Here is a 72,089-nt window from a genome sequence, read left to right as displayed (position 1 = left end):
CAATTTCTTCTTCAGTAAATTAGAGTAATGGCCTCAAAGAGTTATTATAAATATTAAATGTGTTATTATTGTTAAGATACTACAAAAGTGTTTGGTAAATAATAAAAGAGGTCTCTCTGATTTTTCAAAACAGGATTTTCTTTTATATTTTACGATACATCCCTTTGCCTATCCTAGAGTCTCTTGTTGTTGTTAAATGTATCATCCGTTAAGTATGTGTAGGAAGCAATTTGGAAAATTATGCCTTGCATGGAGTTGGCGATTTTTTGGTGAGACAGAACTCATTTAAGAAATAGTTAATATAACTCATGAAATTAATTTAAAGGGAAAATTTGAATGCATAAACCCGACAAACCACCAGTTGCAAATATATCTACCAAAAAAAGCCCTTTTTTTTAGCAAAAAATAAGATGCTACTGCAGAATTTACTTAAGAAACTGCATAAGTACCCATAAAATTCTCATGAGAATGATTTTATTAAACGTTAGTTCTTCAAGCAGTTCTTTAAAATATAATTTTCCAAAGATTACAAATACTAGCTTCTATTACTGCCGTTAAAATATTTTTCAAAATGTTATATCATGAATTAATGTTAACCTGACATTTATATAATAGGACCTATTGCAAATAGGACCTTATCGTTAAAAAAAAAATTCCTAGAAGAGACTTAAGAATTATTCTACTCAAAACACACAGAAGTGAAATAAAATTGTTAAATGCTATTTTATTTTTGTGTCTATAAAAATCTTATTTCTTTATCCACAAAAAAAATGATGCCAGTTTATAAGTCTTTTTCCAACTATTTATCCAGCAATATATTTAGTTGTATTATGTGGTAAATAAGTTGTTCACTGTACAATATAATGGAAGAATACAGTATAATACAAGAATATGTCTTTATAATGTAGAAAGACTAAAGGATAAAGACTAAAACATATCATTATAACATAAAAAGACCAAGCTTAGGCCTTATTTTAATTTTTTTCAACTCTAGCATAATAAAGGAGACTTTTGGAATCTAATTTAGTATTTTTCAATTTCCTTTGCCCACAGATCTAAATGACTAGTATTCGGCAATTCTCTTTTCTGTTTAATCATGGATTAGCATAGGAAGCCATGTGTCCTGTAAATATTTAAGAACATGAAATAAGAATGAACTTCTTACTTAACAGTGTTTCTACCAAGTAATAAAAGTATGATATATTGATAAATATAATCTACTAAGCAGATTACAGATATATTTTATTTCACTCAAAAGATGCCTAAAAATTGTAGATAAATCACATTTTTTCAAATTGAACCATTATTTAAATGAAATTGAAGAATATTTAGAAAATCTGGCTGTGCCCCTCACCTCCCATTCTCCCTCCTGAAGTGAGACTACATCTGACCACGTAGGTGTTCCCTGGAGGACCCCCTGGCTTCTCCAGCTGAGAAGGGCCAAAGCTTGCAGATGAGGAGACCATGGAACTTCAATCAGGTGCCCGGATGCGGAACTGATAAGGATCAAGAAGAGCAGAAACTATTGTGCCCCTTACCTCTCACAGGATTTCAGTCACTCGATGAATCCCATTAGCGGAACCAGAGAGCAATAAGGAATTCTAGAAGAGTAATAGACCTAAATGGACATAACAGCCTAGACAAGAAGAACAAGCAAAACACACAGAGAAGACAGAATCTAATAAAAATAAAAAATAAAAATGTTTTAAAGAGACAGACACAGTTTGAACACCATTGCAGTAACAAGACAGAAAGACCTAACAAGGAAATTCAAGCTCAATACACACAGGCACAAACCTATTTCTGCATCTAAAAGAATAAGATTTATGAGCCTCACCATACAAGCTTTCAGGAAAAAAAAAAAAAACTCAAAAAGAAAAAAAGGCTAACTTACTACAAAGACAAAAGAATCCAACTAACCATGGCATATACACACCTAGAAAACTAGAAGATGTTAGAACAGTATAATATCCAGTCTGCAGAGTGATAAGGACTACAGGCTATAAGTATAGTTTCAAGTAAAAGTATCATTAAGTTATCAGACTGAAAAAGGATACTTTCGGAAATGCAATGATTTTGAAAATTTATCCTTATACCAAATGTAAGAAAAATATTCCAGAAATAATTCTAAACAAACAACTAAATCAGAATCCACACCACAGTATACAGGAAAATGAGAAGACAGTAATGAGTGATGTCATTGAGCCTTGAGATGTGTGTGCTCATGCAGAATAAAGGACAGTGCACTTCAATACTAAATGTGGATGTTTGGAGAAATATACTGCAGGGGAGAAGATCTAATAATAGCAGAAAATTAAATGTAACAGTCATTTCAGGAAAAACTAGATGCTTAAGTGGGCTTTGAGATTACAAAAGTCATATGGCATACGTCGTAATCTCACGGGAGGAGGCTGAGAGTAATATAAAAGTGTTTTAGTTTGTCCGATCTTGTTAGGGAAGATAGAAAGAGAAGAAGTAGAGAATTAGAGAATTTCATAATAGAGAAATACATGGTGGGTTATAAGTACTATGAAAAGGAAGCTATCTATAGTAAAATGAAAAATTCTTGAGAAATTCCAAATTAAAAAAAAAAGCGGCAACTCAAGTATACTTGCAAAAACAAGGGAAGTAAGGAAATATTAAAGAAAATACAATAAATAGTAAACAAAAATATGAAAATCAGATATGACTATAGTTATAATAAATGACCATGGGCCCAATTATCCTATTACAACCAAGAATTCCACTTTTGCAAAGAAATACACTTGGAAAAATTAAGTTAAAAAACAATTAAAAAATTCTACAATGTTTTCTTCAGGTAATTTTAAATAAACCTTTGAGTCTACACAAGTGGGTCACAATGAAAGTTATATCCAAAGGAAATTTTCAATCTTAGAAATCTTCATTATTTAAGTGTACTAAGAGGGGAAGTATATAGTGATAAAATTCACAATTTATGAAGGAGATTGACTAAAAATCCAGTATGTGTCAAATAACTAACTATTCTAAAAATAAATATTAGAATTTTAAAAATATATTGAGAAAATAAAATTATACTGGGAAATCTTAATAGAAAATTTTCAAAATTATATATTCAACAGTAAAAAAAAGTAAGATCATCAAGAAATTGAATAACTGAATTATTTTGTTGCATCCTTCAAATTGAGAGTATGTTTATATATCCATGAAACAAAATCATTAACATATATTTGTACATAGTCTCTGATCATATAGTTTATATAGATATGAATGAAAATAATAAAATGATGACCTACATAGTTCATCTAAATGGAACTTAAATTCATTTCTAAAGCAATCTTTGTATTAAAACCAACTGATTAGAGTGAAGTCCTTACTTTGGAAGGAACATTTGCCTTAAGTATCTTTATTATAGAAGAAAAATTTATGAATCATATTAAGAAATTGGGAAATGCATAATAAATATTAAAAATAAGATAAATTATAATAAAAAATCTTAATAGATGACAGAAGAACGATATATAAACAATTTAAAAAATTCAAAAAAATCAAATGTGTGAGTGTGTGAGGGAGAGAGAGACAGCAGGTGGGGAGAGAGAGACAGCAGTTGAGGAGAGAGAACTTTTGGGAAATTCCCTGAAAGAGAAAGAAAGGGTCAAAGCAGACAAGTTTCAGATGAATGCCTCCAAAGAGACAGGAGTCAAGTCCTGCTTCGACCATGGTGGCGTGTGAGAGGAAGCCGGGGCTGCCAACAAACAGGGGAAGAGTATTCAGCTAAAATTTTTAATTAATTGCTAAAGGGCATGTTCGGGCTAGTGTGAGAACTTAGAACCCGTGAGCAACGCAGTCACAGGAATTTCATACCCACTCACAAGGTCAAGTCTTCAGAGAACAGCAATCTGCATTCCTGAGAAAAATCAGGGGCAGGGCAGGAAACTGGAAAAAACCAAAGACTAGGAGAAAGAGATCTATCTGCAAGTACACAGGGAAAACATTATTTTTTTCTCTGAGTTACTGATAGAACAAAAGAAAAATCAATATATATACAAATGTCTTAAATAACATGATTAACATACTTGATTTCACTTGCCCTAATTGGTGTTATCTCCTAAATGCCTACCCATATAGCTCATGATCCTACATTCCCCTCAGCAGAAATGAGCAATGAATGCATAAGTGTGCAATGAGATACATACAAGATTTTTATATGGCATCCTTTATAATATTCCAAAACTAGAACTCACTCAAAATGTCTATTATCAGTGGAATGGATAATTAAATTGTGGTACATTCATACAACAATGTGACAATTAATGAGAAAGAATGACACAAGTTAATGTGGAGGAATATTCCAAACTCATTATTAATAGGTCAGACACAAAAGAACACCTACGCGATGACTCCTCTCATACAAAGTTTAGGGAATAGACAAAACTGCTGTAATTAGGAACACATACTTTAGTGATGAAAGTATAAACAAAAGCGAGGAATTGATTACCGTGAAACCCAAGATACTGATTAAATTTGGGAGACTGGTAGGATGTAAAATTATGAGGAAGGAGCTAGAAGTTTCTGGGCACTAACAATGTTCTAGGTCTTAACCTTGGTGGTGTTACACAGGCTTTAGTGTGTGCTAAATCACTGAGCAGTATATTTTGTTTTATTCACTCATCTGTATATGTTCAAGTGGTTGAGAATGTCATAACACTTAAAAACAGAAATTAATGTACCAAATATGGCAAACTATTAATGATTGTTAAAGCTAGGTAAGGGGTAGATAGGAGTCTCTTATAGTATTCTATTTTTTTTGTTTGAAAATGCCAATAAAAGGAAAATTACATTTAGAATATAAAATATATACAAATCTGTTAACTCCCCTCTGCCTATTTTGTTTAATTTTTTTCCCCCAGAGGAAGATTCACCCTGAGCTAACATCTGTGCCAATCTTCCTCTATTATTTAGTATGCGGGCCACCAGCACAGCATGGTGGCTAACAGAGTGTTGTAGGTCCACGCCCAGGAACTGAACCTGGGCCACCAAAGTGGAGGACACTAAACTTAACCACTGGGCAGCTGGGGCTGGCTGTAAAAATTTTTTAAATTAATGATCATAATTAACCAAGGCTACCTTCTCACTTCTAGGACTGGATCTAAGCAGGCAAGTGGATCAAGGAAGCTATTAAAGAGAGGTAATGAAACCTAAATATATTCCATAACCAAAAGAGTTCCTGCCCTGGCTGCATATTCCTCTAAAGCCCTGAAATGCAGACTATAATTAGTTTACAAATCTTGAAAGACTTATCCTAGTAAGGGAACCATTTAACATTTAAATAATTCTCTTAACAGTTTGGGATTTAAAATTAACATCTGAATTTTATTGGACCAGAGACTACCATTGAATAAGCTACTTTGAGGTTCTGAGAAATGCACCTTGAAAAAGTACAGAAGTAAAAACACTAATTCTCATTACTAAGAGATAAAGAAATCTGGTTAGATTTTCAGGAAATGCCATTTATGCAAACCAGTAAGAAATTCTTCTACTGTTTTCACTTTTAAGAAATATGCTTTCAATATAAAACTCAAGTATGTCTATATGTGAATATGATTTTCAGCTGTTAAATCTCAGAACTTAACTTTATCCTAAATAGGATTCAGAAATCTCCCTAACTCAGAAATAAGTAGTGTCAGTCTCGCCATAAGTAGATTTCCTCTATAAAATATAATTTGAGTCTAAGCTGGAATTTCTTTTTTCTAGCGACCTCTAGGTATCAACTAAATCATCCACAATTCTCTTCCCCATTTCTTCAACAATCTGTCCCGGGTCACTCTGCTCCATGCCATGCTCCCCACAACTGTAGGTGTTCATGACAAAGCATTCCTGTTAGTTCTACATTTAGCAAGCCTCTGTTTTTCAAATAATGCACTTGTATATCTTGGAGACCTTCTTAAATGGTCCAGTTTTCTCCACATGCGTAGGTACCTGCACATACAAGTCTCCAGAATGTCAAAGTTGTCAAGTTAATGATCCTTCTGTAAATGCACAAATTTATGTGAGTTTGTCTCATATACATTTTCTGGGCAAAAGGTCTATTTTTTCATTAGTTTTTAAAACATTTCTGTGATCACAAAAAGATTAAAAATATGCATATAAATGGACCAGAGCTAATTTACCTGAATTAATCTAGTGTGACATTTCATAAAATATGTCACTTAGAGGTCCAAAGTATTATTCCCATAACCTACAATGGAAAAAATAAAACTAAAAAAAAGTCTCCAAATACTTTAGACTCTTCTCATATCGTACAGAAAACATTACAATAAAAAAGCGAGATCAATTATCTTTAAGTAGAATTGCATAACTCACCACCAGATAATAGTCACAGCAAAAGGACAGAAAACCTTCCAAGGTTCTGTGAAATCAAAATGATTAAAAAATACTCATAAAAATGGAGAACTAAATTGTGTGGGTTAAACAAGAATAACTTTTCTCCAAGTATATTAAGACTTTTATTGCACGACCTACAATGGAAATTACAAAATACAGAAATATTTTGAAATTAAATATAGAAGAAAAGAAATAATATTAAAATAGGGTAAAACGCTAAATTGTTGGTAAGTAGAAATTTTTGAAGCACCGTAAGATAATAGTCTCAGCAAAATGTGTGAAAATTTTCTTGCAGGTTATGTGTTCTTGTGTTTTAACCATATGGACAGTGTTTAATCAAGCAAACACAACGTCTTTAGGTGGCATGTTGGTTCTCAATATCAAGAAAGTTTCTTGAAAAACTATGTCCTTTATATGATCATCTTCAACAAAATCAAGTTGCTTTTCAAGGTTTTCTCAACTGTATACCACTAAACCATCACTAAATCTATCATACAAAAAGAATTGAACAGTATGCCCTGTTTTGAAGATGCATTAATGAACAAGGTGGCAGGGATTTTAAAAAGTACTGGAGTAGTCCATGAGAGGCCAGAGATAATATGCCTAAATTGAACATAACTTAAATAGTTGTGAATATACAGTAACATTTTTATGTCCTTGCTATCAACTGTAATTAGCATTCTAGGCAAACAATGTATATGTATGCTATGATTCAAAGCTTACATAAAGCTTGGTATCAGTTCCTTCTGGGGCTAATTTCCCATTCTGAACATTTTTACAATGATTTTTTTTTTGGCTTCTGAAAGAAAATGTCTTTATCAATGACTACTTTAACTACGTACATCTGTATAATAAAAAAAGAAGTTTACCAAACTTCTGACATGGAATTCAGGTAAATCTAGAAAAATCTAAAATTTGATTCTCTTGTACTCTTGGAACAGCAAGTAAATCACCATGTTCCAGGGACTGTGCCAAGAGTTTATAATAAATCATTTATTGAATGCTTTTTTATAAATAACATATGGTCACCTGAGGAATCGTTGAAAAATCAAAACTTTGCCTGCCTTATAACAACAGCAAAAGTCTAAACATTTAATTATTACCCCTCTAATACAAAATTTAAGAAAACTGTACAATTCATTTCTTCCAACAGTACTTCAAAATATAAAAACTCAAATAAAATAAATGGGAAATGATACTAAGGATAGTTTCACACGGTAACAGTGAATAAATTTTTATGATCTATCATATGAACAACGTGAAAGGAAAATGTTGATTTGAGCACCTAAATGTATGTCTCCTCAGCACCAACAGGAAAAACCTTACTCTGTTAATATATCACACCTATGATAGCATGGTACAAAAAGTATGTCTTCCCACATCTTGCTGGACATGGAGGGCTGACTGTGATACTAGTGTTCTCATTAATTGGCGGGGTGAGTCATAACAATCAGCAGCTTAGGTCAACAGTTCCTTCGTATCAATGAAATTGAAATTTTAGTCTCTCATACAATTGATTCATGTCTGCACCCTCTACTGTGAGGTAAGTTCTGCAAAAACAGGGACCATGTTTTGTTGCTCACTATCGCATCCCCAGCTGCCAGCACACTGCCTGCCATATTTTATTTGGAAGAGATGAATGAATGGTAGCAGAGAGAGATAAGAAAGGGAGAAATAGAGGAAACCAACCTGGAGGCCAGCCCCCTGGCTGAGAGGTTAAAGTTCCACTCACTCTGCTTCAGCAGCCTCGGTTCGCAGGTTCAGATCACGGGCACGGACATACTCCACTCATCAGTCATGCTGTGGAGGCATCCCATGGACAAAGTGGAGGAATAGCGGCACAGATGTTAGCTCAAGGCTAATCTTCCTCAAGCAAAAGAAAAAAAAAAAAAGAGGAAGATTGGCAGTGGATGTTAGTTTGGGGAAAATCTTCCTCACCAAAGAGAAAACCAACCTGACAAAGATAGAAATTCAAATTTAAGCATGAAAGTTTATAGAAGTTAACATAGAACATTTTTGAAAGCAATATAAATTCTCATTTATGTTAGTTGGATGAAACTCTCTCTAAAGGTAAACAATAAATGTAATGAATTTAAGGCCTTATATTATGTACTTCTCTAACTTGTCAAATTTTAAATATATTTAAATTTTATAATTTTAACTTAAGTTAAAACAAGTTTTTTCTTACAAAAATAACGTAAAAAAATGAAATTTATTTGTTATCAAATATTTTGTGCAAACTTTCAGAAGTTTCTCTCAATCAAGTGAAACTATTATCTGAATTTTCTACACATGAATCTTTTGAAGTTGACCAGATTACTTCTTTGTTTGATCCACCCTCTCAATTGCAAACTCTAAAATATTTCTCTGTGTGTGGTCACATCCTGAACAAATCCAATTCGGTTTAATTCAAAGAGGCAGGAAATGGAAACTTCTAACAGGAACGGGAGGTGATTAACTACAAGAGTAACAGCCTAGCATGACCTGGGACTCACCTCTCCTCTTCTCCCTGTGGCTTTCCATTAATATTGCGCTGGGTTCAGCAAGAATCAGACTTGCTGGTAACAGGTTAACAGTCTCCCACAGAGAAAAAGCATCTATTCAGCTGTCAGGTCCATAACAGCAGGTTGCAAGTTAAGTTATTGCGATGTTCCCTAACACCCTTTTTCTTCCCACCAAGCCACAAACAGGCAGCTGATGACACTGGAAGAGAATGTTTTCTTTATAGTGAAAAACCATCACCTGAGAACTCTCAGGAAGAGTCCAATTACCTTAGCAGCATCCAAAATATTCTCCAGGTACTGTCCTACACGGAGGAGACTTTCTGAGCTGAGCTTTGTGTGCCAATTTATAGACTCAAGGACGTATGAAGACATGCATTTCAATGTGCGAAATCCTGATTACAATGGGAAATTCCTGTGTGTGCAAATTGAAATACATCATCATCATCTGCAGGTTGGCAGGAGAGGGAAAACAGAATCATACACAATTAATGGACAGAAGCTTCCTTGAGAGAACATTAATTGTGATGACATCAAACAGCTCACTTGTACCATTTATAAAGGCACAAAATATTCCAACTTTCTCATATACTCTCATTTCATTCACATGTTAGCCAATTTATTATTGTTCTCCACTTCTGAGAGCTGAGACCTCTAATTCTTAAAAACAAATAAATAAAATATATCCCACTAACCATATAATCCCATAGCTAATTATAACAGAGGTAGGAGCCAAATTCTGACCTTTTGACTCAAGTCCAGTGCATTTTTCATTACATAGCCTTTCCATTTCTCACCCCTTTCCTCTTCTAATGTAAGGTAGTTATGAAATTTGAGAGTTCCTCAAGCTGATTCTGTCTCTTGTTTTCACTCCTGAGATGAAGAATATGTATCAGAAAGCAGAAACTTCTCAGAGAATTGGGCATCGTGTTTAGCCACATTACATTTTGGTCCCTGTATTGCGTCCAGGCTATTAGGATCTTTTCTAAGTTCTCTTTTCCTCTGTTTTTTAATGTATCTGAGACCGAAAGTCTTAACTGTGAGTAAATTCTTTCTCTCTGAAACAAGAAACAACTTTAGCAGTGTGCTGAGTAAACAATCTGTTTGATATAATACCATCATAAATACATTTAAATTAAATTACCTAAACTGCCTTTATCTTTCCATTTTTAATCCCCAGACTATCTTTATGAAATATGCTTGTTATTACAAATGTTAGAAATTCTTACCCTGGTAATGAAAGTTTTCATTGCTTGTTTGCTAAAAAATAGAATAAACAGAATATTTTCTGTTTATGTAAATATAAACTGTCCATTGTTATCACTGATTTCAGTGATGAAAAGAATTACAATGACTTTTTAAAAAAAGAAATGGTAATCCTTACAATGTCTATAAAAGGAGTAAATTTTGCATTTTTTAGTGTTACTAAAATTGTCCCTTTTTTTGCCAGCAAGAGAATTAATAGGAAATGTTGCCTTATATAACTTTTCAATAACCAAAATTACATCACCTAGCATTTAAAGTTTAATCAGAAACTGAGAGTTGATATTGTTAATGATGACCCAAGAGCATCACAAGTTTTGTGCCAACTAAATTATTTTTTTAAAAAAGCTAAAATTGATCAGTGCAGTGACATCAGCAGGAATGGCAGAGTAAGGACTTCCTTACTTACAAAAGCCTATACCTCCATAAGCACAATGAGAACACTGCAAAAATTGTCAAAATCAACTTTATCCCAAGTCCAAAAATTAACCAAAGGCTTTGAATAATCTGAGAAACGTTTACTCAAGAAAAAAAATGACTGAACAATGAACACTGTGATGTTTTAATTTGCCCTATTCCCATATACCAGCTCAATAGTAGACCTGAAAATCAACAGCCCTACAATTACAGTATTCATGACAACCAGCACCCTAGTAGCCACTGGAGGTGGAGTGGTGGTGGGGGGACATGGGTAAGAATTACCCAAAAGCCCCATCTGCAGAGCATTATGATCATCTGACAGTTCCTGGAAACATCCACACATAGGGAGTGCCTTTATTTGACATGACTCAAAACTTGCACGTTACAAACAGCTTTTTCTTAGGTGCATTTGTTGAAAACAATCAATGGCAAATGTCTGAGAAACTGAACAAAAAGAATGAAGAATAATGAATAGAGACTCAGAGATCTGTGGGAAACTATCAAGTATACTAACATAAACATAACGGGAGTCCCAGAAATAGAGGAGAGAAGTAGATACAAGAAATATTTGAATAAATGGTGTCCAAGAACTTTCCATATTTAAAGAAAAACATTAATATACCTATCCAAAAAATTCAACAAACTTCAAGTAGGATAAACTCTTATATATATATATTCTTTTTCCTCCCGTCAGATTTAAGATACAGCTGCATAAAGCAATAATTATTAAACTACACTGACAGGCATATAATGTATTAAGATGCAATTTTAATAACCTGCAGGAGGGGAACATGTGGAGCAGTACAGAGTGGAGATCCATAGACATCAAAGTGGTGTTACCCTGAACTAGATGATTATAAGTTAAGATGTTAATTATAATCCACAGGGCAATCATCAAGAAAATAACTCAAAAATTGTAATAAAAGAAATGACAAGGAAATTAAAATTGTACACTTAGAAAATATCTATTTAACACAAAAGAACACAGTAATGGAGGAATAAACAAAAAAGACATAGGACAAATAGCATACAAACAGCACAATGGAAGATATAAATGCTACTTTCTTGATAATTTCATTAAATGTAAATGAATTAAACACTCCAATCAAAATACAGAGATTTATAGAATGTATTAAAAATGATCAAATTACATGCTGTCCACAACAGACACACTTTAGACTTAGACACAAATAGGTTGAAAATAAAAGGATAGAGAAAGATGTACCATACAAACTAATATCAGACAAAATAGACTTTAAAAACAAAATTGTTACAAGAGACAAAGAAGGATATTTTATATCGACATATGAAAGAAATAGACAATTCAGTAACAATAGTTGGCTACATCAATAACCACTTTCAGTGAAGAATAGAACAACCACACAGAAGATCTACCAGGAGATAGAAACTCGAACAATACTATAAACCAGCTACACCTAGCACAAGCTGTAGAATACTCAGTCAATAACAGTGGAACATACATTTTGCTCAAGGCCACATGGAACATATCCAGGAGAGACCATACGCTAGGCCATAAAATAAATCTGAATTAATTCCCAAGGGTTGAAATCGTACAGCAAATGTTCTCTAACACAATGGAATGAAATTAAAACTTAACAATGGAAGGAAATTTAGGAAACTTTACGAATACGTAGACATTTAACCACACATTCCTAAATAATAACTCAAGAAATTGTAAGAGAAATTAGAAAATACTTAGAAATGAAGGAAAATAAAAACAATACACCAGAACTTGTGACATAGCTAAAGCAATATTCAGAGGGAAATTCACAGCTATAAATGCCCATAGAAAGAAGAAAAGTCCCAAATCAATAACTTAATTTACTACCTTAAGAAACTAGAAAACAATAGCAAGCTAAATCTAAACAGGAAGAAAGAAGGAAATAATAAAGATTAGAGTGAAAATAAATTAAATAAAGAATGGAAAAACAACAGAGAAAATCAACAAAACTAAAAGTTGTTTCTTTGAATAAACCAACAAAATTGAAACACCTTTAGATAGACACAGCAAGAAAAAAAAGAGAAGACAAGTTACTAAAATCAGGAATCAAGGAGAGATCATTCTTACCAGTGTTACAAAAATAAAAAAGGACTATCAGAGAATACTATGAACAATTGTCTGCCAATAAATTAGATTACCTAGATGAAATGGACAAATTCCTAGAAAGATAGAAACTACTGGAACTGACTCAAGAAGAAATAGTAAATCTAAATAGATCTATATCAGATGGGTTAACTGGTGAATTCTACCAAATATTTAAAGAAAAATCAACACCAATTCTTCACAAATAATTGCAAAATAATAGTATACTGAAAGCTTTCCCTTAAGACCATGAACAAGATGAGGATGTCCACCCTTGTCACTTCTATTCAACGTCATACTGGAGGTTTTAGCTAGAGCTAAAGAAGGCATGAAGAAGGGAGGTGGGGGAAAGCATATACGTGAAAATAAAAATTAAAGCTGTCTCCATTCACAGATGACATAATCTTCTTCTTCCTTCCTCCTTCCTCTTTCCTTCTCCTCCTCCTCCTCCTCCTTCTTCTTTCCAAAGCCCCCCAAACCCCCAATAAATAGTTGTAGATTGTAGTTGTGGGTCCTTTTGGTTGTGCTATGTGGGATACTGCCTCAGCATGGCCTGATGAGTGGTGCCAGGTACAAGCTCAGGATCTGAACCAGCGAAACCCTGGGCTGCTGAACTGGAGCATATGAACTTAACCACTCGGCTATGGGACCAGCCCCCACAGATGACATAATCTTATAAATAAATCCAAAAGAATCTGCCCAAAAAAGAAAATTAGTAAAGCTAATATATCAGTGTATCAAGGTTGCAGGATACACAATCAAGAAACAAAAATTCATCATGGTTCTGTACACTAGCAGTGAGCAAAGATTTTTGATGTGTGTGAGAAAACAAATTCATTTACAATATCTAAAAAAATAAAATACTCAGGAATTAATTTTTCAAAAGAAATCCAAGGCGTATACACGGAAACTACAAAATATTGCTGAAAAAAATTAAAGAACACCTAAATAAATGGAAAGACATCCCATGTTAATGGATTAGAAAATTACAATTTATTATTGTAAAGGTAGCAACACACCCAACACACTCAGAGTTGATGCAATTCCTAACAAAATCTCAGCTGGTGTTTTCTTTTTTTAAGCACAAATTAACAAGCAGATTCTAAGATTTAGGTGGAAATGAAAGGGATCCAGAATAGCCAGAAATGTCTTGAAAAAGAACAAAGTTGGAGGACTCACTTCCCGATTCCCAACTTTGCATACAGCTGGAGTAATCAAGAGAGTGTGGTACTGGCATAAGAATAAGCAAATACATCAGTGGAATAGAATTAAGAGTCAGGGTATAAATCTTTACACTTATGGTCAATTCAATTTTAACAAGGATGCCAAGATAATTCAATGGGGAAACAATAGTATTTTCAAGATATGATGCTGTGACAATTGAATATCCACACGTAAAAGTTGTAACTTGAACCCCTAACTCATATCATTTACAAAACTAACCCCAAATGGGTCAAAGACCTAAAAGTAAGTGCTAAAATTCTAAAAATCTTAGAAAACATAGGCATAAATCTCTGACTTTGGGTTAGGCAATGGTTTCTTGGATATGACATAAAAACCACCAGAAAAAGAGAAAAAATGGATAAATTGGACATAAAATTAAAAATTTTTGCCCTTGAAAGGGCCCCATCAAGAAAATGAAATAACCACCAACAGAATGGGAGAAAATATTGGCAAATTATATATTCGATAAAGGACTATTACTCAGAGTACATAAATAACTTTTATGACTCAACAACAAAGAGATAAATAACCCAATTTAAAAGTGGGCGAAAATTTTTGAATAGACTTTTCTCCAAAGAAGATATTCAAATGGTCAAGAAGCATATGAAAAGATACTCAACATCATTAGTCATTAAAGGAATTCAAATGGAAACCACAATGATATACCATTTCATACTCACTAGGATAGCTACGATCCAAAGGAGAGATCAATTTTAGTGAGGAGGTGGAGAAATTGGAATCCTCGTGCAATGCTAGTAGAAATGTAAAATGGAGCATCCACTTTGGCAAACGATTTGGCAGTTCCTCAAGACCTTAAACATAGCTACCATATGATCTAGTACTTTCCCTCCTAGTTATTGAAAGAACTGAAAACATAGGTCCATATAAAAACTCGTGTATGAATGCTCATAGCAGCATTATTCATAATAGCCCAAAAAGCTGAAAAAAATCCAAGTGGTCCTCAATTGATAAGTGGAAAAATAAAATATGTTCTATCAGTACAATGGGATAATGTTCGGTCATAATAATGAAGTACTAATACATGCTACAACATACATGAACATTGAAAACATGTTAAGTGAAAGAAACCAGAAGCACAGGCCACATATTATATGATTCCATTTAAAAGCCCCAATAGGAAAATCCATAAAAACAGAGTGGATTAGTGGTTTCCAGAGACTGGAGGGAGGGGAAAATGGATAGTGACTGCTAATGTGTATGGGATTACCTTTCAGGGTGATGAAATTGTCTTGAATTAGACAGTACTGGGGATGGTTGCACAAGTTTGTAAATATGTTGAAAACCTCTGAATTGTATATTTTAAATGGATGACTTTTATGGTATTTTATCTCAATAAAAAAAGTTGATCAGTCCAGCTTTAGTTTAAGCTTATTTTATCATCATTTGTTAAAATTGCTAACCCATAATTGAGGATGCAATAACCTCTTAACTAAATACACATAAGGTGTTGTATGGTGCTTTTAGAGAGCGGTACTTGTGTATAAAGCCAATTAAAACACATTGCTGTCAGTCAGGGCAGCAATATTCCACTCAGATCATCCAGCACAGCTTCTTTGCCATAGTATCCAGTTGAGGTGGCCTTTATTTTATAATGATGTTGACAGCAAAATCTCCAGTCTCATGTGCACTTCCTCTGTGCAATTTGTGCTGGTGTGCCTGAGATTTACCTGGTTTTCAAACTGAAAGCTCACTTCCAGTGAAAGTTTCTGTTCCACCCCATTTGGAACAGAAATGTGCAAAGGAAAAAAATCATGTGCTCCATGCCCCAGCTGAACTCTGGACCCAGACAATCTGTGAGCTTAATATAACGGTTATTTTATCACTTCATTTTGGGATGGCTTGTGAACTAGCAACAGCAACTGGGACACCAGTTACTTCACCCGTTTTCCTGCTTCTTGACCCTAGATTGGTTTGTTTTTGTAGCACTCCGTCTCTCTCCTGCCCCAGTACTCTAACCTGTGTCCACCTTGCTTTACATCTTTAATTAGAGCTCTCTGCTTATCTGATCGTCGGTCTCCTTTCTCCCCACTGCCCCATTTAAGTACTTCCATGGCCTGCTGAAGCATTGAATTAATAGAATGTTGTTCATTTCACATATTTATCAATTTCAGTCTGATTCGTTCTGGCCTTTTTGCAGCTCCTATAAAATATGACTCAAATAACTCTTCAAATCCTGTAGAGATCATGATGTTTAAACTTCATACCTGTGCTATTGAAGGAAAACTACGTACGGACCACTTTATTCTAAATCTCTAAATGTAGTAAAAAAAAAAATCTCTAAATCTCTAGAATTAATTTTTTCTCTAATGTTTGTCTTTTTGAGAACTCACTACTGATGTCAAAAACTTATTTGTCCTTAATTTCTTAACAATTTTTAAAATAACATTAGTCGGGGAAATTTATCTTCCTTTGCAATAAAGGTACGGTTTACTTTTATATATAAATAGACTTTCATTTTAAATAGAGCACAGAAATGAATATAACTTATTGCACATTTTCTAAGATTATTGTAGTCTATGATAATAGCTATTTCTACATAAGTTTGTGGTAAAAGGTGCATGTATGGTATCTGTAAGCAAATTAGCAGAAATGTTATGGAAACACTTATATCTGTAAAAGCTTTTCCTGTTCCTTAGAACATGATTCTGCATCATTAAATTCAAGTTGAAAAGGCAAAAATCTTGTGAAATACTTATTTCTTAAAACGTTTAAGTGTCTTTTTTCTCCCAACTTGACACTCTGGGGAAAATGTTTCCTACCAGTGTCAGAAACCCTTGTTTTGTTCTGACCGTGTACGTTCTTTGAAATTTTCATACTGCAGCTATGTTACAGGAGAATTCACCTCAGCTTTATAGCAATTCTGCAATGCCCAAGATTTTAACAATGCCTTCTTTCAAAGTGTTACAGACAGGAGAGAGAAAACAAAGAAACAAACAGACATATACATGAAGTTGTATGTACACTTGAAAATTCCCCCACTGAAAACAGGGGGCCAGAAAATGATTGGCTATTTTTTCATAAATGGCTTTTTTGAACAGATTCTACAAGGATCTTTTGTTTTTTATGGTCCTATTATTGTCGATGCAGTCAAATAAACTACTCTTCTCAGAAACATGAAGCAGAAATAATGCATCTTAAACTCCTGTGAGGATTTTGAAATAACTATTTCTAAGTAACCATGTTATTACCTTCCAAGTGATCGAAGTTGAGTCCAGTCTTTCACCACTCACCAACTTTTATTTTTCACCTTGGACAGGTTAGTCTCAAGAGTAAAATAAGAATAAAATTATTTTCTACTAAATAGTGCTCAGTGTTTAAAATGGAATCAATGCTCAATAGATGCTCATTAATTTATAATTGCTATTATTAAACCAAAGATAAGTAACATTATTAAGTACTAGAAGATTTATGGAAAAAAAGACACAGTCTTTAATGTTTAAAGCTTGTAATATATTATCTTCCCTTAAAGTAATCCTACTCCTGTAAAACTCAACATTTGTCTATTTCCAATTAATATCATTTGAAAAAGCAAAGTTGCCTGATAAAATTAATGTAGATAGTCTGTTATTTCTATCACTTGCTTGTTACTTAAAACAGCCTTTGTCCTTGATTTCAAGGAAAAGCCCACTCTTATCTTTATAACTTGCATTCTACTTTTTATATTTTTACTTAAGTATCCTGTATTGCTTTAAAGTTAATCTAAGATATTATATTTTCCCCAAATCAATATCCTCTCCAGGCTACTCTTTTCTCTCTCCATCTGGACCCCTTTCTCTCTTCCCCTCTTGCTACATACAAGTCAATCTACCACAAAGATGTGCCTATTTCTCTTCTAGAGAGTGAGTCTGGTTACCAAATATAGCCAGATATATACTTTATTTGGTCCATTCAGTATTTTTAATCAATCTCTTCCTTTCTCACTGGTAGCCTTTTCAGAGGTCCATCATTAATATTATACTCTTTCCTCAGTTGAGTGGTTTTAATTTTTTTTAAGAGGAAGATGTCTGCTATCACAGAAGTTGGTAGCATCATTTTGATGACTGAAAGCTTTGCCAAATCGGTAAAATCTTTTCCAAGAATAATTTCTCGTGGGTCTCTTTCAGAAAAAATAGTTATTGTTTATAGTATGAACTACTTTGACACTTCCAAAATCTTGAAAATGTTTTACCGTTTTCCAGTGGAACCATCCAGAGCTAGTTCTTGAGGTGGACAAAATTGTGTTCCAATGGAATCAGCTAGTGCCATTTCCCGTGTTTTATCAACTTTTAACTCTTCAAACAATTTGGCAAATTTTCTTTTAAAGTTTAATTGAGAAGTCATTTGTAAAGCATCATGATTTGGCATTCTATAGCTTGGTCAAGTTCTTTCAAAACTCCAACCACTTTCAAAATTATATTCTAAAGTTTTTGGTAAAAGATACTATTTAAAGCCACATGTCTTTAGCTAATCTCTAAGACACTTCTACTTACTTCTTTTTTTTCTTTAAAACTCATATGCACTGGCAAGGTAAACCCCTTGTTAGCATCATAATCTTCTCTAAAACACAGTCCAACCACATGACCTCTTAAAGTTCCAAATGCAAATTCATCTAGGCATAAAGCCATCTGAAAAGGCAACATCTCTAGGATCAAAGCAAGGGAACAATTTTGGTGAGAATAATGTTAAAAAGTTATAGACTTTATAGTAGACAGATTAAAAGGCATATTCCAAAAAAAATTCTCTCCTGGATATTCAGGACACGGTACAGAGTGGTGAGGGAGATGCCAACTGCTTCACAGGCTCTCTTCCAGGCCTTCATCCAAGAAACTTAGTTGGAGGTTAAACATACTCTGATCCTTTTCTCAAGCATGAACATGGTCATCTTTTTCCAGCAACCTTGTGGATATTAAGAACAAATCCAAGTGTCACCATCAAAAATAAAATCTGAAGATTTCCAGTTTAAAAACAAACTGCATGTGTTAATCCCATAATTTACTAGGTGACTGGCCAGTCTCGGCTTACATTTTCAAAGGACCAATAATACCCGGACCTCTGTAGCAGACAGTGTCTTTAGAGCACCTGTTCCCTAGCTCCAAGATTCTTGTACCATCTCTACTCTCAGGGGGTGTTTAGAGATTTCTAATTTTGCCTTTAGAGTCTCCGCAATTTTCTCTTGATTTGAGATCTACTTCTATAATTCTGTTGTGAACCATCATATTTGAATTAATCTTGACCTTCAGGTGACACACTGTACAGATTCTCTCCGCAAAACAAAATGACTGATGTCCAAGGCCTGCTGAAAGCTTGCAGCCAGCAACCTGTGTTCTGGAATAGGCCTGTGTCTTCTGCTCCCCCAGTTGGTTGCATGCGATAAAATGTGTGGAAATGGCAGTGGCGCCACTTACTATTATTCTTAGTGACCCAGTAACAGAATTTTTGCTTCCTGTCCTGGAAACTTCATGCTCTGCTTGCCTGGAAGTGTAAGTTCCAAAAGCAGGAATATTTTGACCAAGAGACACAACGATTCCATTGAACTGGAGGATGGCCACCTGACCACTTGGAGATCTTCACGCCCCTGAATCAATAGGCAAAGAAGAGACTTACCAAACTGCATGAGGTAATTGATCCTGATTACCAATGGGAAATTGTACTAGTATCCCACAATGCAGATAAGGAAGAGTATATCTGGAATACAAGAGATCCCTTAGGGCATCTTTCAGTGTTACTGAAGCTGGGTACCTGAGGGGAACCGTAGATATCAAACCAATTTGCTGTTTTTCCTGTTTAACTTGAGGGATGACTCAGGGGTCTAGAGGATTTGTGAACTTGTTTTCCAGAGGATTTGTGAGCTTGTTTTGCAGAAGAAAGAGCATGTCTTCGGGGAGGTTACGCTCACCAGATGGCGGGCCCTCAGCAGCTGTTGAAGCCCGGAAGTCAGATTGTCCAGGGCCTTATCAGGAGTGACCCCTTTGTTTCCCTGAAGGTTCATAAAGCCCTCTGCTTCTGTTCTTGCAGAGGCAGATTTGAGTGAACCCTGGCTCCCATCTACTTGTTTTGGCCAGTTCTAATAAATCTTTCTCCACCTCCAGCACCCATGTCTCAGTGTTTGGCTTGCTGGGCATGGGGCACACGAACTTGAGGTTAAGAGGTTCGGTATCATTACCAGGCCCTGTGATTAAAGTCAACTGAAAACTACAACAATCCAGTTCAGGCATAACTGCTAATAATCCAGACCATTCAGGAATGAAAGTTCGGGTGATGCCACTAGGTAAAGAACCTCAACCAGCTAAGGTGCTTTCTAAGGCAATGGAGATATGAAATGGGTAGTGAAAGAGGGGAGTTTTAAATACCATCTACAACCACATGACCACTTAAAAAAATGAGGACTGTAATTGTCATAAGTATTTCTTCCCTATTTTATTTTGAATATGTTTTGTGTGTGTTTATATAGCAAATATCTTTTTATCCCTCTCTTACCCCTTCAGCATATAACATAAGTTGTATTGACTATCATAGTATTTAAGTATTGTTGACTTTACATCATAATATTTAAGTTACAGGATATAAGGGAGAAGAGTGAATATTGACTAAAGACTTTGCATCCTCATCTGGGGAAAGGGTTAGTCCCTTTTTGGTTGTATGCAGGATAGTTAGATCATGTTAGGTTGAAGTCTGACCATATTGGAGATTAAGTTTGGTTTAAGGAGATTTGTATGGGTACAAAGTTGGCAAGAAGTGGACTTCCGATGGTTAATTTTAATCTGTCAAGTTGGATAGGACATGGTACCCAGATATTTGGTCAAACATTAGTCAAGATTTTGCTGTAAAGATAGTTTTTAGAGAAGATTGACATTTAAATCAGTAGACTTTGAGTAAAGCACATTACTCCCCATAATATGAGAGCAACTCATCCATTAGTTGGAGACCTTAAAAGAAAAAAAGACTAACTCCCCCAAAGAAGAGGAAATTCTGCCAGCAGACTGCCTTCAGACTCAAATCGCAACATGTAATCTTCCCTAAGCCTTCAGCCTGCTAGCAGCCTACTCAGCAGGTTTTAGACTTGCCAGTCTCCACAATTACATGAGCCAATTTCGTAAAATAAATTTCTTTCTACATCTCTCTCTGAAGAATGCTGTCTAATACAGAACATCATCAGATTTCTCAGCAGAAATCTTGCAAGCCAGAAGACAGTGGGATGATATATTTAAAGTACTGAAAGAAAAAAACTGCCAAACAAGAATTCTATACATAGCAAAACTGTCCTTCAAAAGAGGAGAAATTAAGACATTCCCAGATCAACAAAAGCTGAGGGAATTCGTTTATTAGACCTGCCCTCCAATAAATGCTAAAGGGAGTCCTTCAGATTGAAATCAAAGCACACTAAGATGTAATTTAAAGCTATATGAGAATATAAACTTCCCTGATAAATATAGAAACTGGTATTATTGTAATTTTGATAAGGAACTCCATTTTTTATTTCTATAGGATTTAAAAGTCAAAAGCATAAAAATAGTTATAAATCTATGTTAATGGGTGTGCGATATTTATTTTGGCATCTATAATAAAGTAGAGGGTGCAGAGTTTTAAAGGAGCTTTGTATGCTATCACAATTAAGTTGCTTTCAGTTTAAAATATACATTTATAACTTTAGGATATAATATATAGTTCGATTGTACCCACACACACAAAAATCTATAGGATATATTCAAAAGGAAATTAATAAGGAATTCAAATGTGTCACTAAAAAAATATAACACAAAGGCAGGTAATAAGGGAGTGAATGAGGGACAAAAAACTATAAGGTACAGAAAACAAACAAAATAGCAATAATTAAGTCCTCTCCTATTAATGATTACTTTAAATGTAAATGGATTAAGCTCTTCAATCAGAAGACACAGAATAGCAGAATGGATAAAAAACAGGATCCAGCTACATGCTGTCTACAAAGGAATCAGTTTAGGTCTAAGGACAGGCATAGGTTGAAGGTGACAGGATGGATCAAGAAATTGCAGGTGAATAGCACCCAAAATAGAGCATGGGTGGCTATACTTATCTGAAAAAAATAGGCAAAGTCAAAAACTGATGTAAGGGACAAAAAAGGATATTTTATAACAATTAAAGGGTCAACTCACCAAAAAGATATACCAATTATAAACATATATAGATCACATAGCCCCTAAATATGTAAAGCAAACATTGACAGAATTGGAAGAAGAAGTAGACAGTTGTACAGTAACAGTAGAAGAACTCAATATTCTACTTTCAATAATGGATAGAACAACCAGACAGAAAATCAAAAAGTAGAGGGCATGAAAAACACTATAGACCAATCAGACCTAACAGACATATACAGAACACTCTACCAACAATAGCAGAACACATATTTTCCTCAAGTACACATGGAACATACTCCATTATAGATATGTTATGATGCATCTCAATAAATGTAAATAGTTTAAAATCATACAAAGCATCTTTTCTAAATCACAATGGAATGATATTAGAAGTCAATAGCAGACAGAAAACTAGAAAATTCACAAATATGTGGAAATTAAACAACACACTCTTAAACAACCAATATGTCAGAAAAGAATTCACAGGGCAATTAGAAAATATCTTGAAACAAATGAAAATGAAAATATAACATATCAAAATTTATGAGATTCAGTGAAAGCAGTATAAAAAGAGAATTTATAGCTATAAATTCTTACATTAAAAAAAGAATAAAGATCTCAACAATATAGCTTTATACCTTAAGGAATTACAGAAAGAGGGAAAACTAAACCCAAAGATAGGAGAAAGGAAATAATAAAGATTATAGCAGAGATCACAAAATAGAGAAGAGAAAATCAATAGAGAAAATCAATGAAATAGAGACTTAGTTCTTCAAAAAGATCAATAAAATTGACAAACTTTTAGCCAGACTGACTAACAACAAAAGAGAGAGAGAGAATACTCAAATAAAATCAGAAATGAAAAAGGGACTGCAATACTCATGCTTTAGAAAGAAAAAGGATTATAAGAGAGTAATATGAACAACTGGATGCCAAACACTTGAATAATATCACTAATCATTAGCAAAATGCAAATCAAAGCCACACGGAGATACCACTTCCCACTCATTAGGAGGGCTGTTATGAAAGAAGAAAAGAAAAGAAAAGAAAGCAAATAACAATTATTGACAAGAATGTGGAGAAAACACAACACCTGAACACTACTAGTGGGAATGTAAAATGGTGCAACCACCATGGAAAATTCTAGTGGTGTTATGGTGGTTCCTCAAAAAATTGAAGCTAGGATTATCATTTTACCCAGAAATTCCACTTCTGGGTATATACCCAAAAGAAAACAGGGACTCAAACAGACATTTGTACATCCATGTTCATAGCAGGATTATTCACACAGCCAACATGTGGAGGCAAACCAAGTGTCTATCTATCGATGAACGGATACACAAAATGTGGTCTATCCATACAATGGATTATTATTCAGCCTTAAAAAGGAAGGAAATTCTGGTATGTGCTCAATATGTGTGAACCTTGAAGACATTTTGCTAAGTGAAATAAGTCAGTCACAACAAGACAAATATTGTGTGATTCCACTTATGTCAGGTACCTACAGTAGTCAAACTTGTAGAGACAAACAGTACAGTGCTGGTTTCCAAGGCGGGGGGGAAAGGGGAGTTACTGTTCATGTGTATAGAGCTTGAGTTTGGGGAGAGGAAAACGTCCTAGAGATGGATGTTAGTGATGGTTGTACAACAATGTGAATGTACTTAATGCCACTGAGCAATACACTTAAAAAATGGTTATTATGGTAAATTTTATATTATGTATATTTTACACAATAAAACAAAAATGAAGAAAAAAGCATATATATGACCAAAATATGCATTTTTATTTTATTTGCCTTTGCTTTTATTACGCACATACTCTTGCAAAATTAATGTTACTTAAAAATAAGAAGGACATGTTAGAAATGGAGGTAGCTCCAGGAAAATCTTAATATTGCCGACTACTTCTTCACCAGCTTTGAGGCATTTTCATTATCATAATAAATTATATAATCATTATATAATTACCTATAATTATAATATCATATAACTATAATTATAACTAAATGAACATCTCCTAAGCAACTACAATATGCCAGGGGCTATACATTAACAAAAAGTTATTTTATTTTATTGGCTTTGTCCATTTCTAACTTTGGCAGGACTGTTTGCCTTCTTTGTCTTTTGATGCCAAAAGCACTTCGTCATAGAGTATAAGGTTTCTCTAAAGTTTTCCTCCTCTATACATACTTTATAAACCTTAGAAGCTTTTGAAAGTGTTCTAAACAGCCTATTAAAAAAATGAGGAGCCATCATACTAATTCTTATCCTATTTATAAAAACTTTCCCCAAGGTATTTATATTTATGGGATTCAAAATAGGCATCCTATTAAACTGTTCTGAGATTACATACAGAGAGAAGCGTGGAAGCTTGCAGGCGAGTAGAGAGAGGTTCAAAGCCTGTATAGAGTATTTTGATGAGGAAAATCAAAGGATTGCAGATTTAATCACACACAGAACTTTAAAGTCTAATTATAGGAGTCCATCGTCTGGAGCCAAAGGCCAGAAAACTAATTCTTACTCGTAAATGTAACTGAATTGAAGCTTATTTTGTGAAGTGTCATCTGGGCTTCATGGAGCCATGGTTGTCTCAGCCCTTGGCTCCATTACTTTGTTGGAAAAATTCTGCCAGAATATAAAAGAAATTTCAGCACTCATCAATTAGAAATACTTTAACGCATTTTCAGAAAGGAAGAACTTCTGATCTAAGGCAATTCCAATCGGAGAAATTACATATATATTCAATAACCAGGCTAGGCTATAAAGTATAACATACTACTGGTAAATAGCATCCTTAAAATATTCATATAGAACATATATAGAATATGGAATATATATATTATGGAGACTATATAAATATATAAAGAAGGGTGTTTTTTCTGGAAATTTTTAAAAAGTTTATTTTCTTGTTACAATATATGGAAAACTGAAAGAAAAAATATGCACTAAACATAAAATTTAAGGGGCTGGCCCAAGGGCACAGCGGTTAAGTTTGCACACTCCACTTCGGTGGCCTGGGGTTTGCAGGTTCAGATCCCAGGTGCAGACCGACACACCACTTGGCAAGCCATGCTGTGGCAGGCATCCCACATATAAAGTAGAGGAAGATGGTTATGGATGTTAGCTCAGGGCCAATCTTCCTCAGCAAAAAAGAGGAGGATTGGCAGCAGATGTTAGCTCAGGGCTAATGTTCCTCAAAAAACAAATAAATAAAATTCAAAATTTAACCTGGAAATTCGTAAGAACAATGACTATGTGGATGTGTTTCATTTAATCATGAAGAATGAATTATGTAGTAGAAATATTTACTTATATCTATGTCAATGATCTCTGCATTGCTAAAAAATTGAGTTACAAAACATGAAAGCAGATAATGGGCTAAACAAAGAATTCTCATTGTTTGTTAGTGAAGAATATACTTGTTTGACAGTGTGACGAAATATCATATAAACTGACATTCAACTCTTGGCCTGTTTAGTTTATGGAAATTTCAACAAAGTGCTTTTGATGCATTTTTTTAAATTGATATATCTCAATTGCCTAAGTAATTCCTGACACATGGTAGGCATCTGATAAATATTTGTTCAATGAATGAATATCTGGGATGTGGTTGTCATAGCATTTCAGTTATAAGCAAAATGGGTGACTTTTTGTTCACTGGTGACAGCAGTCTGGTTAGTCCCTGAAAATGGAAATCATTTTTCATTTTGATCCACATTGTTCTCACACTATAATGGTTAATTACAAAACCAATGATAAGATGTTCTTGTGGAAAGAGATGCCAGCAGTTTCCTGTCGTAAAGTATCTCAGTTGCAGGTTATCTTCCATTAATTCTCGCAACAATAATGATAGCTACATATTTCCTGCTAGAACCTGAGAAAACTCAAAAGTTCCTGAAAAGGGTGAACTTTTGAGAGCTCCTTCCAGAAAATGCTCAAATTCTATGTATTTGCCTGAGATTTATAAGACTCTCAGAGCCAGAAAGAACTTTTATCAGAAAAGTTTTTTATTGTTTGTGTTTTCTGATAACATTAACATTCATTTCACAAAAAAGATACAATAAAGATAAAAATAAGAGTAATCCATCATTGTAATCTTATCAGTGTTTAGATAATAAATGTAGATGACAATTTTTTTTCAGACACTCTTTTTCCAATGCTTGTCTGTATATTTTGCATATTTTTTCTTTTTTATTTACCTGGGAATGAATCAAATATCTGTACGTTTTACAGATACAAATGTGCTACAGGCTTGGGAACAAAGTTTTTCTGCAGCTGAGTATAAGCCATGAAAGAAGTAAGGAAACATTCAACCAGGTAGGTTATATGACGTGGTCTGGAATAATAACTTGCAGAGAACAAAAACTAAGAAGCGTACAGAGAGTATGACAGTATGAGAATGATTCCGAATCCTGGCGGGCTGTACGCTGGTGCATATGTTGCCTCAGGTGTAGGTAAGGGATGCTCATAACACTGAGACGGTAACCACAGACTTGTTTTGTGTTTTCTTGAGTCCTTGAATTCCTTCCAGTGTGATGGCAAAATATTCTAAAGAATATCTTGCATTGATTTTCATTTAGATTCATATTTTTGTATTCTCTATGTTTTTATTCTTTGAAAACAAAGTTGTAATAGTTACTCAGCTCTCTTTTATGCCTTTTGCTTAGGTCAGTGCCATCAAAAATACACTACAGGTCATATGTTCATGTTGTTCACTGTGTCTATTTGTAATTATTTAAAAACAGATATTTGTCGCTATGATACTTGGCATGTAGTAGTTTCATATGTATTGAAGCTTATTGGTTTGACTTCAGTTTCCTTTTTTTTATGTATTAGGTCCTCTATCCCCATAATAAGATTTAAATAAAGAAAGAACCCTATCTTAAGAAAGAATAAGATGCAACAAATACCCTTTGAGAAAAGGATAGTATTAAAAGTGGCAAAATAACTTTTATTTTCACATTGATGGAGTTTGGTATACATCCCTGCCCAGAGCTGGGAAATTTAAGGTCAGTGACATCTGTTTTTTGTTATGAAAGTTAAATTAACTTCTGCTCTATGATGTATGGTGGATTGCCTACATCATCCCAAAGCCTTCTTTTAAAGATAGCTTCAGGCCTCAAACTTGAGTTAATGGTCTCTTGTGGAAGAGCAACTATGACCACTAACAGGGTTGGTAATTTTACTCGAGCAAGAATTCATAAGGAGATAGACCATGAGAATATAGAGTTCGTGAAAAGTCTCATAAAGGGTGGTATGGGTACTGTGCACTCCATAATATGAGGAATATTGCCTTGAGATGTTTTATTTGATTAAAAGAAAAGATAAGCTTAGAAAATAAGGTTTGGGGCCTCTTACATAAAATAGATTTATAAAAATTGTTCACAAAAATAAGAAGTGAAAAAAGGAATAATGTCTAAATAATGAATTTCAATAGAAAGAAATTACATACATTTTCTCTCTAGCGGAAAGGATGAAAAATCATGTTTGGACAAAAGATAAGGAAGAAGGAAGAAGCATCGTTTAGAATATATCGAGTGAAGAAGGAGAGGTCTTAGAGGTAAGTTTTTTTCTAACTTCAGCTTTGATTTAAGCACAAACTAGTTTTAAGAGGGAATTAAATGAAATGTAACTTACTATGCGACTGTCTGGCCTGAAAACATAACTAAAATAGATTAATATAGTTCCTCCAGGTATTAATGAAGAAATGAGACAATATCCATTGAACTTGGGGTCAATAACTAAGACCCATGGGTCAAATTAAGTTCTCTCTCTGTTTTGCTTTTTTTAGTAAATAAAGTTTTGTTAGAACACAGTCATGCTCATTCATTTGCATGTTGTCTAGTCTACGGCAACTTTTATGGTACAATGGCTGAGTCATTATAACAGAGACTATACCTATATGACCTGCAAAGCTTGCAATATTTACTACATGGCACTTTACCAAAAAAAATGTACTGATCTCTGGAAAACATTCTCGTAGAAAGTGAGTCTTTGGAAATTTCTTAAGTACTCTTAAGAAAAGGAGAAAACTAAGATGTATTGAATAATGATTTTATGCTAAATGTTGGGATGTAACGCTTCCACATGTGCTTACAAAACTTCAGAGATAGGTATCGTTATCATTTAACAAATGAAGAGACTGAGGGTCAGAATCTGCAAAATGGTGCACCGTCCAGTGTCTCTTCATACTATTGTGGGGGGTGTGTAATACACAAGGGTGTCACATTTAAGGAGGTGCTGTTTAATACACAGACATAATGCATTTATATATTTATTATAACAATTATCTGATAGATAGCAATGGTATGCATGTTACAACAAAATCAGTACTGCAACAACTGGAAGTGAAGCATACTGAGACAGGATGCCTTTATTTTGAACTCACATAAAGGTGCCATCTGGGCTGTGGATAGTGATTCATAATATGATATTATATCCTATTGAAATAATGCATTAGCATATTAGGTTGGAATGAGAAACCAGGTATAGTGAACATGAACAAAGATTTGAATTAGCAGCAAACATGATGTGTTTTTTGTTGTAGTTTTTTTCACCACAGTAAAATGGAATTAGAGCCTTAAGATATAAATCAACATAGAATTAAAAAGACAGTCCCATATTTTTCCATATAGAGTTGATACCTATTCTTTATGCTGGCTACTTTTGTCCATACTCTCATTCTTGTGATGCTCTTAAAATGTAAATTTTGTAGCAACGTTAGTAACTAAGATTTCTGTGAAGTGTATGCACTTCACATAGAGCTGGTCTCTTTTTTATGTTAAAGGAATATGACTTGCTTACATTTTAACATTTTGAATTATATAATTCAGCTTTAAATATATAAACCTGCAGTAAATGGTGGTGTAGACAATTCCAAAATAAAGCCAATCTTGTCATATTGTTAGGTCTTCAAGTCATTGTATTTTCACACTACTAGCATGTTCACAAGCTCTAATTAAAAAATTTTAGGCCATTTATATTAGTCTAACATTGGTGTATACATATATATATATGCATATTACTAAAATGGTTTCTAACTGAATACTGTTTTAAATTTTTTCCTTCAGTAAATCTAAGAATACTGTTACAATGACATAAACACATTTACTAAGCAAGTGTAAGAATAAGTGTGATATATTCTAGAAATAGGTAGAATGTAGTACAACTGAAGGAGAGTTTATTTAAACTAGGAGATTTCAAAGTGATGCTGATATCTCAACTGTTGAGTTTTAGAAAACAGTTAGAAGTTAGATTGATACAACGGGAAGACAGCAAGTGTACCTCTGGCAGAAAGCTGTTGGGAAGATAACTAGATAGAAAACTCAGCAGGCATTAGGGAATATGAGTCTTAGGGAAGTCAGCCCAAGGATGCACATTTTGGGACCCATCTCTGAGAAGAAACCAAAAACAATTGTGAGTACATAAGATCAAGAAGGGGGATGGTGCTGAAAAACAGAAACATGTTCAGAATATTTGGGGAATACCCGAGATAGAGAGTAAGAAAAATTCAAGAGCGCATAGAAGCAGAAGCAGAATGAAAGCACGCTGTCAGAGAAGATCACAGAATTTCAAACAAGTGTTGACAGTGGCAAATGTTCCAGAGAAGAAAAAGAAAGAGAGATGCGAAAGGGTGACTGACTTTGTCAACTGCAAGATTAACCAACATTGGAGAAAGCAATTCCAACAGGAGGCCAGCCTGCAGAGGGATGAGGTTCCATTCTCGTGAGAATTGAGGGAATTGAGGGCAGAGGCAGCCCTTCCACACTGGTCCCTTAACAGTTTGAAACAAACTCAGAAACTGGTGTCTAAGAAAAGGTAAGAGTTTTTAAAATTGTCTTTTAGTTTCTGTGCATGCGTGTTTAATTTGTGGGATAGGTGAAATCTGAGCTCGCTTATTGGGCAACCGCTTCAGTTAAACGCACTTAAAGATGTAAGAGACAGCAGAGAGCTGACATCAAAATATTGAAGAATATATTTGCCCCGCCTGAATGTACTGGAAGTAGAAACAGCTGATGATAAATAAGAGCATATTGACCAAAATTTAACAGAAATTGAAGGTTCTTTGAAATCTACCTGGAGGCTGGATGAATACCTTGTGTGCCATATCTACGGTAGTCATAGGTATCTGCGAATCATAGGGTTAGTTTGCACTGTTATCTGTCGGACCTAGAATATTTTAGTGTACTAGTTACTTCCTTTACTTTTCCAGCTAATGAATTTAGCATTATCTTACACATAGATATTTAAGTTAAAGTAATGTAATTTTGAGACATATAAGAAGCTATTTTAAATTATCTTTCAAAAACACCAAACTTCCCTCAGAATGAGCATCTTTTAAAAATTGCATTATCTAAAAAACCTACAAGTGACTACTTCACCCAATATTGTTAAAAAACTAAGAACTTTTGAGTGAAGAAGAGAAGGGAAAATTATATTTGAATACAAATTAAATCATTTAGCAAAGAAAAATTAATATGCAAAGTATTTTCCAAGAAAAAAATACTCCAGGTATTTCACTGGAGTAGGGTACAGTTTCCTCTCAATAGCGGCACACTTCACACTTTAATCGCTTCCTCCCCTCAACAAATACCCATCTTAGTCTGGGAGTTGGGTTCTCTGCTCTCTTGTAACCCATCAAGCCTCATCCCTTAGGACAAACCAGCATTATCAAATTTCTTGGATTGTCTTGCTTTTGTAAATGAGGTCATTATAACTTAATTGCAGGTCAAGGAAAAGCCAGACCCACAAAAGATAGACTCCTCTGCTGTCTTCAGCAGAGGAATAGTTCTCGTACTTTCATGTGAGACCACAACAGCAAATTAATTCTCAATTGCATTTTATTGTTTTTGCCTTTCTCATTCTTCCGACAGTAATTGTTCAGAGTCTGAGTACTTCCAGTGTAAACAGGCCAAATCCCAGGACAGCTCCCTCTTGTTTAGGAAGGCACAATTAGGCAGAAGGACATCAATGGCAGCCAAGGAGAGAACAAAAAGCTGCCCCAGGAGGCGTTCCCTTCTGTGGAGAAAGATATGAGCTTTCACGGCCTCTCAGTTCTTTTCAGCCTGCAGGTCACTAATGCATTTGGCCAGCACCCTCATTAGTCTTAGCTCTATCCTGAAATTTCACAGGCACTTCAGAGCCTCTCTTTGAGTCTCTTTTCTGACTATGAGAGCCCTCAATCAGTGTTTCCTTAGCTGACCTCTCATCTATTACTGGGATGCCCTTATTTCTCATATTTTAAATCAACAGTTCCTCAGCTTGCCTCTTCCTACCTACCATCTGGCAAGGGCACCTCCTTGAACATACCAGAGAGAAAAAGATATGGAGATACTTCCACTTTTTTTTTTTTTTTTTTTGGTGAGGAAGATTGACCCTGAGCTAAAATCTGTTGCCAATCCTCCTCTTTTTGCTTGAGGAAGATCGTCCCTGAGCTAACATCTCTGCCAATCTTCCTCTATTTTGTATGTAGGACATCACTACAGCGTGGCTTGATGAGCGGTGTATAGGTCTGTGCCCAGGATCTGAACCAAAGAATCCCTGGATGCCAAAGTGGAGTGCATGAACTTAACCACTACACCACTGGGCTGGCCCCTCCACATTTCTTTTTTAAATCAAAGAAATTTCTTTCTTTCTTCCATGCCATTACCTTTCAAAACGTAAACAGAAAACACACAAATGTATGTCAACAGGAGCACATGCATACCCTCTTCTGTTTAGGAACAAGGTTTCCAAATAGCCATCTCAGTTTGCTCCATTTTGGTCTTTGACATGTTTCATTATTTTATGACTCTGTAAGTGACATGGGTCTGACTACTACAATTTTAGTTGGATATAGTAACTGTTTTAGTCACGTGGGGGTGCAGTAACAGAATGGGGAGGAGGTGTTAAGAGGAGAGAAAGGAAGACACCGAGTCCTTCCAATCTTCCAAGTTCAAAGCAGTAGTGGAAAATGAACTAAATCTTGTGGCTAGTCCAAGTTTATAATACAGAATTGTATTTTATATATTGGATTTTTATGATTCACTGGGGCCCGTGAATTATCCAAGTTCATGGTACATTTATGCCCTTTCCGTAGAACGTGGAACGTGATTTTATCATTTAAAATTATTACACAAATTTATAGGTGTATGTTTTACTTTATGACATATTTTCAGTCATGTCTATGATTTAGTTGACGCTTGGTCTACCATATAACGTCAAATTATAACATTGTTCCTATGAGGAAATATAAAATTTTTTGTAACAATCAGCTCTACTGTCAGGTTTCTAAGAATGCATTGTGGTGACAAGTAGGAACTTGCCACAGCAGTTTTATGAACTCTACTTGGTGTAGATTTATGATTAAAGGATAAAATGTCCCTTGTGAATATTTAATAGTTTATGTAAACCAAATTTTAAAATGTGGAGATACATATTGTGTCTTAACCTTAATCTTTCAACTCTGTTTCAGCACTACCTCTCTGCCACACACTCCTCTCTGTGCTCTTGGCCTGAGGGTAACCAGTTTCCTAAAGATGCCATCGCCTTATTCATTTGACACTTAAATACATCCTGCCTTGTACTGCACCCACCTATGGAGAGCCTTTCCTTTGAATGCCTCAGCGCAGTATTAGTTACATAGGAAGGCCACAGATTGTTAGACTGAATTAAAGAATACGCATTATACTGTTTTTAGAAAAGGCAATTCACCCACATACACACACCATAATAATTGTAGCTTCTTATTAAAAACATGGTGATAGGTGTGGTTTATTTAGGAAAATATAAGCCTTGATTTGTTTTGAGTTCTTACATTTGCACACACACCATAGAAAGTAAAATCACTGAGCAAAATAATGATGCTGACTCATGGAGCAAAAGTTTAAACATATTCATTACAATGATCCCTATCTTAGGACACAATTTTCAGTATTTTTAAAGATGATTATAGTATAAATCATATTATTTATTGTTATATAGAAAATTAAGGTATTTAGAAGACTTCAGGTACAAAAACACATGACTAAAGTACTGTTCTGCAAATATTTTTATTTGAGATACTTGTGTCCCCAAAATCTGAAAGTATAATTCCAACTGTAAAGAAGTTTGCTCAGCAAATGTCTAAAGATCTACATTCAAAACCCAGTGGTCAACAGAGGATGGAGATATCATCATCAAACTCTCACTCTGACTTCAATGGATCACGATGGATGAAGTTAGGATAGCTAGAATCTGACCTTATTCAATTATCATTGAGGTTCATTTGGTTATATTAAAGCCCTAAATTGGAAATATCAGGCATTAGTCATGTCGTATAATCCAGTCAGCAAATGTACTGGATGTCTACCATGTATCAGCCACTATTCTGAACAGCGCAGGTATAACAATAAGCAAAAGAGACATGGTCTGTCCCTCACTCAGTATGTAGTCTGTGGGGGTTATGAAGAAAAGGAAGCCATAACACAAAATACAGCAGGCCTGGCTCAGAATGGAGTGCTCTGAAATCTTTAAAAAGACTTCCTTTTCCCCTTTCCTGCCAGAAGCATGAAAGGATTTTTCTCAGACATTTACTGTGGGAGTCTAGTTGAACTCCTAGTGGTGAACCTTACAATAGTGTGGGGCTGCCTCATGAGTAGATCCCCTAGGAGGTTTTTTTTTTTCTTTTTTCCTTTTGGTGAGGAAGATTGTCCCTGAGCTAACACTTGTGCCAGTCCTCCTCTATTATTTGTGTATGAGACACCGCCTCAGCATGGCTTGATGAGTGCTGTGTGGGTTTGCATGAGGATCTGAACCTGTGAACCCTGGGCTGCCAAAGCAGAGACCATGAACTTAACCACTACACCACCAGGCTTGGCCCCGCACTCCTGGAGTTTCTAAATCTCAGACTTGTCCACATTGTGCCTCCAACACTTCATCAATTACAGGTCAGGATTTCCTACCCTGGCACTGGTTCCTGTGGTGGTTTCTGCCTGTGAGTCTCTGCTCCAGTATTTGTCTGTCTGTCTGTCTCTCCAATCTTGGAGGCAGTGGTTCTGCCCTGTTTGTCCTCCTCTCCCACGGATACAAGAAGAGTTGTTTATTTCTCAGTCTGTTCACCCCCTTTTTTTTTTTTTGGCTGAGAAAGATTTGCTCTGAGCTATCGTCTGTACCAATCTTATTTTGTATGTGGGTTGCCACCACAACATGGCTGCCAACAAGTGGTGTAGGTCCCAGGAAACTGAACCTGGACCGCTGAAGTGGAGTATGGGGAAATTAACCACTAGGCCATGGGACTGGCACCAGTCTATTCAGCTTAAGTGTTGTTACAACAGAGTGGGCAACTTCCAATTTCTTTACATGAAGAACTGGAAAGTCTGTCACATCATTTTCCTATTTATTAATATTTATTTTTCATAACAGTTGATGTATTTAAGGTAATAAAATACTTTACTTAATAACTTACATACTTAATAATTACTTAAATACTTAGATAATTACTTGTGTAACTATATAAAGAAAATATACAGAGATTGTTCCAAACAGGAAAAAATGTAAAAATTGTGATATAAGCATCTATTAAATTATTAGACACTTGTAGCTTATTTAACTGGGAAGAAGTGTGCTACAGAGTAATGAACAATTGAATAACTGTTAGTCATATTTCAGTTCTTTTCCATGCACTATTTTTTTTTTTTTTCTGAGGAAGTTTCGCCCTGAGCTAACATCTGTTGCCAATCTTCTTCTTTTTGCTTGAGGAAGATTGTCACTGAGCTAACACCTGTGCCAAACTCCCACTATTTTGTATGTGGGCCACCATCAAAGCATGGCTGCCAATGAGTGGTGTAGGTCCATACCCAGGAAACGAATCCAGGCTGCCATAGTGGAGTGTGCCAAACTTAACCACGAGGCCACAGGGCTTGTCACAGCACTATTTTTATCTATAATTTAGTGAGGTGGGTAGTATAACTTTCTGTATAGGGATAAAATTTGATTTATTTGTTTAATTATTTTTTGGCAAGAGTGTCCATAGATTTTATGAATCTGTTTAGACATGACCATAAAACAAATGGAAATTACTACTCTAACACATCAGAAACACCCTTCAAACAGTAAATATCTGTAACTATACACTTATAATGAATGCTACACTTGCATTTAGCTGTCAACCGAGAGAAAGAGAAAATGTTTTTAAAAATTTGGAAATATGATACCTTTGCTTACAAATGTAGGAAAATGCTTCCATTTTTAAAATTCTGTTTTCTCTGATTCTGTTGCTGTGAGAAAGTATTATTTTCGTTATTGAATTAACGGATGCTACATAAATTCTCAAGTGAACCAATTGTCACTGCACCTGAAGACTTCAGCTACACAGGTGTTGAGGGCAGCTGTGTTCCTACATAGGTCGTGTTGAAGACCCAATCCCTAGTACCTCAGAATGCGACTGTATTTGGAGACACAGCCTTTAAAGTGGTGGTTAAGTTAAAATTGAAGTTAAGGCCATTTGGATGAGCCCCCATCCAATCTTACTGGGATCCTTACAAGACAGGAAATTTGGACACTCTGAGATGGAAGGGCACATGTGCACAGAGGAAAGCTCATATGAGGACAAGGCAAGATGACAGCCACCTGCTAGCCAAGGAGAGAGGCCTCAGAAGAAACCTTGATCTTGGACTTCCAGCCTCCAAAACTGTGAGAAAATAAATTCTATTGTTAAGTCTGTAGTACTTTATTATGACAGCCCTAGCAAACCAGTACAGTAGGTATCCTGTAGGCAGAAAATAGGTGGGGGATTCACTCAGAATAAGCAAGGATATACTGTACTTTAAATTCTCTTTAAAAAGGAAGGAAAAACAAATGTGTTTCTAAGTCTCAAGCAATAGAGAGAAAAAATGTATTTTTAGACAGAGACTCCAAGTATTTGTTGCCAGCGTGCCTGCATTAACAGAAAAAAAAAACAACCTAAAGTATGTGCTTCAAGCAGAAAAACAAAATAATTCCACATGGAAACATGGAAATGCAAGAAGGAATGAAAAACCCTTAAAATGGTAACTATAATGTATAAATAAAGTTAAAATTGACTATGCTAAACAACGATTGTAATTTCCTATAAAGTCCATTAATATGTCCCTCATGTTCATGATAATTCAAAATTTGGCAGAGGAGTAAATAGAGCTTAACAGTTTGAAGGTGCTATAGGTATTGTGGGAAGTAGTGAAAATAATATTTTAGACTCAATACCTCAAAATCATGTTGTAATCTTTATAGTAAGAGGTAAAAGAATAGTAAAAGGATGAGTAAATAGTAAACTAATAGGATGCAAAATGCAATATTAAAATATATTCAATTAATCAAACGAAGGCCAAAAGTGAGATAAAAGGAACAAAAAAGAAATGGGTCAAAGACAAAATAAAGAGTAAAATGGATGATATTTGTTATACCAATAAATATAAATAGATTAAATGTGTCACATAAAACACTAAGATAATCATCCTTGAAAACAAACATAAAACAGTTTGCTAAAAAAAAGACAAAACTTAAATATATGGACTCAGGAAGGTTGAAAGAAATGGAAAAAGCAATATCATGAAAATATTAACAAAAATAAAGTGAATCTATCCATGTTAATATCATAAATTCAAGTTTAAAGCAAAAAAATCATTACTAGAGACATAGAAGCATATTTCATAAGTAAATATGCATAGTTGAATGATTGTATTGATGACCTCAACTGTGCACCTCTCCCTGTTCCACCACCTTTGAAATTCATTTAACTAAATAGTTGGAGTATATTTTTCCACTCCTTTAATTTGTGCTTATTGATGTTATTTGTTTTGGTAAAAAAAAAAAAATGTTAGCTGACTGAACATAAGCAGAAGCTTGATGAAGTTTTTGTGTGTTTTGTCTTTCTCTTTTGCTTCTCTGGGATAGTCGTGAGAACGTACCTGAGCCATCCTTCTGGAAGGATTTTAGAGATATGGGGATAAAAGAAACACATGGAAGAGAGATGGGTTAATCAAATCAAGGCTATTATAGATGAGCCAATGAACCCACAATCAGACAACTTTCAAGCAGGGGGAAAGAGAACAGATAAGATCAGCAGAGTAATGGAGCCAATCTGCAGCTGACCAGGATTGTACAAATAGACCCAAAAAAGAGCAGAAAAATCACTCAGCCAACTTGCAGACAGATAAAAAATAATAAATCATTCTTTTTCTTTGTCACTATATTTTGAAATGATTTATTATCCAACATTATTATATAAAACAGATAATTGACACAGAAATTGGTAACAGAAATATGGTGCTGTCATAAAATCTATAATATGGAACTGACTTTGGTACCCAACAATGGATGGAGGCTGAAAAATTTGGAAAAGAAACTGATAACAAAGTCTGGAAAATAACAAGAAAATTGTTATAAGAGGCTTGAAATATAGCAACCTGTGTTGTATAGTGATGAAACAATCATAAGACTATCACTTGCCTTAAATTGGAAAATAGAAAAATGTGCCTAATACACATTTGGATTTTTAAAAAAATTCTATATTAAATATTGAAGTCTCAGCTTTTGCTTGATAGCTACATATGAAAAGTTTCTATGAGAAAGAGATGAATTAGAAAAGATATAGCAGAAGAACTTAGAGGAAGTATAGAAGAAAAAAACTTGATGAGTTTGATATGAAAGTATCATCTCCAAAGTTCTAGATGACAAAATATTCTCAAAGGAAAATATAGCATGGAATTGAATATCAAACCAAGGGTATAGCAGTAAAAGCCCTGGGAATTAATTACTTCAATGTACAGGATAATTAAGGCAATGTATAGGATAATTAAAACAATGTGTAGATTGCTGTCATCTTAAGGACATCGTGATGCAGCCGCCTGTCATGCCCAAAGTGAGTATATCTAGGGAGAGAGACATACATCTCTACAGGAATTGGAGGAGTGGATTTTGGTAAATAGTGTGTAATGGAATCACATTTATAGAAGACACACAAAGTTTCTAAGGGAATTTAATTGGCAAGATTTCCTCCAGCATGGACTAAAATGGACTTATATTGTTCAAAATGCAACAAAACAAAAAGAAACAAAACCTATCTGCCACATCTTTCTGGAGACAGGAATGAGGATTAAAAACATTGATAAAATCACAAAATTTCCAACATCCTTTTCAGAAGGAGTACATGAGTAAAACCAAGAAAGATTCACGTTTGAAATAACAGAGACAAAAGATGTATAGAAACATGGGTTGATGAACTACTCCAAGGGATTGTAATTAAAGCCAAAGTAAAGAACATTCTCCAAACTTGGGGTATCTGTCAACATTTTCCAAGCTAGAGTTCTGACTATTATTGAAATAGTGACTACTACATGTCTACTGTTCCCATTCTTGAATAGGAAATTCTATCATGGTTGTTTTTTCCTTGTTGCACCATTATAGTTAAGGATGGGAGGAACAGATAACTTCTCTTTCTTTCAATAATTCTGCAGGACATGAGGAGCCACATAAAAGGAGTCATACATTGATTTAATGTGTATCCCAAGATCCTAGATCATGAACCTGATGCAAGTAAATGAAACTTTGGGAGTTCTGAGAGAAAACTGAATATATTTTTCACATGGAAGATTTGTGAATAATTGTGGCCAGGGACTGATTTGTGGTTGATTGTGCTGATGGGTGCAGTTTTTTGTCTTAAGACATTACATTCTTTCTTACTAAAGAGGGGTAGTCTATATTCCCACACCCGTATAAGCTTTGCCACGTGGCAATCTGTGCTGGTCATCAATTTATTGCCTTTCAGCTCTAAATTCACCCTCGTGCCTGCTCTGTAATAGTGGACCAGAAACTTTAGTCATTTCTCCTTAGTAATGAGCATGATGCTCTGTCAGCAGAGGGTACTGGAAGGACAATGCAGGAAGAAAACGGCTTCTCATCTCAGTTCGAGCGGTCTGCATTTTTACTTTTTCTTGCCTCTGTTTCATGGTCTGCTTGTGGCCACGAGTATGGGGATATCTAGCGAGTCTCTGCACAGCCACATGCCCAGAGTGGTGGTCCCTCTGTGATCCGATGGCCCTGGTCTGACCTTGGTGACTTCTCAGAGTCCTCCTGATGCATGTACTGCATGGTCCAGGCCTCATGGCCATGGCGGCACCCAAACTCCCTCTATGTGACTACCCATGAGCCTTGGTCTGTCTGCAGGGTGGAGGGCTTTTTTCCAAAGCTCTCCTGATGCAGACACTGCATGCTCCTAGCCTCATGCCCACAGAAGCATGCTGTGAAAACTCCCCAGCCTAGGCTTACCTGCCCACTGGAGGGTCGTTTCCATAGGTCTGACGTGGAAACCATGTGCTTTAGGCTTCATGCACAGAGCAGTGTTGTGACACCCTCTTTGTGCCTGCCCACCAGCCTCAGTTCTCCTTTGCCCTGGATGGGTATTCCTCACGGCCACCTCTATATGGCCTTTGTGTATTCCCAGTTTCCCAACTATAGTGGTGTCCTACACCCACTGCATGCCCACCCACCAGGCTCAGCTCACCTGCACATTTGAAGGGTATCATCTGATTGCCAGGGGACTGGACTCACTCTGGTGGAAGTAATCTAGTGTACATCTCTGTCATCAAGTGGACTGAAGCCACACCTTCTCTAATGAAGTTCAATTTCCAGCCTTAGAAGAGGGACACTCACTTCTAATTTTGTCCTTCCTTGAGCACTCTCTCACAGCCATAGGGTATCCATTAGCTATCTTTACATTTTTATAGGTTTCTCTTTTAATATAGTTTCATAATTATTTATATTAACTTCTCTTGTTTAATAACTATGTCATTTCTAATTGAACCCAGACTCATACCACTTGTTTTGTCTAACAGGATATTAGGAGATTTCTTACAAGGGCTTGAAAGAATGTTGTGTGCTTCTACTTTCTCTCTTGTTTCTCTGTAGTCATCATTAGAATATTCCAGAGAAAGCTAGCCAGATGACCAAATAGAAGAGGATTGCAAATATGAAAAGCGTATGGAGAAGAGCAGTTTTCTCACAACTTTTGAGGAAGCTGAGCCAAGATCAGCAGAGTTGCCTAGGTGACTCACAGCTGACTGCAGATACGTCAGGGAGCCCAGTTTTGACCAAAAATTTTGCCTAGTCAGACCATACACTTGTTAGAAATATATCCTCATTATTTGGAGTGATTAGGTTTGGGATAGTTCATTATGCAAGAATACTGGGCAAAAGATAATTGACACAAAGTTCACAAAGTAAACAATTAAAGGAAATATTAAAAATCCCCAGCTTTACGTGTTCAAACTAATGTAAAACATTTGGACCCTGCAAGAAAAAAAGAGAAACTCAAATTGGCAGAAGAAAAATAAATTGAAAGAAGACTACAAAAACCTATAGGAAGTTACTGCTCAGTGCTATTAGTTGTCAGCGAAACGCAAACTAAAAACACAAGCCAATCCTATTGCACCCTAATGGCTAAAAAAAAAAAGGACAGTACTCTTCCAGTTATCTATTGCAACAGAAAGAACTACCTCAAAACTTAGTGGATTAAAATACCTCAATTTTCTATCTCATAATCTCATGTTTCAAGAATTCTAGCAGCAGGCTTACATGGGTGATTCTTGTGTTCTGTGTGGCACTGAAGGAAGTCCAGTGGCTGGGCTGGTAGGAAATATTCAAGACAACTTCACTCATGTGACTGAAATAAGTTTGCTGGAAGGCTGGGATTAACTGATGCTGTCAATCAGACCTCTCTAGCATGGTCATCTCAGGGTGGTCCGGCTACTTATATGGTGTCTCAGAGCTCCAAATGAGGGAGTTTCAAGATGCCCAAGGAGAAGCTGCAATGCTTCCTAATACCAACAAGCCTTGGAAGTTCTAGAACTTCACTTCTGTTGTAGTCTATTGGCCAAGGAATTCATCAAGCCCAGCCCTGATTTAAGAGGTAGGGAATTACACTCCACCCCTCAACAGGAGAGTGAGCAAAGAATTGCTAACCATCATTAACCTAAGCAATCGCAACTATTTGCAAGGAGGGTAAATACCCGGGTGATGCAAGTATAAAATGGTACATCCAGTTTTGCAAACTATTTGGCAGTATGCTCTAAAGCTAATCATACGCATATTCTAACATCCAGCAATTACTCTCCTAGACAATTACAAAAATGTAAACATATGTTCTCCAAAAGACATGCACTAAAATGATAATTGTAGTGTTAGTTAGTTCCAAATGGGAAAATACAGCAATGTTTTTTTAATAGTAAAATGGCTAAAGGGTGTGTGGCAGACTACAGCGATCTCCCAACCAACGTGTTCTTCCTAACATAAGATTGACAATTTTATTCTCAAGAGGTAAGATGTGTATTACCCTTCCCCCCTTGAATCTGGGTGGACTGGTGATCATTGTTAGCGACACTATGTGACTTTTGAAGCTAAATCATGAAATAACAGAAAGTTCTTACCTGATTTTCTTGGGATGCTCACTCCTGGAACCCAGGCACCTTGACACAAGGGAGCCCAAGCAGCCCATTGAGAGACCAGCCTGGAGAGAAATGGCACTTTGGATGAGCCTATAGCTGCCAGCTTGTGCCAACACACCAGCCACATAAGTAAGCCAGCCTTAAAATTAATCCCCTAGCCCTCAATCAAACCTGCCTTGGCTGACACCAGCTTAAGCCAAGATGAGCTGACCTAGCTTAGTTCTGCCCAAATTTACATGGTTGTGACCAAAATAAATGGTTGCCATTGATTTAAGCCATTACATTTAGAGGTTCTTTTTATGCAGCTACAATAGCTGGAGCAGAATGTGATGCCAGAAATGACTACCTGAGACATTGGTGTTGGGACCAGAAAGCAGGTCCTAAATGCTTCCTGAGAAAATTGTCAGTGAAATCCTAAAAGATCTCAAGGAGGCTGTTAGTAAAGAGTTAAAGGAAGAGGATGTTATTGCAAGTTGGAGGAAAGAGCTCTCATGTTATGTAGAGGTGGAACTGTTGGCGACACTGTCACCTGCAGTACTGTGGAAGGTAGGCAAAGGACCCATTGAACTGGATGACCTAGCTAAGGAGGCGTTCAGGTAGACCATTTGTAGTGCCATCTGCCATCATCTCACTGTCTATGATAAAATATGAGAGGAGAGACACGGCATAAAGAAGGGTTTAAATTTGAAAATTCATCACATATTGAGTTGTAAAATAAAATTTTTCTCATTTCCAGTCTCTCTTCATGGCAAAATACCCTCAAATGATCAAAGATCAAATCTCAGATAGGACCATAACGTCCTTTGTTAAGGCTTCAGAAATATTAAAGGGAGTAATTCATAAAATCTTTCAGACAGAAAAATGACCTAAAAATATACTCAGGGAATGTCTTTCAAGATGCTTTTCTTTAGACAATAGGGCTTCGAGGAATCTTAAAGGCATCGATCCACAGTTGCCTTACAGAGAGAACAAGGCAGAGAAGAGCTTATGGCTACAGGTTTTGTCTGATATATATATATATATATATATACACACAAAAATATATCTCATACATACAAACACATAGGCATAAATATCACATATATGATTGTTGTTTTAAACCACTGTTTTCTACATTAGTTTATAGCACAGCAAGAATAACTGGAGCATGGTGGTTTATTTACACAATGCACTACTACTATAGGGTGATGAAAATGACAAATGCTATAAATATAAACAAAAATATGTGAATGATTCTTCAATAAGGGAAGGACAAAAAAGTATATATAAGACATGATTCAATTTTTAAGGTTTAAAAGTAGAAAAACCATGTTTTTTTTGCTTGAGAAGGGTTAGTCCTTAGCTAACATCTATGCCAGTCTTCCTCCTCTTTATATGTGGGTCACCACCACAGCGTGGCTGACGAGTGGTGTAGGTCCAAACCCAGGATCTGAACGTCCGAACCCAGGCTGCTGAAATAGAGCATGCTGAACTTAACCACTAGGCCACAGGGCCAGTCATCATTTTATAAGATTTTCATCAAGTTGTATAGGTGATATGTTGTGATGATCTGTGCCCTTTCTGTGCATATATTATACTTGTGTTGGTGAGGATTCAGTCTTGAAAACAGAGGGAGATGAATGTGGTTAAAGTTCTCTAGGATCTTAGACTTGTCTGGAAGAACATAAAAGTACCAAGATATAGGATGCTCTAATAATATAGCAACATTGCCCAGGACCCATGTTGTAATCTGGAGGGTAGCCACTCAAAGAATATCAGGGAAATGTTTTATTGACAAGCCAATAGTGGAGAAAATTAAATTAATATGATAAATACAATATTGGTCCATAAGATGGCAAGAGAGTACAGGGAACATGTAACAGCTATGACAAAGAGAACAATGGCGAGGTGAAAGATAAAAATATAAATATACCAGCGATTTCTTCACTCTAAGAGATCTACATTATGTGAAAAAAAAAATACAACATATCAAAAGGCAAAATAGCTTCCCTGATAACCTTTATCAAGTTTGTGATAACCTTTGTCTGTCCTGAACCTGGAATGCCCGTGGTTGTGGGGGTGACCAGAAGGTCGTAGTTATAATAGTGAAGAGGCTGGGCATCCTTGTGCCTCTTTCTGTGTGCAAAGCTATTACCTCCTTCCTCCTGTGCCTTTAAACTAGTGACTTTGGTTACTTTATATTTCTATTTTTTTTAAAGATTGGCACCTGAGATAACATCTGTAGCCAATCTTTTTTTTTCTTCTTCTCCACAAAGCCCCCCAGTATATAGTTGTATATTCTAGTTGTAGGTCCCTCTGGTCCTTCTATGTGGGACACCGCCTCAGCATGGGCTGACAATCAGTGCAATGTCCACGCCCAGGATCTGAACCAGCGAAACCCCGGGCCACCGAAGCACAACACGTGAACTTAACCACTTGGCCATGGGGCCAGCCCCTACATTTCTATTTTTGTCACCTATAAAACAGATAACAATAGTATCTACATTAGGCTTTGAGAGGATTAATGGAAGAACATCCTTAGGAAACTGCCAGGGATCTAGAAACAACAGGCAGCACAATATGATTTTATTACTGTTATTTCTATATAAAATGGGGTTCATTGCTCACCAGAAATAATGAAAGCTTCTAGGCCTGTAGATGAATTATTTTGATTCATCTCTAATTGTCTAGATATTCTTGTCAAGGAATTTTTCTTTTTCCTTTTTTTGTTTTAATGTGAAGCTCATCTTCCCCTACCTCTTAAGTGCTTTCATGCTTGTAGTGGAATAATATTGTGACTGGGAATAATATGCTTGGGTCATATTTTCTTTCTCTCAGTGCTTTGAAGACAGCACTCCATTGTCTTCAGACTTGGACTATTACTATGAAGAAGCTGAAGATTAGGCTAATTTTTCCTGCTTTTAGTTGATATTTTTTGGTGTGATCGTCTAAAGAACTCTATCCTTCAAGTTCAATAACAACTTCAGGCTATCTGCAGTCTTTCTTAGAATGCCTTGGCTCTTGTTAAATTCCCTCGAGCAGCGTTCATGTCAATTAATTTAGTGGTGTATCCTGTTCACATAGAAGGATACCACTGGGCTTCGAATCATTTCCTCAATCCAATATGTAGGCCTAGGGTTTATTTTGTTGGAGAGAAACAGCTTTGTTCACTTGACCATGTTGTATCGTCCTCTAGCTGTCAATATGTAGTCTCCCCTTTCTGAAGGGAGTACACTCCAAGACCCCCAGTGGATGCCTGAAACCTGGGATAGTACCAAACCCTATATATACTATGCTTTTTCCTATACATACATACATTTATAAGTTAGGCACAGTAAGAGATTCATGGTACTTTGGGGCCGTTATTGAGTAAAACAAAGGTTATTTGAAATGAGGACAGCTGATCTGATAACTGATGTGGCTGCTAAAAGATTAATGGGTGGATAGTGTACACAGTGTGGATTCACTGGACAAAAGGATAATTCATGTCCTGGACAGGACAGAGTGGGATGGCATGGAATTTCATCATACTACTCAGAATATGCAATTTAAAACTTAGGAATTGCTATTTCTGGAATTTTTTATTTAATATTTTCAGACCATGATTGACTGTGGGTAACCGAAACCACAGAAAGTGAAACTGTGGTTAAGTGCGGACTACTGTGATTTCCACTTTTCCTCAGTCAGAAGTGGGAAAAGAAAAGTGTGCCCCCTCAGTTTGTTCCCCTACACACTTGGAAATGTTAATAGGAATTGCGCACGATACTAGCATTTCACCAGAATGGCTTCCACAGGGAAAAAGCAATTTGAGGAACTACGATTCCTTTTTCTTTTCTTGAAAGATTCAATTAAGTGAATCTTGTTTTGTTCCTTGGCTTGAAGTTTTGAACATGATTTCATTAAGTTATATCTCTTTCCTTATTTTATTTTGTTTATGGAACTTTGTTTTGTTTTTTCATTTGTTTAACAGTTTTTACTAGTTTTTGTTCATTTTACAAGGATTAGGGAGAGGAAATGCTTTGAAGCTGAAGTCCATCTTACTTATGCTTATATAAATAGTTGACCAAGAAGGCAATTAGGAATAAATATATTTGAAGGAAAAAACAAACTAGGAGAGCCCTAAATGAACATAAGAACTTTCAAGAAGTAAGTAAAGGAATTTCAAGAAAATAATGATTCATTCTGAATAAGAACTGAAAAATATGGGGAAAGTATTTTTTTAATGAATGGAGAAGAATAGAGTCAGAATCCAGGCAAGAATTATGTGTATTTTTTGCAACCATATGAAATTATTAGGCTGGTGATTGTTAATCTTATGCCTTGAGCAGCTGTATGTAAGCCACTGCTTTCTAACAGACACTGTTTATATGTAGTGGATGCACTTAATGATTTTCTAAAGTGACAACATCAATTCCCTAAATGAATTTATAAGTATTTTGCAGCACCACTGAGGAGAGAGAGTTGAAATAGTAAATAATAATCAACACTACAAAGTACATTTACACATTTAAAAACTCTGAATATAAATGTGAAGAAGCCTCTACAGAATACACAAATTAGAAGTTATGAAGTGTTAAAATCTTAATTACATGTTGATCCTTGTACTCTGTGGGTACTCAATATACATTTTTGGTAAAAATTTTGATTATGCTAGTTGTTCTTTTAGCATTGTTATTAGTGTTCCTAACTCTAGATAATATTGTCAAACATGATATCCATTAAATGACTTGACTTTCTTTTTATTAGAAATTGGTACCTGTCTTTAAAGGAAATAAACATAAAATTTGAGAGGATCTTAGAATTTTAGACCTAAACGGAACCACTGAGATCAGGTTCTATAAACACCTTCATTTTCCAAATAACATAAAAAAATCTCATAAATGTAAAACCTGGCAAGCTTCCTGCTTACATATACAACTAGCAATGGAGAAAGATGTAACTCTTTCCATAAGGAAGGGAATAAATATACAGACAGGATTCTCATTTTTAAAGTAATTATGACCACTATTTTCTTTTTATTTCTAGAATAAGAGTATATTGCTCTGAACAATTGTGATTGCTTTCAAAATTTAATTACAGTGTAACTTTTAATTTTTTCTGACATTACAGAAAAATTAAACCATTTCTGCAAAAATTAATAAATACTTCTAATATTTGCTTAATCCTTGGCCTCCAGCTTTCTAGATGGTTTGTGATTATACAGGGCCCCTTGAGCTCCAGCCAAGAATTAGCACACATGTAGACCCAGAATGAGGATCTGAGATTAGAGTTGTAAATTCCCACATAGAATCCTGGTCCTGCTTCCAACAGTGTGCAGAACAGCGCTCTACAGAGTGGGGCTAATGATAGGAAATTGACAAATAACATTTTTGAATATAGCATTCCTCCCAGAAATAATGCATGTTAGTCATTTAGAAAGAGAGAGTTCAAGAGTGAGATCTGGCTAATCATAACTCTTTGTTGACAAAGAGGGGGAAAGTCCCAGATTTATAAGACAATGTACAGCATTTAGAAAGCAGGAAATTCTGTTTTATGTCAAAACAAATATAAGCAGACATCATCTAAGACCTAACTGAATCTTGAATATAAACATTCTCTCATGAGGAGAGTTCCTATAATTATTGCAGAGATAATCTTTAATAACAGCATAAAAACAGAAGTTTACAGAGACCCAATGCTGCAACAGTAAGAATAATTTTGACAATAACAATAATAATAACTCTAAGAAGGAGATAAAGTACAGCCCTCCTTGCCTTGGCTTTGGATTCCAGGAAATAAGAGAGACCTCAGAAAAAGAGGTTCAAAGCAAATTGTGCTTGTTTTGGAATTGAATCCCTGCATCTGTAATGGATAATTGGCATAACAAATGAATACATCTATTTTCCGTAGATCATTACAAAAACACTCCTTTAAACTCCAGTTTTTCTGAATAGCTTTGCAAGCAATTCTTGGTCTTCTTCTATTGATGCTGTATACATAACATTTAAACGATTTAACCAGCCTCATATTGCCGACCTTCACAAATTCAAGGATTTATACCATCATTGGAACTCTTCCAATTGTTATTAGGTAATCTTGGAATTACAAATTTGTTAGAGTTTATTGTATTGATTGTGTTCTTTCCTACTTTGGGTTCATCAACAAACTGTAAGAACAAACTCATGTTCAAATTAGCCAAGCTCAGGATATAAAAACTACACACTAATTATAGACTCCTATTCTTCGTTTTAATAATTCATGCTCAGCCAATATATACAAGTACTCACCCATTCCCTGTCAGTCATCATTTCCAGTGTAAGCGCAGAATATTCTCTTTTTTTAACTCAGACACTAAAATGGCTTAATCCACTTCTCTTATTCTGAATCTATAATAGCTATTCTTCCAGCGTGTGAAATTGATGCCTTGTCCTATTTAAAATCTTTTTTCTACTCCTTTTATACACAAAGCCAATTTTATGTGTCTCTTTAAGGATCATAGTGATTTCTCTTTCCTTGGATTCATGTAATATATTGCTTATAATTTCATGCAATGCTGAACAAAGTTCCTAGGAGGGTCTAAGTATCTGGACCATCAAGGACATATTATATAACTACCATCCATGCTTCACTCCAGATACAGGGTTGGTAGAGTGATCCTGAATAATGTTGATAAAAATGGACCTTTCTGATCTGCAAAGCAGCCCTGGGAAGTAGAGGAGATGTGTTGCATCCTCATTTTACAACAAGATGACATTTAGTTTTGTTAAATCAAGTAACTCAGACAAAAACACAAGTATAATACAATCAATAAAGAAAGCACCTGTAAGAGAAAGTTTTTAAGGAACATTTATTCATGAGCCAAACCCACCCCAGCCCAATCTGATATCTGCTTTTCTTTGTTCCTCTGTGCCTCAGGAGGCTAATTCCTGAGTTCTATGCAACTCAACATTTCTGCCTGTGGCTTTGAGATTGGAGGAAAAAGAGATGGAGATATGGCTTCCTTGTTGCTCCAGCTTTGGATTCATGTCTCTCTGGTGGGAGTAGTTGCCTTCCTGTAGACACAAGGAGGCTGCTTCTCACCAGCTCTGCTAGGTGGCTGGGCCTCCTCCACTCTCGAGCTCTGAGTTCTACTAGCACTGTTTCACCTCCTTATCCCTTTAGGCTTGGGGGTAGTAATGTTTTCCCACTGGTGGTGCTAAGCTATGGGTGCCTATATTGAGGCAGAGGTCACTGACTTAAATACCACCCTCAGCTAAAGACAAAAGAGGATGTCGGGGAGGGGGTCAGTTATGGGAGGTTACCAGAAAAAGCACAGTAAACATGAGTAAAGTTATCATGCAGATGTAAGTCTTTGCCTTCCACATTGATAAGAGTTTCTAGCGATAAGGTTATTCCCCATCTTCCTGGTACAGAGAGGGACACACCTTTACAAATAGATTTCCCTTACAAATGTAAATGTCTCCTACAAGTGGTAACTTCTACTTCATTTTTAGAACTTCTCCCCTATCTGTAGTTTCTTAAAAGTAACTACCCCAAAATAATTCTCATGACAAAGAGATACATCCTGAGGAAGCCAAATCTGAGTCCCACAATAGCTTATTTCTTTTTAGTACTTATATACTTTTAATATATGAATTAATCAGAAAAATCCTATCAAAATGGCCCTAAAGAACACTTGCCAGTCTTTACATCAGAGATGCTCCAGCATTGCCAGATATCAACCTGACCTGACTGATTAAAATTTGATGAGCTAAGATTGAAGAGTGATTAGATCCATGGCTTTGGAGCCCCCATATCTGGGTTGAAATCATGCCCTAAGAAGTTGTGTGACCTTGCACAAATCACATAGCTTGTCTTGACTCAGTTTCTTCATCTGTAATAATGGAATTAACAGATACTTCAGAGTGTGGTTGTGAGTACCAAATGAATTATTCAACCACATGTAGAAAAGAGTTTGGAATGGATTAAGAACCAGTAAACATTTAACTATATTATTTACGGGACAAATAGAGGTATCTGATCAACATCCCTGAACTTCAATAATATAGATATCTGGTTAGAGAAATTCTTAAGATTATTCCTATTATTATCCTGTGACTTCCCAAATTCTTAAATTTATTTAATAATATTCTTACAATCCTGCTGGCTTGAATAAAGGTCAGGCAGCAGGACCAGAGCCACAAAGGTGGCTGAGAACTGAGGTACTGATCCACAGTTCCTTTTGGAAATGTGTCTGTCATATCCCTCCTTTCTGTTTGGAAGCATAAGATAGAAAGCTACAGACCACCTGTAGGCTAAATACAGAATGCAAGAAGAAGAATCTCACATAGATGATGTTTGATGAGTAGAGCTGATAATTTAGGTAATTCTTCAAATACAAACATTGCAATGAGCAAGACCAACTGACATGATAAATTGAAGTCAAGATGGAGTTGCTGACTACCAAAGGAAAAATAAATGTCTTTGAAGAAGGTTGTGGGGTTCCACTGATGTGCTTGGCTATCTGTTATAGCTTCAGGGAGTCTGAAGTTAAGATGACAAGAGGAGGGCCAGCTCCCATGGCCTAGGGGTTAAGTTTAGCACACTCTGCTTCGGTGGCCCAGATTCAGTTCCTGGGTGCGGACCTACACCAATTGTCAGTGGCCATGCTGGTGGCAGCTCACATACAAAAGAAAAAAGTAAGATTGGCAACAGATGTTAGTTCAGGGTAAATCTTCCTCAGCAAGAAAGGAAAAAAAACAAGAGGTGATCACAAGAATGCCTTTAATTGTTCATCTTGACCACAGTGTTTCAGTGAATTACAAATAATATGTTGGACTATTTGAATTTCAGATGAAAATCTCCAAAATAAGATGAAAAAAAGTGCAAAACAGAGTTTTAATATGATCATCAGCTTTGTTTTTTTTTTTTTACTCTAGAAATAAGGTCATGGTAAGGTTAAATCAGGACAAATATTGTAAGGACTTTAATTGAAAAGGCAATCCCTTAAAGGTCAGATCTTTCCCTTAACCTCTCAAAAAGAAATGATGCTAATAAAAATAAAGTATAAAATCCTGATTCAAAATAAAATTTACAAAAAAATTAGGAAAACAGAAGGAAATAATTAAATTATAAAATGCTGAAAATATAAGAATGCTTCTAGATTAGTAAGAAAAGACCAGTGAGATTTTTAGTGGGTTATGAGTAATTTAAAAACTTAGAAATGGACTAACCACTACAAAAGAAAACACATTTGTTCAAATGTCATTTGGGTGTTCTTTTTGTCGTGAATGGCTGCTGGGGGGTATCCACAAATACTTGATCTCTAAGCTGTGCCTCTCCGGGGAAAATGTTTAATTTATTTTCAAATCAATGCCCTTTAGGATGGTTGTTTATCTCCTATTTTCTTTCCCCAAAAGATAACTCAGCTTGGGTGGTCATTTTTGCTAAATTACACATCTCCTTAGGCATTGCTTGTTTATTTCTAAATGGTCTTTCTCTAGGGCAGTGTATGGAACATTTGCTTTGTCTATAATGAAGAAGGACTATGTTTTATTAATGAATAGCGCATGTTAGCATGGAAAAGCTATATGCACAAAGTAATTGATTCTGAAATTTGTACATATGAAAATACTTTTAGTGTTTTATGATTTAATTTCAATCTATAGCATTTACTTTTTAAACTCTCTCTCACTTTTCATTATTACAACAAGCAAAAAAAGGAAGAAATTACCTATTTTCAAGCTTTTCCAAATTGTTTTCCTACTAGAGCAAACAGTACTCTACAGAGACCGTTTCAAATGCTGGTAGGATGATATCCAACACAGTTTTACAATGTTTAAGTATATAGGTAAATGACAGTTAAACACAGTAAGTTATTCAAGACATCACCCCTAAAAATATCTCCAAATGATTCCTACAGAATATTTCATTTCATATAGAATTTATCTTAATACGCCGAGAAAACCAGTTGAAGTAAATCAAAGCATGTACAATTTTAAAAGATATAAACATATATTCGACAACTGAGCAAGCAACTTAGTCTAAATTTTCTGCACTCATTGCCTAATCTAACACTAATTTTCTTTCAAAATGCGATAGAATTGAATGATCTGAACTCCGCCATCCACCAGGTCTGATTCTAGGATGGCTCCTGGATAGCTGGCTGATTGATTTCAAAAGATTCTGGGCACTTGCCCAGCTACCCCAGCTTCCCTTTCACTGTAAATTGTGACTGTTCTTGACATTTTCCTGAGTTCTTCTATTCTGACCGACTAATCCAAAATTAATACTTCGGGTTATCCTGAGCCAAAAATTCGTATCAAATTAAAGTCTAGGATTAGCATTTTATTTACATTTGTGGGTCAAGTCTCATGCATTAGCCACCTTTCTACAAGCTCTCCCTGATTTAACTCTTGTAATAACATCTCAGAATCTTATCTTTTTCTGCAGATATCTTTAAAACTAGTAGTCTTCAGATAAAGATCTCAAAAAATGAATATTATATGAGTTGAAGAAAATATTGAGTTACCTCAAATGATATGAATTTTCTTAAGTATTATTTCATTCAATATTGAAAAGAATTTTTTTAACTAACGAGTAAATGGAAATTCAAAAAGAATATATAACTTCTGTCACATAATATGGCTAATTAAGCAGAGAAGATAGAATTTAAAATCTGTCTACATTAAAATCTATATTTTCAGTGCCACATAAGCTGCTGCATGTCAAAAGCAAATATCCTGGGGCCAGTCCAGTGGTGTAGTGGTTAAGTACATGTGCTCTGCTTTGGTGTCCCAGGGTTCGTAGGTTCGAATCCTGGGTGTGGACCTACACACTGCTTATCAAGCCATGCTGTGGCTTTACAAGTCCTGCATATAAGGGACTCCACATTTAAAGTAGAGGAAGATGGGCACGGATGTTAGCTCAGGGCCAGTCTATCTCAGTGAAAATAGGAGGACTGGTGGCAGATGTTAGCTCAGGGCTAATCTCCCTCCAAAATAACAAAAACAAAAAAAAAACATATATCCCTACTCATCATTTTCACTTATAAGGTTTACTCTTGTTTCTTTGACTATCACAAAGCTGTGACAAATAGCAAAGTGTTTTTGTTGTTGTTGTGGGGGTTGAGGAATCTTGCTAATACCACTGTGAGAATGTCATAAGCTTGAAAAATCTCTTTTTTGACCACTATGTACAAGTTCACTTAAAATTCCCAATTGAATATGTGCAGTGATACTTTTATTAAAATACTAACAGATCAGGAGACTTCCAGATTCTGAGGCGGCATGTAAGGAGCTCAGAAGTCATCACTCTCTCCTAACAACAAGTGAAAAGCTAAAGAAACTAAAAAATCTGCAACTGTTCTTACATCTATCAGAGAAGTGAGATTACAGGGAAAATTGCTATCCCCCAAATTGGAAAGGCAGGCAGGCAAATACAAAGAAACAACTTACCTAAGCAGAAACCTCCGTGGGAACCAGAACCAGCAGGAAAACCAAACCATAATTGACAATTTGATGGCGTCTCATAAAGACAAGTCTAAGGGTTCCAAACTTCAGGGGATCCAGTTATAGCACGGTCCCCACACTTTTATGAGTTTTATCTCCAGTAGCTCAGCTTGATTATCACAGTGAATGTTGAAGAAAAGTCCCCTCAGGCTTCCAGCAGGGGTAGGGAAAAAGGAACCATTTTGAAATACACCAGAGCACTATGTTCTTCTTAACCATGCTTGCCTTCAAAAGAAACTATTTTATCAGAGTCTAAACTACTGGAGTTTTTTCAGATCCTTACAGACCCAGGGGAAGGGAATTAACCAACTCCAGCCTATGCTAGCCATCCTGTCCCACCTCAGGGGTGGAGAGGACAGAGAAACATTTGTGAGGTTCACAGCCCAAAGGCACAGGCTCACTTAAAGATTGAAACTAATTATAGGACTGTAGAAGGCTTCCCCTCCCCTCATAATTTACCACCACATTACTAAAGGCCTGTTTACAGCAGATCCTTTTACCCGCTGCATCATATCTGTCACTCACACAAAAAATTATAAGGCATACTAATATGAGAAAAACACAGTTCTAAGAGACAGAGCAAGAAACAGAATCAGACTCAGCTATTGAAGGGATGTTGGAATTATACCCAAAATTTAAAACAATTCTGATTTAAGCCTGAGCGATCTAGTGGATACACTAAATAACATGCAAGAACAGACAGGCAATCTAAGGATAGAGAGAAAATTCTAAAAAAGAATTAGAAAGAAATGCTAGACATCAAAAACCGTAACAGAAATGAAGACTACCTTTGATGGGCTCATTAGTAGACTGGACATGGCTGAGGAAAGAATCTCTGAAATTGAGCACAACTCAGTAAAACTTCCAAAAATAAAAAGCAAAGACTGAAAAAAACCCAGAATATCTGAGAATTGTGGGACGACTACAAAAGATCCAACATCTGCATAATGGAAATACCAGAAAGAGATGAGAGAGAGAAAGGAGCTGAAGAAATATTTGAAGCAATAATGACTGTGAATTTCCCCAAATTAATGGCAGACATCAAGCCACAGATCCAGGAAACCTAGGAAAAAAACAGGCAGGTGAAGTGCCAAAAAGAAAAGGAACACAGCTATACCTGCATATCACATTCAATACGCGGAAATCAAAGATAAAGAGAAAAATCCCACATCTTTGCTTCTCTGTAGGTAAGATCAGTATTACATCTGACTTTTCCTGAAAACCATGTAAGCAAGAAGAGAGTAGAGTGAAATATTAAAGTGTTGAGAGGGGGGAAAAAAAAAACCCCTAAAGACTGTCTCAGACAAACAGAAATTGAAAGAATATATTTCCAGTAGACCTATCTTGGAAGAAATTTTAAAAGTTCTTCAGAGAGAAGAAAATGATATAGGTCAGAAAATCAGATACACACAAGGAAAGGAAGAGCATTTGTTGATTTAACAGTTGGTCCAAAATAATAATAGCAAGTGTATTCAATTTTATATATTTATGTATCAATTAGTATTTGACAAAGGTGCCCAGGTAATTTAATGAAGAAAGGACAGCCTTTTCAGAAAAAGGTACTGAAACAACTGGCTATCCATACGTGAAAAGAAAAATCAACCTCATCCCTTACCTCATACCATTTACAAAAAGTAATTTGAACTTATCTAATTCTTAGAACTAAAAGTTTATAGTTTTTAATAGAAAACACGGAAAGTATTGTGATTTAGGTTAAGTAAATATTTCTTAGAAAATATTTTTTAAAAACATATGCAAATAGAAAAGTTGTTAATTTTGACATCAAAATTTAAAAATTTCTATTCAAAATATCCCTCTTTTAAAAAATGTAAGCCATGGCCTAGAAAGAAAATATTTGCAAAATACGTATTTGGTAAAGGATTTGTATACAGAGTAATAAAAAACTCTTACAATTCAGTAATAAGACAAATATCCACATTTTAAAATGGACTGATGCTTTAAATAGACAATTTAGCAAAGAAAACATACAAATAGCCAATTAGCATGTGAAAAAAATGATGAAAATCATTAGTCATTAGGGAATGCAAACTAAAATCACAACGAGACGTTGTCATATACCCAACTGAACGGCTAAAAATCTGCAGTACCCAAAGTTGGTGAAAATGTGGAAGGACTGGAGGATTCATACATTGCTGGTAAAAAGGCAAAATGTCAAAGTCACTTCAGACATTTTGGTGGTCGCTTAGGAAGTTAAACACACACTCACCACGTGACTCAACTATTTCATTACTAGGTATTTACTTAGAGGAAATGTGTTCCCACACGAAGGCCAGTACTAGAACATCAGTACTGATTTCTTTTTAATAGCCCAAAACTAGAAAGAACCCAAATGTCATCAACTGGCAAATGAGTAAGCACCTTGTGGTATATGCATACAATGGAATTCTATTCAGCAATAAAAAGACACAATATGGTAGATGAATCTCAAAAGCATCATACTCAGTAAAAAGGTAGACACAAAAGAATAATTATATACCACTCAGACGAAACTCTAGAAAAGGCAATACTTTGGTGATAGAAGCAGATCAGTGGTTGTAAAGATACAGGGATTGGAGCAAGGGATTGACTGCAAAGGAAATTTTGTGGATGATGGAAAGCTGTTATATCATAGTTGCAGTGGTGGTTACATGACTGCATGCCTTTGCTGAAATTTATCAAATTGTACTCTAAATCTGGTGAATTTTATATTCTGTAAATTATATCCCAATACAACTGACTACAATTAAAACAAAACATAAAGCTGTTTTGAATAATAATAAGCATTATATGCTGCCGAGACCAGCTAGGCAGCCAGCTGAAGGGATGGATGGAATGAATATACAGAACACGTCTATATAATAGACACAACACACTCTATATTATTTAATGGGACAGGGGACCATCAGCCTCTAGGACTGAGGTGACATCCCTCTGATCACCACGTATTTATTTGCAGACCAAGAAGTACAAGCATAGCAGGAACTCATGCCAGCAGGAAGATGCAAGTCAAAGCTCAGCAGTTCTAGTCTTCCCCCCTTCAATGTACCCCGGCCCTACACAAGGCCATTCTCTGAGGGAGTATCCTGGGAACAAACAATCTGGCAAGTTATGCAGACGGCATTCCGTGCCTGCAAGGGCCCAGCGTTCTTAAGCCCCTTGCCTTCATGTTTGATAAGATACTACCTTCCGGTCTTTGATTCCAAAGCAGAAACAATCTAACACAGTAATTTATGAGAATCAGCAAGTTGCATATTTCTCAGTCACCCATTTTGTAATTTGTTCCTGCTAAGCTTAAATCCTTGCAATAATGTTGCTATGCTCTCCTGCAACAATTATAAACGGTGTAGTCTGGCTTCCTGTCTAGAAGACGAGGCACCGAGGTCAGGGACCGAGTGTCAGGCTGGCGGCCTAGTTGTAGCATTGTCCAAGTTCAGACTGAGAACTGCAGTGTCGATGGGAACACAGGCATCCAAGTGACAGGCGTATGGAGCCCAGGAGCTCAGCCAGGAGCCCAGGGTGCAGGCCGTTGATTAAAGTCCTTTCATCAGTGGTTATTACTCCCATGCCAGGGTGAACACCTAGGCCACCGGCACATTTTATACATCCTTAGATTATGGACCCTGTTCCCAGGTATTCACTCCAAAAACATTCTCTAGATAGATCCATCTTCTTTCCTCCATTTGTGGTGATAGACTATTTTGTTTGCTTATACTACTTGTGTTTTGTTTTAAAAATAATATCTATTAATTATTTCTTTTAAATAGGATTTCAGCAAAACACAAAGAAAAATGAGAATTGCCTGTAATCCCGGCGTTAATGATGTTTTGAAACAGAGATAACGCATGATTTTTTTTTTCAACGGGACCAAGAAAGAAAGTAATCTTTTGGTGCAAATGTGCAGAGCATAGCTATAACAAATTATGAACCAGGCCATATTTCTCCTTGTTGCTCCCATACCTTTCAAGTCTCCTCTGGTTACTTATTCCTCATTCCTCTCCTGCATTTTCTCCAGTCTGTTCCTGGGTCCCCATCTCCAAAGGGTCCTCTGAACCAGTCTTCAGCTCTCCTGGCATGACCAAGTTTCATGGCAACAACTGGTGGTGCCACCTCTCCAGTTGGAGCTGTATAGAACAAAGGAGCCAAAGGAATGAATCTCAGAAATTGCTTTTCAAGTCTAGTGACAAAAAAGATCTGGGTTGTGGAGTTCTGCCTAACCTTCTTCACAGACACAGACCATCCTGAGTTTCATCCATGTTTAAAACTGACCCTGACTTAGAATCATAGCTGTCACCTTTAAAGTAGCTGTAGAAACCACTTTTTGATTATACACGGATGAGGAATAGGGACTTCTGGCTAATATAATTCTCTTTTAAAAAGATTTACTATAACATGAACTAAGTCCATGAACTGAAATGTTGTTAAAGACCTGATTTACTGTTGCAAAATAAAATTCAATAGATCTTTTACTACTCAGAGATTTTCAGCATACTGAATCCCCTATCGTGCCATATTACATGTTTTTTACGGTTCGTAGTGTCGGGTGCTATATTAGCATTATCTTTCCGTGTTACCACAGATACTCTTGTTCAGAAGCTATACGAACTGCACACAGTGCTATTGTTAACAGAAGAGTCTAAATCCAATCCTAGCTTTTTAAAAAATTTTATTTATTTTGTTTTTGAGGAAAATTAGCCCTGAGCTAACATCTGTGCCCATCTTCCTCTATTTTAAATGTGGGATGCCTGCCACAGCATGGCTTGATAAACGGTGCATAGGTCTACACTCGGGATCCAAACACAGGAACCCCTGGCCGCTGGAGTGGAGGGCAGAAACTTAACCACTAGGCCACCAGGCTGGCCCCCCTAGCTTTTTTTAATCGCCTGAAATTTTTCTCTTGCCAGATCAAGCATTATAAATATCAATATCATTGATCTTGAGATGTACTTTTACAAATTAATACACTTTAACTTCACATTTTTAATTCTCCATATACTTCTGAATAAAGAATCCCATTCAAGCCACTTATTTAATATTTGATAAATTCTGTATTAATACTACAGAATAATTCCCTTGTGCCCCATGAGTCTTTCTTCCTTTTTTGCTTCCTCTTTTGCATTTTTATGTTCTTCAATGCTTAGAGCACTTCAAGAACAATGTGTATGATGTGGAAAAGACCTTAGAAATGTTTTTCAAAATACCAAATAAAAATAAATATGTTTCTTTCCAGAACAAAATGATAATATTTAAGACAAGAAGGTATTATAGAGTAACTACCTCCAAAGGATGTGGTTTAGCCCTAAAAATTATAGACTTGAAAGGACTGACATTAAGAGACAGTTTTCAAGACTAAGACGTGAATTTGATCATGACATTGGCAAGTCATGCCCCAAAGAAGGTCTTAGAAAAATGAGTTGGTGATTTCTTTCCTCTTGCTAATGGTGGGGTGTCCACTTCAGAAGTCTAAGTTGATTTCTTTCTCGCTGTGTAACCCGAGCAGGAAATCATAGAGCTGGATGTGATAGGTGCAGTGATCTATGCTTTCCACCTTCTAAGTAGCTCTCCTAGGTCAATTTCATAGCCATTACTGAACTCATCTGAGCATTTTCCAGGTCGTATTAGATTACTTCAGTGACTAAAGTCCTGTATTCTGTAAATCTGTACATTTACCGTATATTTTAAGTCATTTTCCCCTTAAATCAGCTGCTGAGGGCTATTGAGTACAATACTGATTGAGGTCAACTACTTGGAAATATCATATAAAATTACCTTTCATCTCAATTTGCAGGGAGCTGCCATGGGTCAATTTCCCAGAAAAGAGAATCTGACACAGAAATGGGGGCACACAGGTAGATTATTTGGCAGTGCTTTCAGCAACAACCTTTGTAAGGGGATGATGGAAGCAAGTCTGGACAGGAGAAGCTGAACAGCGGTACAGCTGTACCAGAGGCTGCAGCTGATATCCTGACCGACTGCGACAGCCTTCTGGAGATGTCTCCAACTGAGGCCACGGCGCTGTGAACTTGTATCACTACAAGGTAGGCAACATAACCCCGTGGGCAAGGAAGCGCCCTTCAGGCAGGGACAATTCTTAGGAGGGCTCAGTTGTGAGCCCTCAGAAGCCAACACTCAGAACAGCTGGGGGAATTGGTGCTTTGGCCCTAAAGGGAGCATTTCTGCAGTGTTCTGCAGCTTCCCCTACAAGTCCCCACAGGACATTTAACTAAATATACCTCCTCTTTCTGTGCCCCTACAGTGTCTGAAATTCCAAATTAAGGTCAATTTCTCTAAGTAAAACAGTCAGCCTCAATCTGTTTTCTGTGGAATCATTGTTTTGGAGGCACAGGTGGAGGGGCACCTCAGGGACAGGAAGCCACCACCATCTAGCACTTCATTGTTTTGGGTTGGAGCGTGTGCAGTACAACTTATCCTGACCACCTTATTTAATCCTGCTCTCAGCCACTACCTGGCACCCTACCTCATGTTCTTTCTATCTCCCTCTCTACTCTGTTATTCATGTCTCCACAACACCATACTTTACTCATTATTATGCCTATTCTTCTTATCTATCTCTCCATACCCAGATATATCAGATACGTAAGGTTCACAAGGCACGTTTTGTTTTCTGATGCACAAGTTTTGGAGATGCCCAGGGCAATGCCTGGAACCTATCAGATGTTACATCAACACTTATGGATTAAATAAACTGATAAAATATTTTCAAAAACAAAGTCATTTACCAATATGTCTTTTACTTCTTCCAATATTTAATTTTCACTCTATGTATTAAAAATCTTTAACCTTGGGCTGGCCCCGTGGCCGAGTGGTTAAGTTCGTGCGCTCCGCTGCAGGCAGCCCAGTGTTTCATTGGTTCAAATCCTGGGTGCGGACATGGCACTGCTCACCAAGCCACGCTGGGGCAGCATCCCACATACCACAACTAGAAGAATCCACAACGAAGAATATGCAACTATGTACTGGGGGGCTTTGGGGAGAAAACGGAAATAATAAAATCTTTAAAAAAAAAAATCTTTAACCTTGTCAGTGATACAACAATGCTTTTAAAATCTCATTCACCTGCACACTCAACAAGTGTGAACTCGTAGTTCTGCTAGTAGGCTAGTCCATGCTTCTAAGCTGAATTTCTAGCTTTGCATAATATGCATTTTCTGGGAAGATCACAGAATGTTTAGCAGTAGACTACTACTAGAAAAAAACAATTATTTTAAATAAAGGAAAAGAAACCTCTGTGATTCTTAGTAAGCACTGTGACAGAAGAACATTTAATTACCAAGTAAGTGGACCAGCATAGGACATCCTCATGGCCACACCTGCCATAGCTTTGATTAATGGTAAATAAACAAGTGAGCATTGTATGGAATGCATTACCTTTCATTATAGGATTACACTTGAAAATGTAGGAGGTAAATCAATTCTAATTTCATCAAATAACTTCACAAGAAAATAAATTAATTATGTGTCTTAATGTTGTATTTATCAATTTGCATTCAGAGTAAAACTAGTATCCTCCTTGGTACACAATGCTTCCTTAATAAGTATTTTTGTTATGAATAAATGACTGAGTTGAGATGTTAATAGATGCTCAGCAAAAATAATAAAATTAACAAAACTTTTCTATGTTCCAATATGTCCTGCAAATAGACTGTAGTGTCAAGAAGAGGAATAAAATGGATGTTGTTACTTTTCAAGAGAATCGGTCTTGTGATGTTGTGGAGAATGGCTTAGAGAGGACAAAATGGACAGATGCGTTGGCATTACATTGATCTTGATTGGAAACACCATCAAGGGGCTTTAGTGACACACTGGAAAAAAAAAAAAGATTGGTACGTGAATAAATATAGGACAACATATTTTTAGCAGGAACCGTTAGACATTGATAATACAAACTCAGGACAAGGTTTAGAAGAAGACTGATAATTTTTGAGCTTTTAAAAATTGAAATATCTGTGAGATTCTCAAGTAGAAATTTGGAGAATCTGTGACCAGGAGAAGAGGTCTTGGCCCGAGAGAAAATTTGGAAGCCATCATAAACTAAGAATATGGATGAGATCTTGGGGAAAGATATTTAAAAACAAAATCTCCTCCCAACCCAGAAAAACCTCTCCACAAAGGTAAAAGAGAAAGAAATCAAATTTATTATTGAGTAAGCATTAACTCAGAATGTGTTGTGCATAACAGACAATCTCCTAAGAGACTGCAAAGACAGAAAGACATCCCACCATTTTATAGAGCCAGGCAGATACAACATTACATACATGGTTCTTATTACATAGATTACACAGATGTTCTCAAGATCAACCATCACGAGTGCTCAAGTGAGAGGACCTGACAGCACTATTTATCCATCACACAGTCCATCCTCAATTCACCTGGCAACTGGTGACTGTGTTGGTTACTTGACTTTATACAAGTAAAAATTAGATTTCTCATCTCTTTCCGATAGAAAGCAGCTCTGCCACTTGGAGACAGGCTCCAGCTGAACTTAGGCTCCTGACCATCCACAGGAAAGGGGTAACAGAGGCTCCCTCTCCTCAGGTCCTGGAGAAAGACGTTCCTGGTTTTGAAGCCAGGAGGGGGGCTTATTTAAGTTTTAAAAAGCTTTACAGACACTTCATAGCAATAGAGAAAGAACTTGCAAGTTTTCTAAAGTAGATGCTCTAAGAAAAGAGAGGGGAGAGAAGTCTCTACCCTTATTTTCAACAGGGAGAATTAAGCCCCTTACTTTTAATACGTGTTTGCCCTTACAGGGATCATTTAGCGGGTGACTACAAGTAGGAAGAATAACTGGGAACAACCTCTGAGAAGAAGCAACACTTAAGGTTTAGGTGGAGAAAGGGCCAGGAGTGGCTAAGACATATGTGTGAGCATTGTGGGGGAGAGGAGGTTTCAAAAAGGGACAGAGAAAACTGAACATATTTGTATAAAAGGATAATGATCCAGTGTCACAAACTAAGTTGTGCTCCCCCCACCCTCTCCCTCCCCATTCATAAATTGAAACTCAAACCCCCAACGCAATTGTATTTGTAGATAGGGCCTTAAAGGAGGTAAGGTTGAATGAGGTCCTAAGGGTGGGGCCCTAATCCAGTAGGACTGGTGTCCTTATAAGAAGAGGAAGAGACACCAGAGAGCTCTCTCTCTCTGTGCACACACAGACAAAAGGCCCTGTGATGGTACAGCAAAGGGGCACCATGTGCAAGCGTGGAGAGGCCTCAGCAGAAAGCAAACTGTTTGCACATTGATCTTGGACTTGTAGCCTCCTGAATGGTGAAAAAATAAATTTCTGTTGTTTAAGCCCCCCAGTCCGTGGTATCTTATGTTATGGCAGTCTCTAAAAACTAATACACCCAGTAACAAATTAGAGACATTTGTGAGAAAGGGGGGCTAACCAAGGACTTGATAAGGAAGGGATCCAAAGAACAAGTGAAGGAAATACTCTGGATAGAAAAAGGCACATGGAGATAGGTTTGTGGGCTTTCTGAAGAAGTTCCTATCTATGGCTATTTCTGTTTTTCAAGAAATATCATGAGGGGCCAGCCCCGTGGCTGGATGGTTAAGTTCACGAGCTCTGCTTCAGTGGCCCAGGGTTCGCTGGTTCACATCCTGGGTGTGGACCTAACACTGTTCATCAAGCCATGCTGTGGTAGCGTCCCACATAGAAGAACTAGAATGACTTACAGTTAGGATTTACAACTGTGTACTGGGGCTTTGGGGAGAAAAAAAGAGGAAGAATTGCAACAGATGTTTAGCTCAGGGCCAATCTTAAAAAAAAAAATCATGTTAATTCTTCAATTGAGTATGAAGCTGAAGGAGGAAATGGAAGAGATCTGAGATGGAAGTGGGTGAGAAACAGTCCTCAGAATACTAGGAGAGCATACATAGCAGTGAGACAGGGTGGTGTCACTCTTTTTTTCTTTTCGGTAAGGAAGATTGGCCCTGAGCAAACATCTGTTGCCAATCTTCCTCTTTTTGCTTGAGGAAGATTGTCTCTGAGCTAACATCTGTGCCAATCTTCTTCTATTTTGTACTTGGGATGCTGCCACTGCATGGCTTGATAAATGGTGCTAGGTCCCAGCCCAGGATCTGAATCTGCAAACCCTGGGCCACTGAAACGAAGTGCACGAACTTAACCACTATGCGACCAGGCCGGCCCCCAGGATGGTGTTGCTTTCTGATCATGAAATAAAGTGAAAACATTCAGCTTGTTTGGGCAATTTTCTCCAGAAGTACTGTTCTGTTGTCTGGGAACAAGGGAGAAAACAGATACTGGAGTTCAAAAGTAGTTACAGTTTCTCCAGGTGATGATGACAGAGTGAGAGGCAGAAGAATGTGGATGTTTTCTGGACTATGATATTGACAGCAGAGTCTGGGACTGAAGCGGAGTGCACATGGCCAGGCAGGGGCTGAGAAATACCAAGACAGTGCTGTACTCAAAGGACTGGTAGTTGTGAAATGGTGGAAGAAACACTCAAGTGGGATTACTGGATCAAGTAAGATGAAAAGATGAAAGGTGGCACCGGGAATATCTGAAATCTGATTACAGAGTTATGGCAATTGTGGGGGATAAAATGTTTGAGATTGTTATGGTTTGAATTGTGACCCCCTCCCCCCAAGATATGTTGATGTTCTAACCCCTAGTACCTGTGAATGTGACCTTCTTTAGAAATAGGGTCTTAGCAGATGTGAACCAGTTAACACGAGCTCATTAGGGTGGGCCCTAACACAATATGACTGGTGTCTTTATGAGAAGAGGAAAATTGGGACACCGACAGGGAGAATGCCATGCTAACGAGGCGGAGATTGGAGTGATATACCTACAAACCAAAAATGCCCGCGGTGACCAGAAGATGGAACACAAGGAAGGATCCTCATCCTACAGGATTCAGAGGGAACGTAGCCCTGTCAACAGCTTGATTTCAAACTTCTAGCCTTCAGAACTGTGAAAAAATAAATTTGTTGTTTTAAGCCACCGTTTATGGTACTTTGTCACTGCAATCCTAGGAAATTAATACAGGGGTATTACCGTGGGGGTGAGAACTTAGGTTTGGTAGAGAGAACGTTTTCTGAAAATGGAGTGAAAAAACTAAAAGGCTACACTATGGGCTAGTTTATCCATGTGCACATTGCTTTCACCAAGGATTTAGATCGCTTTCAGAGTAGTGGACGGACCAGGAGGTCAGAGTGACGTGAATAAGGTAAATTACCTAGTGGAGCATAACCCTCATAAGTAGCATTTGGTTTTTGTTTTTTTCCAGAAGTCGTGGAAATGTCGACCTGGAAGAATGATAAGGAGCAGGGACATACTGATGCCTGCACCTGTTGACCTTTAGGTATGTGAGATGAAAGAAAAATGAACCCTATTTGAGAAGGTTGGAGTTAAAATGTGCCTCAGGGCATGGGTAGGCTAAAGATAGTGCAATCTTCAGAGATTAGATTAAAAATATAAAGGAATTTGTAGCTCAAAAATGTGGTGTTCTATAGGCCATTGCTAAAGGATTTCAGCAAGAAGGAGTGGGAGACTGTGTCAGCTCATATGTTGTACACCACCGAATGGGAAGGAGGATCTGGGTCATAATGGACCTCCAGGGAACCTGAAACTTCTGACACTGGGTGAAGGCAAACAGGAATGAGCCATGACTGGTTAACTTCAGATAGTCTTTGAGTAAAGCTGAGAAATCAGACCCATTGCTTGGGTCACGTCTGCTTCACTCTGTTGTATGATGGCCTTCGCAACGCTGGTATTTGGCAGACACTGACCACTATAAACTGAATTGTTTTCCTCCCGAAATTCATGTGCTGAAGCCCTAACCCACCATGTGATGGTATTTGGAGATGAGACCTCTGGGAGGTAATGAGGGTTAGATTACTCCTAGGGGAATAATCAAAAACAGATTTGTCCAGGACTGATCCATATATATATGTGTCTGTGTGTGTGGTATGTATCCATACCCTCAGGTGATTTCTTTTATAATCTATCAGATTTGGAAGACCTAATTTAAATCTTGTCACTCAAAATGTCTTCTGTGGGAGCTAGAAGCCATGAGAAATTCAGGACGTGAAGCTAACCCAGATCTGCTGAATCAGAATACTCATTTTTATAAGATCCAAAGGTAGGTCACCCTAACATTAAAGTTTGAGAAGCACTGTTTGAAGATATGCAAGATATCTTACAGAGGAGAAATGCAGTCAAGGATGGCACAACACCGTATCAGGGCATTATGGCAAGAGTTATTATATGAAAATCAGGCAAAAGCAAGGAATTCAAGATGCAATGACAAGGTACCCATCAGCAGATATAACCAGGCAATTGAAACTGAGGATCAGACAATTTTAAACATTCAGTGAGGTGTGCAATGGGAGATCAAGTTCTTCAAGCTATAGGAAGATGAGAGCCACACAAATGGAAAAACCAAGAAAATCTTTTATATCCTAGGAAATGTAAGTATTAAAAAATATATTCATCTAAGAATCATTCACAGTCTATAAGGTAGTTTAGTAAAAGCTATAGTCTGTAAGAGATCAGAAACAAGACAAGGAAGCTTGCTATCATCCACTGTACAATTTGGATTATGGGAATGCAAGATTCTAAGAAAAGTAAATGAAAAGTTAAAAAAAATACAGAGGATGTAGTGTATATGTAAAAAAATCCTATATGGTTGGTTTGGGGAGCATATTTAGCTTTCTTTGGTTGATCCTGCATTAAAAACAGTAACAAAAAATAGAGAAGCTGGCAGTTAATGACTGAGGTCCGGCTGTTCTGGTCCAATTGATAGTTGCGGAGGTTGTGGGTCGACATTCTGTTTCATGTCTGGTCTGGCTATTGTCTATTTGTATATTCAGTCTCGCAAAGGTCAGAGCTCATTCAAAGTACGGTATACATGTGGCTGCTGTAGAAGGGAGAGACAGTTAGAAGGGAGGAGGAAATTGAAAAGTCACTGTGGTTCAAACTATAAAGGCCTTCAAGAGTACACTAAAGAATCTGAACTACTTATTTCAACGACTTGTTTAAATTTGATTGTTTAGAACAATTTTTTTCTGTCCCAAATTAGCCGCCAAATTAGCCTCCCCGTCTGAGTTCAAATGATAATTGCCATCTTGCCAATACCTGTATTTAAATTTAATCTCCGATAGCTTTAAAAGTATTACCTAAGGCATATACATCCAAATTCCATGCTCAGAGCATATGTTTCACTCGCGAAATTATGTCAATATTCTGAATTAAAAAGTGTCAGAGGTTGTGTTATAAAAAGATATGAGATGAGGATTGAAATATAATCAGGGAATTTTACATCCAACACTCTCCACTACCTCCAGATCTGAAAAAGAATCAAAATACATTTTGCTTAATTTCCATTCAAAAAGAGCCCAGGAGCTTACAGGAACTCTTGACTGTGCAAGAAATTTATTCCAAAGAAAGGGAGGCCACAGGTGGCTTCAGGGGAATGGGGCTTTCAACTCCATTTTATTAATTGAAAGAGGCAATTTGGAGAGAGGAAAACATTGAAAAGAGAAAACCTTGCCCTGAACACTTTTTAACCATGATGGTTGCAAGGATAAAATGCAAGCCGTGATCCAGCAATCTTTGTAAAAGCATATTGACATGCTAGGGTTTGAGGGAGCGTTGGCCCAGCTCACAGCTTTCAGGGGGCCCTAGATTGTGTACCCCAGGCTTCCAACACAGGAAATTTCCTGCTGTGGAACAAGGCAGATGAGAGCTATTACATCAGGATGGGGCCAAGGCTCAAAGCCAGAGAAGAGCAGCCAAAAAGAGTAAATTTTAATAAAATTCCAGATGTAACATCTGAGTGACTCTAATGGCATTCTCTCCTACTTTCAAATGAAATATTGGTTTATATGTTGTTACACACTTGGATAAAGTAAATCTCACTTACATAGTAATGCTCTTTGGACAAAATAATCCTCTATGTGCAAAGTAGAAAGTTTTACTTTTGATTATAAATTATTTTAAACACTCTTCTATAGTTTGGTAACTACATAATCTTTCTATAGTGCATCGATGCAAAACCATACACACGCCTGCCTTCCTGACTCTTAAATAGAAAGTTGAAGGAAGTGACAAATGACAGGAATCATGTCGCTAAAAAAAGCTCTGTGCTTTCCCATGCTACCCCTAGCATAGGTGAAAAATCCAGAAGTAGGGGAATTTCCATTTGCAGTGAATCTGCATTTTTTTCCCAGCCTAAAGGCAATATGCTATCTTTGTTATTTTAGACAATTTTAGCCAGTTTTATATGAGACTAAAACATGCTAAAGATTATTTGATGAAAGAAAACAACTTAGAGAAAGGATTATTAGAGATTGAGTTCAAAGATGTTCTGGAAACTTGTGCAACACTGGGTTTGTTTCTGTTCGTGGCCATTTTCTGAGGAGGGGATCCAAGCTTCCTTCGTGGACTCAAAGTGACTGTGTGACCCAATAATTTAGAAGCGCTAATCTAAAGGGTCAGTGATGTTTAGTGGTGTTTATAATGAAGCTTCAAAAACGTTGTACTGGAGATCAGGAGACTGGCTTCTAGCCAAGACCCATCCAGTACCATCATCAAGATCTTTCCTGGGCAAATTCTTTCTCTTCTTGACCTCAATTTTCTCACCATTAAAACATGAACAGTGGAGTTGATCTCTAAAAGATATGCAATAAATCATATTACTTGACTCATCCTTAGTCTACTATGCCTGTTATGGGTTGAACTGTGTCCTCCTCAAAAAGATATATTAAAGTCTTAAATCTCAATATCTCAGAATGTGAGGTTATTTGGAAATAGGATGTTATTTACACGGGTAATCAAGTTAAAAGGAGGTCTTTAGATTAGGCTGTAATTCAATATGTTTGGTGTCCTTATAAAAAAGCGGAAATTCATACACAGAGACAGGCACACAGACAATACAATGTGAAGATGAAGGCAGTGACAGGAGTGATGCATCTACAAGCCAAGGAATGTCAAACATTGCCAGCAAACCACCAGAAGCTGCCAGAAAGGAATGGAATAGGTTCTCCCTCAAAGCCCCCAGAAGGAACCAACTCTACCAACACCTTGATCTCTGACATCTAGCCTCCAGACATGAGAAAATAAATGTCTGTTGCTTAAGCCACCCAGTTTGTGGCCCTTTGTTATGCCAATCCCAGGAAACTAATACACCCCTAAACCAGATAAATCGCTCCGACATAATCCATACTATAATTCTGATACAGACTGGCGTGAGAACACTACTGACCCAGCATCTGCCTTCCCCAACCGTCCTTATGTTGTTGGCTTTCCTTGCGTTGTTTGGGGGCTTTCACCCTTAATGTCTGAACATGCCTATTTTGGCCAGTGGTGTGGTGATGCGTGAATACTTTAACAGCCAAAGATCCTCAGAGAAAATAAGATGCTCTCAAGTTTCCGTTGAAAACCTGATAAATTGAAGAGTTGTATTGACAATAGCTTAACAGAGTCTAGGTATAAATATATTAAAAAGCATAACTATCTTTAAAAATTCTTGCTCTGAATGTCTACCATTGTCTGCCTCTTCTTCCACTATTATTTGAACAGTGAATTCGCCTACACAAAGCAAGCTAAGAACACACTGATGAAAATAGAAAACGATATTTGCTTCCCCGAACCTCTAAAGTGTCACTTGTGACCCAGGACAGGACGTGCTTCTAGCCTCTTGGCTAAATCGCTATTACTGAGGTTTGGAAGTTTCCTTTAGCCTGACCCTCTGTGCTCTACTAATCAAGCTTCTCTCGCGCTGGCCTGCCATGCAGCACTGTGATTTCTAGCTGCTGGTTCAGCTTCTGCAAACACTGTTTATTTATTATTATTTTTTTCCTCAAGGACCCTATCTACCAATTCCCTCACACCAATAGCTTTACAGATCTCTTCTTGGTTATTGGGTGTCCCACCCATCTGTCTTTCAGTGGTAATTTTCTTGGTGCTGTCCTTTAGTGCCATTTTACAGCTTATCATTGTTCCCTGGAGCCTATAGGCGGCTCCATAAAACCGTCTCCCTTGTGTGCTGCCCTGGTGCCTCCAGCTCAGCTACATGTTTCATCGGCCTGTAGCTCACTGTGTGCACGGCTGCTCTTCCAGTCTGTGCTCACCACCATTGGCCCACGTGTAATTCATGCAGATCCCATCCAAACAGGGTGCTGATTACCAGGATACAGCCGAACAAATGCCTTCCTTATCTCTGTGATTGGAGACAAAGGTTTTTAAAATTATTTCTTTTGAAGGACACTTTAAAATTTCTGAAACCAATTTAAAGAATGAAATCAACTTACTTCTAAGGAAAGAAGTTACTGTTTTCTCAATGTTCTGTGTCTGAAAAGATCATTTATTTTGTCATATGATCAAATCAGAAAAACAATTAGCAATGAGTAACTGATTAAAAAGACACCTCAGTTTTTACATCACTGATGAAGAATAAAGTTTCTAAAAAGTAAAAAGAAGTTAGGATGTTTAAAACTTCATTGTGAATAAGAAGAAAGACTGGAACAGCTTTTACATACAAATAATGACCACAACAAGAGGATACAGGAGTAGCTAGATTGTGCCGAATGGAAAATATTTAAGTGAATATTTCTAACTGACAAAAACTGATAGGTGAGATCAGTGTGGCAGACTCCTTTTGTTTGAGGAGAAGTAGCCCAAAATACTTAAGAAAGCTTTGTTCTCAATATGTATTATTTACTGTAGAAAAGATTTTGAATATTTCGTATCTATTTTCTTACTCTCAGGCCATTTATATTGGTGATATTGTTAAAGCCATCCCCAGTGTCTGCTCAGTTTGCTGGAAACATTGCAACAGCAAGTGGGATATTATGGTTGGAAGAATAAAGTAGCACCTATTCTTTGATTCTTTCTTAACAAAATTCTTATTCTGTGTTCATATGAGGTTGTGATAACACTTCTGGGAGGTTTGATTTTCCACTCAATTCAAGAGCTAAATATTGTTGACCTGAGCTAATTGTGAAGATTGAATATTGTTCTCAATTCTTGATCCCAGCCCCAAAATGGAATTATGCAGCCATACCCTTAACTGTGGGATTTCACAATGCTCCCCACTCTGGGAAAAGGTTGCTTCTCCCCACGCTGATATTATACTTGTGTGACTTGCCTTAACGAATGAAGGAGAGCAGATATAACGTATGCCAGGTCCCCTCAGGGGCCTTCAATGTGCCTGTGTGGCTTGGGTTGCCCTCTGGAGCCTCTATCTGCCATTAGAAAAGCATTCTCCCATTAGCCATCAGTTCCCAAATGAGAGAATGTGGAAAGGACCTTAGCCTGACCTGCATTCTGAAGCAAAAGCCACAGCACTGACCTGCAGCCCTGTGAATGGGAAATATTTCACAGAGTAAGTCACTGAACTATTGGGAATGTGTATTTCACAACATTACTGTAGCAGAAATCTCACTTCTACATTAATCATGGCAACTTTCCTCTCCTAGCCAGTGCTCGGTTTAGGCATGAACATACAATGCTATTCTGGACTTGACGGGAATTGTGCGGGAGAGCTTTTCCTTGCTGAAAAGATTAACGTCAGGAAATGATCTTCCATCATGTTTCTGTGGTCATCTAGCAACCATCTTACTACCGTGAGCAGATAAAGCTGAGCACAAATGCTTTCACGATGGGGAGGATTAGGACAAAAAAAGCAAAGAATTTTTGTCTTTAATAATGTTGTTGAGTGTTGAATTGATTAATTTATTAAGTCTGGAAATATCATGAATTGAGGTTCTGTTACCTGAAACTGGAAGTATCTTAACTGATACAAAGATGAAGAAATATTAGGTATATATAATGTAGTAAATGCAAATTTATCTTTGGTCCCAGAGAACTAAGTTCAGGGGTTGACAAAAAGTGTTCTATAAAGGGTCAAATAGTAAATATTTTAGGCTGTGTGGGCCATGTTTTCTGTCGGAATTACTCAAATCCACCACCGTAGTACATAGGTAATGTGCAAATAAATGGTGTGACTGTTACAATAAAACTTTATTCACATAAACAGATGTTAGTGGCTGGATTTGGCCTGTAGGATTTAGTTGCTGACTCCTATGAACTAGGGGATGACTGAAGTTGCAACAACAATCAGTAAGTGGTGTGTAATATAGAGAGATTTTGTCTGGTTGGAAAATAACAGGTTAAGTGGGACAATATATACTTATGGCTTTTCCTTAAGGAAGATGATTATACCCAATTATCTAAAAATGACAACAAAAAGAACAGACACTAGTTCAATTGTTAATTGTCTTTTTAGTACAGAAATCTTTGGCAGAGGAAGTCTCCAGCTTCTGGCAATACAGAGATGTAGATCCTTTGAGAAACTCTACAATACCAAACAATGGGATCTTAGATTAAAAAGTGATGATAATACTTCTTGATATAGTCATGTTGGAAGGAAAGAGAGAAAATACTCCAGGAAAAAAACAAGCTACCAAGAAAAAATAAGTAAATGATTGTATCAAAATATACAAACAGCGAACCGAAACCAGACCTGGGAATGATGACCTTTAAGAGCCAAAGGGGATGCAGAACCCTATGATCACTGGAGTTATCCCAAGCCAGAGACAAAGTGGAGAAGCTGAGCCACATAAAGCTGAACTTCCACACTGAGACATTACTCTCAAAGTGGACTAATTTGCTTCAAGCTTTGGCACGCCTAAATTTGACCAGAAGCAGACCCACTTTCTTCCCTATAGCCTTGAAAAAAGTCATATTATCTAAAAATTACCAACTTTTCAACAACAAAGATTAAAGAAGGCAGTGAAATAATATGATTTATTAAAAACCTGACAATCTGACCAGAAATTATTTTTCATAAGTGATAGTGAAATAAGCTAATTTTCAGATTAAAAAAAGCAAACGAGATAGTTGACAGCAAACAGACTTTCTCTAAAGGACCTTCTGAAGCATCTCTCAAGAAAAAAAGACATGGGGCCGGCTGGTGGCGCAGCAGTTAAGCGCACATGTTTCGCTTCGGCAGCCCAGGGTTTGTGGGTTCGGATCCTGGGTGCAGACATGACACTGCTTGGCAAGCCATGCTGTGACAGGCGTCCCACATAGAAAGTAGAGGAAGATGAGCATGGATGTTAGCTTAGGGCTAGTCTTCCTCAGCAAAAAGAGGAAGATTGGTGGCAGATGTTAGCTCAGGGCTAAGCTTCCTCAAAAAAAAAAAAAAAAGTTCAGTCATTCATTTAACAGAT

This window comes from Equus quagga, chromosome 22 (genome assembly GCF_021613505.1).
Source record: "Equus quagga isolate Etosha38 chromosome 22, UCLA_HA_Equagga_1.0, whole genome shotgun sequence".
NCBI lineage: Eukaryota > Metazoa > Chordata > Mammalia > Perissodactyla > Equidae > Equus > Equus quagga.
Note: the sequence above shows the minus strand (reverse complement) of the source record.